The 72089-nt window shown below is 43.3% G+C and overlaps 1 protein-coding gene across 2 annotated transcripts; it reads right to left on the bottom strand.

The window, feature by feature from the left end:
• Positions 1–14331: 14331 nt before the first annotated feature.
• On the bottom strand, positions 14332–71101 carry LOC106584157 (zinc finger protein 644). 2 transcript variants are annotated; one of them, XM_014169089.2, is made up of 10 exons: positions 70973–71100; positions 69977–70116; positions 67328–67377; positions 25726–28800; positions 25248–25455; positions 20940–21150; positions 20040–20205; positions 17707–17832; positions 15753–15858; positions 14332–15471 (listed from the first exon to the last, which is right to left on the bottom strand). In XM_014169089.2, exons 4-10 carry the CDS (start codon positions 28784–28786, stop codon positions 15279–15281), a joined length of 4071 nt encoding a protein of 1356 aa, XP_014024564.2. In that variant the 5' UTR covers positions 28787–28800; positions 67328–67377; positions 69977–70116; positions 70973–71100; the 3' UTR covers positions 14332–15278. The 2 variants fall into 2 exon arrangements, with proteins under 2 accessions (XP_014024564.2, XP_014024563.2); XM_014169088.2 differs by lacking the exon at positions 69977–70116 and having other exon boundaries at positions 70973–71101.
• Positions 71102–72089: the final 988 nt, after the last annotated feature.

The raw sequence follows: 72089 nt of genomic DNA, 5'->3' as shown, positions 1-72089 counted from the left end.
TTGATGTGTTGAAGATACCAAACTGTCTGTTCTAGCAGTTGGCACACAGTTCGGACACTCATCGATAGAACACAAGAGAGGTCTCTTCACAGTCCCCGTGTCCAGAACAGAGGCACACAGTATTTAATAGAGCCAAGACTACATGGAACTGTCTGCCACCCCAGGTAACTAAAGCTAGCAATAAAACCATATTAAAAAAAGAACATCTTAAGGCTCAACGGGGACTGTGAAGAGACACGGATATTTTTATATATTTTGTATTGTAATTTGCATTGTATTATGTAGGTGGGTGGCGGCTTGCATGAACCTTGACTTGTGCGAGCCGGAAGGGCTCATAGGGCAGGAGCCATCTCCTCTTTCTGAAGCGTGAGGCAGAGGCAGGAGATGATGTAGTGTTATGTATATTATGTACAGTGAGGGAGAAAAGTATTTGATCCCCTGCTGATTTTGTACGTTTGCCCATTGACAAAGAAATGATCAGTCTATAATTTTAATGGTAGGTTTATTTGAACAGTGAGTTGTTTTGTATAGTGCTCTGAGTTAAATAATAAATATTTATCATGAGCACTCAACACGCTGCACCTTGGTCTACTCCTTACGGCGATCGTCACAAAGGGAAATAAGTATATGACCCCTCTGCAAAACATGACTTAGTACTTGGTGGCAAAACCCTTGTTGGCAATCAGAGGTCAGATGTTTCTTGTAGTTGGCCACCAGGTTTGCACACATCTCAGGAGGGATTTTGTCCCACTCCTCTTTGCAGATCTTCTCCAAGTCATTAAGGTTATGAGGCTGACGTTTGGCAACTCGAACGTTCAGCTCCCTCCACAGATTTTCTATGGGATTAAGGTTTGGAGACTGGGGACCTTGCGGGCGATGCAGGATTTCAGTCCTTCACGGCGTAGTGTGTTACCAATTGTTTTCTTGGTGACTATGGTCCCAGCTGCCTTGAGATCATTGACAAGATCCTCCCGTGTAGTTCTGGGCTGATTCCTCACCGTTCTCATGATCATTGCAACTCCACGAGGTGAGATCTTGCATGGAGCCCCAGGCTGAGGGAGATTGACTGTTCTTTTGTGTTTCTTCCATTTGCGAATAATCGCACCAACTGTTGTCACCTTCTCACCAAGCTGCTTGGCGATGCTCTTGTAGCCCATTCCTGCCTTGTGTAGGTCTACAATCTTGTCCCTGACATCCTTGGAGAGCTCTTTGGTCTTGGCCATGGTGGAGAGTTTGGAATCTGATTGATTGATTGCTTCTGTGGACAGGTGTCTTTTATACAGGAAACAAACTGAGATTAGGAGCACTCCCTTTAAGAGTGTGCTCCTAATCTCAGCTCGTTACCTGTATAAAAGACACCTGGGAGCCAGAAATCTTTCTGATTGAGAGGGGGTCAAATACTTATTTCCCTCATTAAAATGCAAATCAATTTATAACATTTTTGACATGCGTTTTCTGGATTTTTTTGTTGTTATTCTGTCTCTCACTGTTCAAATTAACCTACCATTAAAATTATAGACTGATCATTTCTTTGTCAGTGGGCAAACGTACAAAATCAGCAGGGGATCAAGTACTTTTTTCCCCCACCGTATGTAATGTATATCCCAATATGTAATGTAGATCCCAATAAATACTAAATACAAAAGATATGTGATTTTATGTGAAGTTAATGTGATAACATGTGACATATGAAAACATGTGAAATCAATGTGATTTGGGGATGCAACATTTCAACATGTGATACCATGAAACTACACGTGACAACATTTGACCAGGTATCAAACGAGGATTTGTATTTCTTAACTGGAAACCATTTGTCATGCCAGTAACCTACAGTGCCTTCACTGACTCTTCTGTTGACAAACATTACTTGCTAATTGGCAGCGTACTGTAGCAGTGGCGGCCTATCAGAATATTGCAGGTGTGACTTATTGTAGGTGTGGCTTTCAGCTAGCTCTTTTTTCTCTTCCATGAGAGGGAATATCATCCCATTTCATATGGTCTTTTGTATTCTGTTTATAAACATTAAGCTTGTACATTGTCCGTTTTCCAGCCTTATTAAAACTTACCAAAAGCACATGTGATAGCAAACAGCCATATAAAATTTTAGTTATAGCTTCTCACCATGTTGTTGTAAAACTCATTAAGTTAACACACCATCAGGTCAGTGAGATACAGTGAGTTACTGTGAAATTTACAATAACTGACTTGCAGCTAGTTGACAGCAAGTTTTTCCAAATAAAAATGAATTTTCTGTGAACCAGCTGCCATTAAGTTATTGGAAAATGCTCACTAACCTCTTAACAGTGCAGCTCTTGATGGTGACAAGTTATTACAAAGACTGCAGAATTGTCAGTGTCAATAAAGGTGCTCAACCTTCATCAACATAACGATAGACCAATTAAACTCGTACATTTGGCACAAATACAACATATTTCACACCATGCCCCCTAAATATGCTAATGGCCCTGAGCCAGCACATTGCCACCACCTACATTTAAAAGTGGAGTAATGATTGTACCTTATATTAATATATATTGTGTAAAATGTTTTACCATTATGCATTATATATACAGTGGGGCAAAAAAGTATTTAGTCAGCCACCAATTGTGCAAGTTCTCCCACTTAAAAAGATGAGAGAGGCCTGTAATTTTCATCATAGGTACACTTCAACTATGACAGACAAAATGAGAAATAAAATCCAGAAAATCACATTGTAGGATTTTTAATGAATTTATTTGCAAATTATGGTGGAAAATAAGTATTTGGTCAATAACAAAAGTTTATCTCAATACTTTGTTATATACCCTTTGTTGGCAATGACACAGGTCAAACGTTTTCTGTAAGTCTTCACAAGGTTTTCACACACTGTTGCTGGTATTTTGGCCCATTCCTCCATGCAGATCTCCTCTAGAGCAGTGATGTTTTGGGGCTGTCGCTGGGCAACACGGACTTTCAACTCCCTCCAAAGATTTTCTATGGGGTTGAGATTTGGAGACTGGCTAGGCCACTCCAGGACCTTGAAATTCTTCTTACGAAGACACTCCTTCGTTGCCCGGGCGGTGTGTTTGGGATCATTGTCATGCTGAAAGACCCAGCCACGTTTCATCTTCAATGCCCTTGCTGATGGAAGGAGGTTTTCACTCAAAATCTCACGATACATGGCCCCATTCATTCTTTCCTTTACACGGATCAGTCGTCCTGGTCCCTTTGCAGAAAAACAGCCCCAAAGCATGATGTTTCCTCCCCCATGCTTCACAGTAGGTATGGTGTTCTTTGGATGCAACTCAGCATTCTTTGTCCTCCAAACACGACGAGTTGAGTTTTTACCAAAAAGTTATATTTTGGTTTCATTCTCCCAATCCTCTTCTGTATCATCCAAATGCTCTCTAGCAAACTTCAGACGGGCCTGGACATGTACTGGCTTAAGCAGGGGGACACGTCTGGCACTGCAGGATTTGAGTCCCTGGCGGCGTAGTGTGTTACTGATGGTAGGCTTTGTTACTTTCGTCCCAGCTCTCTGCAGGTCATTCACTAGGTCCCCCCGTGTGGTTCTGGGATTTTTGCTCACCGTTCTTATGATCATTTTGACCCCACGGGGTGAGATCTTGCGTGGAGCCCCAGATCGAGGGAGATTATCAGTGGTCTTGTATGTCTTCCATTTCCTAATAATTGCTCCCACAGTTGATTTCTTCAAACCAAGCTGCTTACCTATTTCAGATTCAGTCTTCCCAGCCTGGTGCAGGTCTACAATTTTGTTTCTGGTGTCCTTTGACAGCTCTTTGGTCTTGGCCATAGTGGAGTTTGGAGTGTGACTGTTTGAGGTTGTGGACAGGTGTCTTTTATACTGATAACAAGTTCAAACAGGTGCCATTAATACAGGTAACGAGTGGAGGACAGAGGAGCCTCTTAAAGTAGAAGTTACAGGTCTGTGAGAGCCAGAGATCTTGCTTGTTTGTAGGTGACCAAATACTTATTTTCCACCATAATTTGCAAATAAATTCATTCAAAATCCTACAATGTGATTTTCTGGATTTTTTTTCTCATTGTGTCTGTCATAGTTGACGTGTACCTATGATGAAAATTACAGGCCTCTCTCATCTTTTTAAGTGGGAGAACTTGCACAATTGGTGGCTGACTAAATACTTTTTTGCCCCACTGTATATACACACACACTACCGTTCAAAGGTATAGAGAGTACCAGTCAAAAGTATCAGTCAAAAGTTTGGACACACCTACTCATTCAAGGGTTTTTCTTTATTTTTACTATTTTCTACAGTACATTGTAGAATAATAGTGAAGACATCAAAACTATGAAATAACACATATGGAATCATGTAGTCAAATCAAATCAAATCAAATTTTATTGGTCACATACACATGGTTAGCAGATGTTATTGTGAGTGTAGCGAAATGCTTATGCTTCTAGTTCTGACAGTACAGCAATATCTAACAAGTAATATCTAAAAATTCCATAACAGATACCTAATACACACAAATCTTAGGAAAGGAATGGAATAAGAATATATAAATATATGGATGAGCAATGATAGAGCGGCACAGGCTAAGATGCAAATAGTAAAGAATACAGTATATACATGTGAGATGAATAATGCAAGATATGTAAACATTGTTAAAGTGGCATTATTAAAGTGACTAGTATTCCATTTATTAAGGTGGCCAAGGATTTCAATTCTGTTTGTCGGTAGCAGCCTCTATGTTAGTGATGGCTGTTTAACAGTCTGATGGCCTTGAGATATAAGCTGTTTTTCAGTCTTTCGGTCCCAGCTTTGATGCACCTATACTGACCTTGCCTTCGGGATGATAGCGGGGTGAACAGACAGTGGCTCCGGTGGTTGTTGTCCTTGATTATCTTTCTGGCCTTCCTGTGACATCGTGTGCTGTAGGTGTCCTGGAGGGCAAGTAGTTTGCCCCCAGTGATGCGTTGTGCAGACCGCACCACACTGTGGAGAGCACTGTGGTTGTGAGCGGTGCAGTTGTCGTACCAGGCGGTGATACAGCCCGACAGGATGCTCCCAATTGTGCATCTGTAAATGTTTCTGAGGGTTTTGGGTGACAAGGCACATTTCTTCAGCCTCCTGAGGTTGAAGAGGTGCTATTGCGCCTTCTTCACCACACTGTCTGTGTGGGTGGACGATTTCAGTTTTTCCGTGATGTGTACGCCGAGGAACTTAAAAATGTCCACCGGTGCTCCCTCTGCTGCTTCCTGAAGACCATGATCATCTCCTTTGTTTTGTTGACGTTGAGTGAAAGGTCATTTTCCTGACACCACACTCCGAGAGCCCTCACCTCCCTGTAGGCTGTCTTGTTGTTGTTGGTAATCAAGCCTACTACTGTTGTGTTGTCTGCGAACTTGATGATTGAGTTGGAGGAGTGCATGACCTCGCAGTCATGGGTGAACAGGGAGCACAGGAGGGGGCTGAGCACACACCCTTGTGGGGCCCCACTGTTGAGGATCAGCGAAATGGAGATGTTGTTTCCTACCTTCACCACCTGGGGGCGGCCCGTCAGGTTGTCCAGGACCCAATTACACAGGGTGGGGTTGAGAAACAGGGCCTCCAGCTTAACTTTTTATGGATGGGGGCAGTATTTTCACGGCCGGATAAAAAACGTACCCGATTTAATCTGATTATTACTCCTGCCCAGAAACTAGAATATGCATATAATTATTAGCTTTGGATAGAAAACACTCCAAAGTTTCTAAAACTGTTTGAATGGTGTCTGTGAGTATAACAGAACTCTTTTGGCAGGCCAAAACCTGAGAAGATTCCAAACAGGAAGCGCCCTCTCTGACCATTTCTTGGCCTTCTTGATCATCTCTATCCAAAACAGGGGGTCTCTGCTGTAACGTGACATTTTCTAACGCTCCCATAGGCTCTCAGAAGGCACCAGAACGGGGAATGATGACTCTGCAGGCCATGGCTGAAAAACAGTTGCGCATTTGGATAGTGGTCGATCTGAGAACAATGAGACTGGGGGCGCGTGCACGAGCCGACTCCATGTTTTTATTTTCAGTCTTTGAACGAAAACAACGACTCCCGGTCGGAATATTATCGCTTTTTTACGAGAAAAATCGCATAAAAATTGATTTTAAACAGCGTTTGACATGCTTCGAAGTACGGTAATGGAATATTTAGCATTTTTTTGTCACGAAACGTGCCGGGCGCGTCACCCTTCTTTACCCTTCGGATAGTGTCTTGAACGCACGAACAAAACGCCGCTATTTGGATATAACTATGGATTATTTGGAACCAAACCAACATTTGTTATTGAAGTAGAAGTCCTGGGAGTGCATTCTGACGAAGAACAGCAAAGGTAATCCAATTTTTCTTATAGTAAATCTGAGTTTGGTGAGGGCCAAACTTGGTGGGTGTCAAAATAGCTAGCCATGATGGCCGGGCTATCTACTCAGAATATTGCAAAATATGCTTTCACCGAAAAGCTATTTTAAAATCGGACACCTCGATTGCATAAAGGAGTTCTGTATCTATAATTCTTAAAATAATTGTTATGTTTTTTGTGAACGTTTATCGTGAGTAATTTAGTAAATTCACCGGAAGTGTTCGGTGGGTATGCTAGTTCTGAACGTCACATGCTAATGTAAAAAGCTGGTTTTTGATATAAATATGAACTTGATTGAACAAAACATGCATGTATTGTATAACATAATGTCCTAGGAGTGTCATCTGATGAAGATCATCAAAGGTTAGTGCTGCATTTAGCTGTGGTTTTGTTTTTTGTGACATTATATGCTAGCTTGAAAAATGGGTGTCTGATTATTTCTAGCTGGGTACTCTGCTGACATAATCTAATGTTTTGCTTTCGCTGTAAAGCCTTTTTGAAATCGGACAGTGTAGTTAGATGAAGGAGAGTCTTGTCTTTAAAATGGTGTAAAATAGTCATATGTTTGAAAAATTGAAGTTTTCGGATTTTCGAGGACTTTGTATTTCACGCCACGCCCATCATTGGATATTGGAGCAGGTGTTCCGCTAGCGGAACATCTAGATGTAAGAGGTTAATGATGAGCTTGGAGTTACTATGGAGTTCTTACATAGGTATTCCTCTTGTCCAGATGGGATAGGACAGTTTGATGGCAATTGCATCGTCTGTGGACCTATTGGGCCAGTAAGAAAATTGAAGTGGGTCTAGTAACCAAAAAAGTGTTAAACAAATAAAAAAAAATATATATTTGAGATTCTTCAAAGTAGCCACCCTTTGTCCTTTGGTCTGATGAGTCCATATTTGAGATTTTTGGTTCCAGCCGCCGTCTCTTTGTGAGACGCAGAGTAAGTGAATGGATGATTTTTACATGTGTGGTTCCCACTGTAAATCATGGAGGAGGAGGTGTGATGGTGTGGGGGTGCTTTGCTGGTGACACTGTCAGTGATTTATTTAGAACTCAAGGCACACTTAACCAACATGGCTACCACAGCATTCTGCAGCAATACGCCATCCCATCTGGTTTGCGCTTAGTGAGAGTATATCATTTGTATTTGTTTTTCAACAGGACAATGACACAACACACCTCCAGGCTGTGTAAGGGCTATTTGACCACAAAGGAGAGTGACGGAGTGCTGCATCAGATGTCCTGGCCTCCACAATCACCCGACCTCAACCCAATTGAGATGGTTTGGGATGAGTTGGACCGCAGAGGGAAGAAAAGCAGCCAACAAGTGCTCAGCAAATGCGGGAACTCCTTCAAGACTGCATTCCAGGTGAAGCAGGTTGAGAGAATGCCAAGAGTGTGCAAAGCTGTCATCAAGGCAAAGGGTGGCAACTTTGAAGAATCTCAAATATAAAATATATTTCGATTTGTTTAACATTTTTTTGGCTACTACATGATTCCATATGTGTTATTTCATAGTTTTGATGTCTCATTATTACACTACAATGTAGAAAATAGTAAAAATAAAGAAAAATCCTAGAATGAGTAGGTGTGTCAAAACTTTTGATTGGTACTGTGTATATATATATATGTATATATATATACACAGTGAAGGAAAAAAGTATTTGATCCCCTCTCAATCAGAAAGATTTCTGGCTCCCAGGTGTCTTTTATACAGGTAACGAGCTGAGATTAGGAGCACACTCTTAAAGGGAGTGCTCCTAATCTCAGCTTGTTACCTGTATAAAAGACACCTGGGAGCCAGAAGCAATCAATCAATCAGATTCCAAACTCTCCACCTTGGCCAAGACCAAAGAGCTCTCCAAGGATGTCAGGGACAAGATTGTAGACATACACAAGGCTGGAATGGGCTACAAGAGCATCGCCAAGCAGCTTGGTGAGAAGGTGACAACAGTTGGTGCGATTATTCACTAACAAGGATGAGAAATACACTTTTTGTGAATATGGAAAATTTCTGTGATCTTTTATTTCAGCTCATGAAACATTAAACCAACTCTTACATGTTGCGTTTATATTTTTGTTCAGTGTTTATATATATATAACCTACCTGTCAAAAGTTTTAGAACCCCTACTCATTCAAGGGTCTTCTTTATTTTTACTATTCTACATTGTAGAACAATAGTGAAGACATCAAAACTATGAAATAACACATACGGAATCATGTAGTAACAAAAAGGTGGTAGCCACCCTTTGCCCTGATGACAGCTCTGCACAATCTTGGCATTCTCTCAATCAGCTTCACCTGGAATGCTTTTCCAACAGTCTTGAAGGAGTTCCCACATATGCTGCTTTTCTTTCACTCTCCAGTCCAACTCATCCCAAACCATCTCAATTTGGTTGAGGTCAGGGGATTGTGGAGGCCAGGTCATCTGAAGCCATACTCCATCAATCTCCTTCTTCGTAAAATAGCCCTTACACAGGCTGGATGTTTTGAAAAACAAATGATTGTCCCACTAAGCCAAAACCCGATGGGATGGCGTATCGCTGCAGAATGCTGTGGTAGCCATGCTGGTTAAGTGTGCCTAAATCACTGACAGTGTCACCAGCAAAGCACCCCCACACCATAACACCTCCTCCTCCATGCTTCACGGGGTGAAATACACATGCGGAGATCATCCGTTCACCCACACTGCGTCTCACAAAGAGACGACGGTTGGAACCAAAAATCTCAAATTTGGACTCATCAGACCAACGGACAAATTTCCAACGGTCTAATGTCCATTGCCCGTATTTCTTGGCCCAAGCAAGTCTCTTATTATTATTGATGTCCTTTAATAGTGGTTTCTTTGCAGCACTTCAACCATGAAGGCCTGATTCACACAGTCTCCTCTGAACAGTTTATGTTGAGATGTGTCTGTTACTTGAACTCTGTGAAGCATTTATTTGGGCTGCAATTTCTGAGGCTGGTAACTCTAATGAACTTATCCTCTAAAGCAGAGGTAACTCTGGGTCTTCCATTCCTGTGGCGGTAAACATGCGAGACAGTTTCATTATAGCGCTTGATGGTTTTTGCAACTGCACTTGAAGAAACTTTCAAAGTTCTTGAAATGTTCCGTATTGACTGACCTTCAGGTCTTAAAGTAATGATGGACAGTCGTTTCTCTTTGCTTCTTTGAGCTGTTCTTGCCATAATATGGACTTGGTCTTTTACCAAAACGGCTATCTTCTGTATACCAACCCTACCTTGTCTTAACACAACTGATTGGCTCAATCGGTTTAAGAAGGAAAGAAATTCCACAAATTCACTTTTAAGAAGGCACACCTGTTAATTGAAATGCATTCCAGCTGACTGCCTCATGAAGCTGGTTGTGAGAATGACAACAGTGTGCAAAGCTGTCATCAAGGCAAAGGGTTGCTATTTGAAGAATCTCAAATATAAAATATATTTTGATTTGTTTAACACCTTTTTGGTTACTACATGCGTTATTTCATAGTTTTGATGTCTTCACTATTATTCTAAAATAGTCAAAATTACGAAAAACCTTTGAATGAGTAGGTGTTCTAAATCTTTTGACCGGTAGTGTATATATTATTATTATAATTATTATTTGTAATTTCTTTGACCATCAAAAGGTTTGGGGCTGGACCAAAAACATCAGCGGCTGAAGCTCTGGAAGCCCAGGCCTATGGACGCCACTGAGGACACCAGGGTCAATGGAGTTGATGAATTTCCATCAGCCACAATCAGTGCACCTGGGTTTCCTTTCCTTTGGTGTATCCAGACGTAAATTATTAAAGGGAGGATAAAAGCGTGAGTGCTGTGGAAACGAGACAGTCAGACACAGACAAACAGACAGACGACAGTGGCTGAGGCAGACAGGCTGACAGGCTGGGAATCCAACCCCCATCACCCCTCCATCCTCACTCACCTCCCCCTTCACTGCCCCTCCCCCCATCAACTTGCCCCCTTGCCCGTGTGGTGGGCTCTCACTCTCGGCCTCCTCAGACGACCGCTTGAAGTGCAAATCTGTGTTCCCAGAACTTCCAACTTATTCCTCTTGTCAGTGGAGCAAGCAATCGGAAGCCTCCCAAATGTCTCCCTATTCCCTATATAGTGCACTACTTTTGGACCATAGGAATTTGGAATAGGGTGCCATTTGTGACACAGACATGGAGTGGGGGCCCCTCGCCCAGCCGCCTCACCCCTGTACCGCCCCGGTAACGGGATCATTGACAGGCCAGTGACACTGCCCAAACAGATAATGGAAACCTATGGATTTTTCACTCCTTTTTTTGTACAGGAAGCGTCGGACAGCGGTCCCCGGGTTGGCACTTCAGAATAACCAGCCAGAACAGAAAGATAAAGAAGGACGTGATCAATGGATTTGAACTCTGGATCTCCGCTGCTGCCACAGACGATAAGGTGGGTGAAAAAAGCCAGGCTTGACAGATAAGTGCCATCAGTCAATCACCCAGTTTCTCATGGTGCAGTGATAGGCTGCTTCTCAAATGACACCCTATTCCCTACACCCCTAGGGCTCCGGCTCTGGTCAGAGTTAGTGCACTATATAGGTAATAGGGTCCCACTGGGCACATACTGGTTGAATCAACATTGTTTCCATGTCATTTAAATGAAATTACATTGAACCAACGTGGAATAGATGTTGAATTGACATCTGTGCTCAGTGGGGTGCCAGTTGCGACGGAGACATAGTCTACTGGTCCACCTGAAACACCTTAACATACACTATTTTTTATTTTTTATTTAACCTTTATTTAACTAATAGGAACTAACCTTCTTAGAGTGGCTGGAAGCTTCCCTTTAGTCTCCCCTACTGCAGTATCACACAGTATCACAGACACTCCTAATGTGAGTTTTTTTTTACTTACCTCCTAAGGCTCTCCTATTAAAATTAAACAACTTGTCTCGTTGCTTATACTTTCTGGAGAGACTAAAATTAACAAATAAAATACCGTGATGATTCAAGGTAAATGCTGTTGCTATTCTCTCATTTTACCACGCTAACTCATTACTATTCACTGGTTCTGGTTAAATGCAGCTAGCCCCTCTCTCTCTCTCTCTACTCCATGTGGTATAGGGGAATCAGACGTTTATATACAGTTTTAATAGAGAAGTAATCTCCAGAGAGGGGCGTCTTTGATTCTCAGGCCCTAATAATAACCATGCTTTGGTCTACTACTAGCTACCACTGGACCACTACTGCAGATGGCCAGTGTGGCTCCTACCATGTAACACATTTCTTTATGTCTCTCTCTCGCTCTCTCTCCGGGCTGCCGGTGAAATAATAAAAACCCCACTCCTGGTCATGGCTGGCTCAATCTCATTATAATCTCTCTTTGGTTTTTATTCATGGTGCCCTTTGGGACGGTGTCTGCCCCGTGACGTGGCTCCCAACCTCCGCAGAGAACATCTTTTGAAACAGCCAGGAGACCTAATGAAGTCACAGAGTAGCACAATTATTTCCCTGAGAAGGAGCATTAATGTACTTGAGAATCCCCTCCGGAGGAACATGATGACAATTGGTTTGTACAGCTTTGATCATCCTGTTTTAAATACGGACCAGGATAAACTGCAGTGTCGGCCCCCTGTGCCATGGGTTGGGTTTCTAGCAGACGTCGAGTGCGTGTCAAATGGTACCTTATTCCCTATATGGTGCACTACTTTTTCATTGGTGAAATTTAATAGGAACTCTATGGTCCCACCAACCAAGCATACTTACAAAAGCTAAAAACAAAAGGCGAGAATGACAGGTTATATAAAATCAGTGTATATTTATTTTGTACAGCCACAATGTTATAGACCGAGTTACCAGGACTTGTAGGGGGTGAGAAACGAATAACTGTAAAAAAGTTAAAAGGCCAATTTAACTATTTAATTTCAGTATTTTATTTCAGCAAGTTCTTGATATATTTATTACAGAAAGCTGAACGAATACAATGTATATAGAGCCTACCTTTCTTAATCATCCAAAATGAAGTATGATGTTAAACCAACCAGACATTATTACAGTACATTCACATCTCTCAGACATTCACATCTCTCAGACATTCGCTAGTGTTGTCTAGATGAATAAAACATTAAACTTGTGTATTTTACTTAGCATAATACAATATCTAACTGGAAGTTTCAGCACCATGGAAATGTGATTTACGCTGTAACTTGACTTGGATTAAAAAGCTCCTAGTCTTTTTATTAGACTGTGAAATCCATTTCAGAAGGGATAGGTAAGTTATCCATAATAATATTAGAAATGGTGCTTGGCGGTGTTGAATCATCAAAAGAACAGTACAGAACAATGTGCTTCATTAACTAGGACTAATAAACGCCTTAAACCAATAATTCACCACTATCTCAGCCTTTCTTCATCTTTAGTCTTACCTCTAAATGTTATTGAAAAAAACTAGCCTCAATCCACTGCTTCTGCATGTTTATTTGGCAGGGTTAGCAAATTGGCAAAGGTTGATAGTCAAACCAATTAACAAGCAGTGTACTGAAGCACCTGCTTCTCCATAAAACCACTTTTGAGGTAAATGTGTATATTGCATGATATTGATGAGCTACTCAGCTTACACTGTACAAGAATCCAGTGACACAATGTTCAAACTTGTTGAATATTTCAGGAAATACACTATAATATTGGTCTTAGAGATAAATCACAAGAAAACATGTTTTCTTTTGTTGATTAACTTAAAATGAGAACATATCGCAATTCCAATTTCATCAGAACAAGACAAATAGGAAATAATTAACATGACAGTTAGAGAGAAAGCAGATAATGTGTCCATTCATACAGTATGGACAGTTCTAGCAATACATATAATTTGTGATATACAGTACCAGTCAAAGGTTTGGACACAGAAAACTCATTCAAGAGTTTTTCTTTATTTTCACTATCTTCTACATTGTAGAATAATACTGAAGACATCAAAACGATGAAATAACACATATGGAATCATGTAATAACCAAAAAAGTGTTAAACAAATCAAAATATATTTTAGATTCTTCAAAGTCGCCACCCTTTGCCTTGATGACAGCTTTGCACACCCTTGGCATTATCTCAACCAGCTTCACCAGGAATGCTTTTCCAACAGTCTTGAAGGAGTTCCCACATATGCTGAGCACTTGTTGGCTGCTTTTTTCGTCCAACTCATCCTAAACCATCTCAATTAAGGGGAGGATAAGGACATCTGATGCAGCACTCCATCACTCTCCTTCTTGGTCAAATAGCCCTTACCCAGCCATGCAAAGATCATCTGTTCACCTACTCTGCGTCTCACAAAGACATGGCAGTTGGAACCAAAAATCTCAAATTTGGACTCATCAGACCAAAGGACAGATTTCCACTGGTCTAATGTCCATTACTCTTGTTTCTTGGCCCAAGCAAGTCTCTTCTTATTATTTGTGTCCTTTAGTAGTTGTTTCTTTGCAGCAATTTGACCATGAAGGCCTGAGTCTCTGAACAGTTGATTTTGAGAAGTGTCTGTTACTTGAACTCTGTAAAGCATTTATTTGGGCTGCAATTTCTGAGGCTGGTAACTCTAATGAACTTATCCTCTAAAGCAGAGGTAACTCTGGGTCTTCCTTTCCTGTGGTGGTCCTCATGAGAGACAGTTTCATCATAGCGCTTGATGGTTTCTGCGACTGCAGTTTCCAAATTGACTGACCTTCACGTCTTAAAGTATTGATGGACTGTCATTTCTCTTTACTTATTTGAGTTGTTCTTGCCATAATATGGACTTGGTCTTTTACAAAATAGGGCTATCTTCTGTATACCAACCATACCTTATCACAGCACAACTGATTGGCTCAAACGCATTAAGGAAAGAAATTCCACAAAATAACTTTTAACAAGGCACACCTGTTAATTGAAATGCATTCCAGGTGACTACCTCATGAAGCTGGTTTAGAGAATGCCAAGAGTGTGCAAAGCTGTGACCAAGGCAGAGGGTGGCTATTGTGTTATTTCATAGTTTTTATGTCTTTACTACAATGTAGAAAATAGTCAAAAGAAAATAATAACCCTGGAATGAGTAGGTGTCGCCAAACCTTTGACTGGTACTGTTTATTGACCCTGTATTCTGATTATGGCTTCTATAGGCTACAGTTAAAAGTAACGGACAAAGCATATATCACTTACACAATGCTGAGGTGTCAGTTGTCACATTTGGTAATGGATTTAACGTTCTGACTGACTGCTAAACAGTGCAAAGAAGGAAGCAAGAAGACACATTTAACATGTGTACCTGTTGCAAGATGGCAAGATTACCTGTAGGTAAAACTTCCCCTAAACATAGTAGAGTAGAAGCGGTTACAGACTGCAAACGTTCGGTTAGAAAAGTTGAGATACAAGGTTCTGAACTGACTACTGTTCTAGCTTCAGCGATTGTTGGCATTTTTGCATCTCAAGCACAAGTCTTTGTTTCTGTACATATAAGTAACAAGATCCATTATATACAGTATAGAGACAGGTCTTATAAAATAGAGGGAAGGGCTGGTATTGTGCATATTAAGAAAAACATATAGCTTTAGAATTGTTCTATCTATCTATATTTCTATGTATCTATCCATATTTACATGTAGAGGATACAGATATAAAGTGAAAATGTGTAAACAACCCTCTAGTTCAGGACGCCACTGGAAGAAGCTCTGGAAAGGACATGGCCGTGTGCTGCTCCAGGCTTGGGTGCTCATTGGACGAGGGGGGTGCATGGTGCAAGGGATGCTCATCATGGAGCTCAGGGTGCTCGTGGGTTTCGGGGTGCTCATTGGGCAAGGTGGGCCCATGGGGCAAGGGGGGCTCCTGCTGGGGCAAAGGGTGATCATGAGGAGAGGGGTGTTCCAAGCAGGGGTGCTCATGGTGCGTCTGGGGCTCATGAGCCGTGGGGGGCTCATTGGATGTTGGGGGCTCCCGAGAGGGGTGCTGCTGGGGGGGGCAAGGAGGGCGTCTCTTTGTGTAGTCGCAGGACCTCCACCATGCCAGCTCCTGTGCGAGGGACACTGGTGTGCATGAGGTGCCTCTGTAAGTGCCTGAGCCAATCCTCCTGGATAGACAGAGGACCCTGGAAGACGAGGTCACAGAATCTGCATAGGAGAGAGAGAGAGAGTTAAGTTATGTTATGTTAGGCTAGGTTAGGTTAGCATACATACGGATACTGTTTAGCATCTGAAGTGGCAATAATTTTCCTGTTCAGGTGTACAATACATACAATATATTTTTAGAACCGATGCATGACCATTTCACAATATTAAAGGGGCAATCCGTAATTTCTTTGTGCCTTGTGGCTACAGGGTGGAATGCCCAACAAATCAATACGCGAACAAAAACAGGGAGGGGACAGAGAAGCTTGTGTGGTCCTACATACCTGCAGGTGAGTCTATACATCTCCTCAACAGCACATGGGAGAGCTGAGAACAGGGTGTTCTTTGGTCCAGCCCTCAACCTAGGCTTCTTCAGTATACAGGAATAGGCTGAAAGACACAAATCATGTCATTGCAGACCAAGTCAGTACAGACCAACTTACTATAGACAACTCCATGCAACTTAGCACACTGATTGACACCAGGACAGAGAGAGTCACAGGCTGTGTCCCAATGGGGGCCCTGGTCAAAAGTAGTACACTATACAGTACTGTACATTCGGAAAGTATCCAGAACCCTTGGACTTTTTCCACATTTTGTTACGTTATAGCCTTATTTTAAAATGTTCTTTTAAAAAAAAATCATCCTCATCAATCTATACACAATACCCCATACATTTTTGCAAATGTATACAAAAATAAAAAACAGGAATAGCTTATTTACATAAGTATTCAGACCCTTTGCTATGAGACTCGAAATTGAGCTCAGGGGCATCCTGTTTCCATTGATCATCCTTGAGATATTTCCACAGCTTGATTGGAGTCCATTTGTGGTAAATTCAAGTGATTGGAGATCGTTTGGAAAGGCACACACACCTGTCTATATGAGGTCCCACTGTTGACAGTGCATGTCAGAGCAAAAACCAAGCCATGAGGTCAAAGGAATTGTTCGTATAGATCAGAGACAGGATTATGTTGAGGAACAGATCTGGGGGAAGGGTACCAAAATATTTCTGCAGCATTGAAGGTCCCCAAGAACACAGTGGCCTCCATCATTATTCAATGGAAGAAATTTAGAACCACCAAGACTCTTCCTAGAGCTTGCCGCCCGGCCAAACTAAGCAATCGGGGGAGAAGGGCCTTGGTCAGGGAGGTGACCAAGAACCTGATGGTCACTCTGACAGAGGTCCAGAGTTCCTCTGTGGAGATGGGAGAACCTTCCGGAAGGACAACCATCTCTACAGCACTCCACCAATCAGGCCTTTATAGTAGAGTGGCCAGATGGAAGCCACTCCTCAATAAAAGCCACATCACAGCCCGCTTAGAGTTTGCCAAAAGGCACTTAAAGGACTCTCAGACCATGAGAAACAAGATTCTCTGATCTGATGAAACCAAGATTGAACTCTTTGGCCTGAATGCCAAGCGTCACGTCTGGAGGAAACCTGGCACCATCCCTACTATTGAAGCATGGTGGTGGCAGCATCATGCTGTGGGGATGTTTTTCAGCTGCAGGGACTGGGAGAGTAATAAGGATCGAGGGAAAGATGAATGGAGCAAAGTACACAGAGATCCTTGATGAAAACATGCTCCAGAGCACTCAGGGCCTCAGACTGGGGCAAACGTTCACCTTCCAACAGGAGAACGACCCTAAGCACACAGCCAAGACAACGCAGAACTGGCTTTCGGGACAAGTCTCTGAATGTCCTTGAGTGGCCCAGCCAGAGCCCAGACTTGAATCCGATCGAACATCTCTAGAGAGACCTGAAAATAGCTGTGCAGCGACACTCTCCATCCAACCTGGCAGAGCTTGAGAGGATCTGCAGAGAAGAATAGGAGAAACTCCCCAAACACAGGTGTGCCAAGCTTGTAGTGTCATACCCAAGAAGACTTAAGGCTGTAATCGCTGCCAAAGGTGCTACAACAAAGTACTGAGTAAAGGGTCTTAATACTTATGTAAATGTGACATTTGTAAAAACCTGTTTTTGCTTTGTCATCATGGGGTATTGGGTGTAAATTGATGAGGGGAAAAAAATGTCATCCATTTTGGAATAAGGCTGTAACATAACAAAATGTGGTAAAATGAAGGGATCTGAATATTTTCCAAATGCACTATATAGGGAATAGAGCACCATTTGGGACGCAATGTTCTGTACATGTTCAATAAGGTACACTCAACACTGTCATTTCAGAAAGGTGCCTTTATGTTCTTGACTTTTGTGACCAGGCTTAGTGAACTTACTTGTTCCTTCTAACATGGCAACCCTCTTCCTGCGTGCGTAAGCGCGAAGATGATTGGACAGGCTAACAGCACTGGGAAATGTTGTGTTACAGTGAATGCAAATCTTCTTATTAGATGCATTTCTCTCTGGAAAGTGAGAGAGACATTGAAAGAGAGAAAAATCAAAAGAAAGCAAAGCACACAGAAGTTGAGTTCAAAACTTTAAACATGTTCCAGAAGCTCATTGACAACACTTTTCTTGCAAGGAGAACGTCTTTGAACAAGTGTCAAGAGTGTAGCATCTAATCAAAATGCCTCCGGAAAACCATGCTCTGTTTGTTTTTAACTTCATTAACAGTTACCTTCCATTAGAGACACTTTGTTTGGATGCTGCCCACTTTTTAAAATAGTTCAATAAGCATTACATCTATATTAATTGCTGCTTGGGTTTCATGGTCTTTGATAAGCGTCTTTGAGAAATAAAATCTGGAGGTGAGTTGAGGTGACTAAGGGAAGAATCTGAAGAAATATAAGAAATATGACTACAGAGCACATAGATGAACATGAAGTAAAACTGCTACTCCCTGAGTGCCATCACCTCTCCCTCCATCTGTTTTCATATTTTAAAGATGTTTTGCACTTAGCAGTTGGAGACGTGTTGTTGAGAGTAATGTTTATCACAATCTAAGGACTCCAGGATGCCTATTTTCACCTGTAGCAGAAGATTCACGCAGGGTTTGGAACAATTTTGGGTTTTACATTTTTATTTTGGCTATGGCAAGAAATTCGTACTGTGCTGATTGTGTCAATATTGCACATTAATTACAATGGTTTGGCATGGCACTGCAGGCTACATCTAGAGCATGATAAAATCGTAAAGGCGTTAGATTATGAAAGGTCTCTTCGAACACCTGTTAAAACAGATTTGATTGGGTAACAAGCCCACACCGAGTTTCTATGCAGGCTGTCCTGAAGCTACTGGCAGTTGTGTGAAAACAATAGCGACAGCTTCCCATTCATTTCACACCTAATAGGTGAAAAAACATCTGCTACTGAGGTGTTTTTTAACCATGACAAGGTACTAAAGGTTATTTAAATTACCAGCAAATTGTTTGCAACAATTTGTTTGCAAAAATGTGTGTTAAATCTCCATTTAACATAACACTGATTACAGCAATATGGTGTAGAAGCCATTGTTAGATGGTTAAAAGCAAATGCGTGAGTCAGTCTATTCTACCTTTAAGGTTTCAGCTTTCAGCTAAAATGTAAAAAGTAACTATGACATTCAACACTGTCAGCCACAAAATGGGCAATCACTGGAATTCTGACAGACCCAAAAAAATTGCTATCTGATTTAAAATCTTTATTAATCATTCTGCAAAACGGACAGGAACTCTTATTTGGACAGACATTAAACAAAGGTGTTTAAACACAGCTGATGTGCTTCCAGAGCCACATCAAAAGAACGTGACAGTTTTTTTATTTCAATTTCAAAGCCCCTTTGATGACATTCATTTTGTATGTGTGCGTTACAATACTTAAATTGACTGTGAACTTTTCTTTTTTTAATGTTTCTTCTTTTTAATCCAAGTCCATTTGATTGACATTTTGTGATTTAACATGGGCTCCTGTAAGTAATGAAAAGCTGTAGAGTTAGTAAAACATGCAAAACGGCTGTGGAACAAGACAAGTTTGTGTTTCATTAAAGCAAGCTGATACTGAAACTGGTGTGCACAAGTCACATATTATGTTAATCTGTATCATCGCACTCTATAAAACTATTACGAAGAACACCTAAAAGAATCATACTTATCCGCAAAGGACTAAACTGATCAATCTTATGAAGATAGAACACTGTGAAAAGAACAGACCGCCGACACAGTTTAGCTAATAAAGCTGTGTCTGTCACTTCTATCCATCATCTATCTGCCTTAACTGGATTTTTTTTGTCTTATTTGATTCTAGTTGAAACAGACTGTTTGTCATATATGATTTGCCATCACAAAGGGGGCCTTGTTGCACTACAATAATAATTACCATCAAATAAATTATACTTGGCAGACAAAGTAACTGCAGTTTGTAACTCTATAGTTTTTGACACTGTTACTCGGCAGAAAACAGAAAAATTGCACATTTTGGTTAACTGGGTTGTTTTAAACACTGTTCAGTCTCATCACAATAAAAAAAAAAATTGGGGGGGGTTGGTGAAAAAGACATGTAAATAGTCCTTTTCAACTGTACCATGATGTCACCAATTTTGAAATTGTACAATCTCAATGTCTTTTTCAGTTCTGAAAGTGCTCTAAAATGCTGATATTCTGATATGTATAGAAATTATTTGTGAGGCTTCTTACCATGGGCCCAGTGTGTTTCCAGGTTGCTGGCCTGTTGGTTCGGTCTCCCCTCAACCCTCTCTTTGGTCACAGTAAAATGGTTCATATCTGCATCATCCTTGTCCAACTTCCTCTTCCTCAAAAGCTCGCCTAAAGTGCTCCGGGATGGTTCAATGACACCTCGTATCTGTAATAATAATAATAATAATACATTTTACTTGCACCTTTCAAGATACCCAAAGACACAGAGTAAAATAAAATAAAGACATTGAACATAAGCAAATCAAATCGTATTTGTCACATGCGCCGAATACAACTGGTGTAGACTTTACCGTGAAATGCTTGCTTATGAGCCCTTCCCAACGATAAAGAGTAATATATATATATATATATATATATATATTAGTTGAAGTTGGAAGTTTACATACACTTAGGTTGGAGTCATTAAAACTCATTTTTCAACCACTGATTATTAGAAAACCCTTTTGCAATTATGTTACATAATTGCAAAAGGGTTTTCTAATGATCAATTAGCCTTTTAAAATTATAAACTTGGATTAGCTAACACAACGTGCCATTGGAACACAGGAGTGATGATTGCTGATAATTGGCCTCTGTACGCCTACGTAGATATTCCATTAAAAATCTGCCATTTCCAGCTTCAATAATCATTTAGAACATTAACAATGTCTACACTGTATTTCTGATCAATTTGATGTTATTTTAAATGGACAAAAAATGTGCTTTTCTTTAAAAAACAAGGACATTTCTAAGTGACCCCAAACCTTTGAATGGTAGCATATATATATATATATATATATATATATATATATATATATATATATATAAATAAAAACATAACCAAAAGTAAAAGTTAATCACACAAAATAGCATGGTAACAATACAGCACAACAACAGTACCTCTATACTCTTCCTCTCAGGAAAGAAACCCTCTCTCTCAACTCCCTCCTGCCTGGGTGTATTTGCACTGGGATCCCAAGGAGTGGGAGTGCCATTCTGGCCCAGCTGGCAGCCATGTTGGATCTTCACTGGGATCCCCATCGGTGTTAGGAAGAGCCCGTCGCTGCCAATGAACTTCTGGGAGATGATTGGTCGAGAGATGAACTGCTTCCTGTTCAGGTTTAAAATAAAACACAGCAATGATATAGCCAGAGAGATACATGAAAAAGTACAATAAATAAAAGTAGCCAAAATGAAAAATAAATAAAAATTAAGACAAGTTCAAAAAAAAGAAATCATATCTACAGTACCAGTCAAACGTTTGGACACACCTACTCATTCAAGGGTGTTTCTTTATTGTTACAATTTTCTACATTGTAGAATAATAGTGAAGACATCAACACTTTGAAATAATACATGGAATGGAATCATGTAGTAAAGAAATCAAAATAGATTTGAGATTCTTCAATGTAGCCACCCTTTGCCTTGATGACAGCTTTGTACACTCTTGGCATTTGTACACTCAAGCATACTTCCAAAGTTGTGGCAAAATGGCTTAAGGACAACAAAGTCAAGGTATTGGAGTGGCCATCACAAAGCCCTGACCTCAATCCTATAGAAAATGTGTGGGCAGAACTGAAAAAGTGTGCGATCAAGGAGGCCTTCAAACCTGACTCAGTTACATCAGCTCTGTCAGGAGGAATGGGCCAAAATTCACCCAACTAATGGTGGGAAGCTTGAGGAAGGCTACCTGAAACATTTGACCGAAGTTAAACAATTTAAAGGCAATGCTACCAGATACAAATTGACTGTATGTAAACTTCTGACCCACTGGGAATGTGATGAAAGAAATAAAAGCTGAAATAAATCACTCTACTATTATTCTGACATTTCACATTCTTAAAGAATCTTGTTTCTCATGGTCTAAGAGTCCTTTAAGTGCCTTTTGGCAAACTCCAAGCGGCCTGCCATGCGCCTTTTACTGAGGAGTGGCTTCCATTTGGCCACTCTACAATAAAGGCCTGATTAGTGGAGTGCTGCAGAGATGGTTGACCATTTGGAAGGTTCTCCCATCTCCACAGAGGAACTCTGAAGCTCTGTCAGAATGACCATCAGGTTCTTGGTCACCTTCCTGACCAAGGCCCTTCTCCCCCGATTGCTCAGTTTGGTTGGGCGGCGAGCTCGAGGAAGAGTCTTGGTGGTTCCAAACTTCTTCCATTTAAGAATGTTGGAGACCACTGTGTTCTTGGGGACCTTCAATGCTGCAGAAATGTTTTGGTCCCCTTCCCCAAAACTGTGCCTAGACACAATCCTGTCTCGAAGCTCTACGGACAATTCCTTCAACCTCATGGCTTGGTTTTTGCTCTGACATGCACTGTCAACTGTGGGACCTTATATAGACAGGTGTATGCCTTTCCAAATCATGTCCAATCAATTGAATTTACTACAGGTGGACTCCAATCAAGTTGTAGAAACATCTCAAGGATGATCCATGGAAACAGGATGCACCTGAGGTCAATATCGAGTCTCATAGCAAAGGGCCTGAATACTTACGTAAATAAGGTATTTGTTTTTTATAAATTAGTAAAAATATCTAAATACCTGTTTTCACTTCGTCATTATGGGGTATTGGGTGTAGATTTCTGAGGATTTTCTTTTTATTTAATATATTTTAGAATAAGGCTGTAACGTAACAAAATGTGGAAAAAGTCAAGAGGTCCGAATACTTTCCGAAGGCACTGTGTATATATATAATATACAAACTACATGACCAAAAGTATGTGGACACCTACTCATCGAACATCTCATTCCAAAATCTTGGGCATTAATAAATGCGGAAGACACACCTTTTGCTGCTACAATAGCCTCCACTATTCTGGGAAGGCTTTCCACTAGATGTTGGAACATTGCTGTGGGGACTTGCTTCCATTCAGCCACAAGAGTATTAGTGAGGTCGGGCTCTGATGTTGTGCGTTTATGCCTGGTTCGCAGTCAGCGTTCCAATTCATCCCAATGGTGTTCGATGGGGTTGAGGTCAGGAACCTGAGCAGACCAGTCAAGTTCTTACACACCGATCTCGACAAACTATTTCTGTGTGGACCTCGCTTTGTGGACGGGGGCATTGTCATGTTGAAACAGGAAAGGGCCTTCCCCAAATTATTGCCACAACGTTGGAAGCACAGAATTGTCTGGAATGTCAGTGTATGCTGTAGCATTAAGATTTCCCTTCACGGGAACTAATGGGCCTAGGCCAAACCATGAAAAACAGCCTCAGACCATTATTACTCCTCCACCAAACTTTACAGTTGGCACTATGCATTGGGGCAGGCACTATGCATTGGGGCAGGTGGCGTTCTGCTGGCAATCGCCAAATCCAGATTAGTCTGTTGGACTGCCAGATGGTGAAGCATGATTCATCACTCTAGATAACGCGTTTCTACTGCTCCTGAGTCCAATGGCAGCGAGCTTTACACCACTCTAGCCAATGCTCGGCATTGTGCATGGTGATCTTAGGCTTGTGTGCGGCTGCTCGGCCATGGAAACCCATTTCATGAAACTCCCGACGAGCAGTTCTTGTGCTGAAGTTGCTTCAAGAGGCAGTTTGGAACTCGGTAGGGAGTGTTGCAACCGAGGACAGGTTCCATTCTGTGAGCTTGTGTAGCCTACCACTCTGCGGCTGAGTCGTTGTTGCTCCTAGACATTTCCAATTCACAATAACCACACTTACAGTTGACCAAGGCAGCTCTAGCAGGGCAGAAATTTGATGAACTGACTTGTTGGAAAGGTGGCAACCTATGACAGTGCCACGTTGAAAGTCACTGAGCTCTTCAGTACTGGCCATTCTACTGTCAGTGTTTGTCTATGGAGATTGCATGGTTGTGTGCTTGGCCATGTAGTAAATATACAAATTATACTAATTTTGTGTCACTGATTTACACACAATACCCCATAATGTCAAAGTGGAATTTAGCTTGAAGAACATTTTAGAAATCCATCCAAAATTAAAAGCTGAAATGTCTTGAGTTAATAAGCATTCAACCCCTTGATTATCTGTAAGGTCCCCCAATCGAGCAGTCAATTTCAAACACAGATTCAACCACAAAGTCCAGGGAGGTTTCCAATGTCCCGCAAAGAAGGGCACCTATTGGTCGATGGCAAATTGAATATCCCTTTGAGCATTGTGATGTTATTAATTACAATTTGGATGGTGTATCAATACACCCAGTCACTACAAAGATAAAGGCGTCCTTCCTAACTCAGTTGCCGGAGAGGAATGAAACCGCTCAGGGATTTCACCATGAGGCTAATGGTGACTTTAAAACAGTTACAAAACAGAGTTTAATAGCTGCGATAGGAGAAACGTGAGGATGGATCAACAACATTGTAATTACTCCACAATAGTAACCTAATTCACAGAGTGAAAAGAAGGAAGCCTGTACAGACATCCTGTTTGCAATAAGGCAATAAAGAAACTACAATTTGGCAAAGAAATTAACTTTATGTCCTGAACACAAAGCGTTATGTTTGGGGCAAATCCAACACAACACATCAGATTTTTTTCAAGCACAGTGGTGGCTGCATCATGTTATGGGTATGCTTGTAATCGTTATGGACTGGGGAGTTTTTCCAGGATAAAAAGTACTGGAATGGAGCTAAGCACAGGCAAAATCGTAGAGAAAAACCTGGGTAGGTCTGCTTTCCACCAGACACTGGGAGATTAATGTACCTTTCAGGGCAAATCTACACTTGAGTTGCTTATCAAGAAAACAGTGAATGTTCCCGAGTGGCTGAGTTACAGTTTTGACTTAAATCTGCTTGAAAATCTATGGCAAGACCTGAAAATGGCTGTCTAGCAATGATCAACAACCAATTTGAGCTTGAAGGATTTTGAAAAGAATAATGCACAATCCAGGTGTGGAGACTTACCATAAAGACTCACAGCTGTAATCACTGCCAAACATGATTCTACAAAGTACTGACTCAGGGGTGTGAATACTTATGTAAATTAGATATGTCTGTAGTTCATTTTCAATAAATTAGCAAACATTTCTAAAAACACATTCACTTTGCCATTATGGGTTATTGTGTGTAGATGGTTAGAAAAAAACATATTTAATACATTTTGGATTCAGGCACAACAAAATGTGGAATAAGTCAAGGGGTATGAATACTTTCTGAAGGCACTGTATACATGATATAGGATAGAACATTGTATTACATCCCTTAAAGGTGTGAACAGTAACTTTTCAGAGGAAATGTATACAGTACCTGTTGAGAATCTGGAGGATGTTCTGGTGTTCCTGCTCGTCCTTTAGCAGCTCATTGAGGATACACACTGGACTCTTACTGGTGCTGGTGCTGGTCTTCCCTATTCGCTTCAGGTGGCCCCTCACGTGGTTGGAGAGGCCTGTCTTGGTGTCGAACCAGCCCCAGCACAGGGGACAGGTGTGCTCCGCCTGAGACTCCGGCTTCTCAGCTGCAACATGGAGATTATAAAAAAGGTTACGTTTTAACTATCTACATTTACATGTATCGCTCTTATCCAGAGCGATCTAGGTAAATTACTAGCTAACTTTGGGGTAACTTTGAATATTATACACTATCTATAGAAAAATAACATGACACACTTGACTGGGAAAAAAACTGTAATAAGTATAGTTACTTTGTAATAACAGATTACTTCAACCCTATTACAATGCAATAGTGCAGAAAACAATAAGTTATTGAATATAAATACGTTGCTCACCTTTTTTGATCCTCCGCACCACAGAGGGGACCTTCCTGCGTATGCGTGGCTGTCGGTCCTGTGAGGCTACCCGCTCAGGTGACACCACATGGCGAGCGTCATAACTCAGCCCCAACCTGTACAGGTGCCCTCGCACGTGATTGGATAAGCCCACCCCAGACTCAAACACAGCAGGACAGTAGGGGCAGGACTTCCTTTCTGTTCCAAAAGAAGGGGAGAAGTCATAGTCATAGGAGAGACTCTGGTTGTGTGTGCCGGTGGTGGTGGGTGACTCTGGAGAATCGTCACACACTGAGCTTTCTATACACTCCTCTTTGATGATAAGCTTCTGTATGTCATCACTGTCATACTCCCCGTCCTTGTCGTCAGTCTTATTAAAATGGTGGTCAACCTGAACGGCGTTCTTTTCAAAACGGCCGACGTCAGCAGCAGGTGCAGGATTCTCTTTGATAGAAGAACCCCTCTGTCTGCGTATGAAGTAGCTACGGGCGTAGGGGTTCCTCTCGTTCTCACTACTATCCAGGAAGTTGGCTGTAGCCTCACTGGTGTAAGCACTAAAGTCATACGTGTCCTCATAATCATCGTCTCCCTCTGTGTCCTCAGGAGTTGTAGTCTCTTTTAACTTTGGGTTCAGTTTTGGCAAAACATTATCAACCACCTTGTCCACACTGTTGTGGAAGGGAGTGGACATTTTTCTTTTGGATGGAGTCTTTTGGGTAACAGCTTGTGCCTCTGACTTCCTGCCGGTCAAGTCGTTGCTATCTCCCTGACTCTTGTCAGAGTTGTAGCTATGATACAGCATCTGGCCTGGTTTAACCATCTTGGATGTAAGCAACGCATCAACATTTGAGGGATATTTTGTCCTTTCGGAGATTCCTGAAACCACATTGTCGTATAGTTGATTGTCTTCCTCAACATAAGGGAGACCTGTTGTCACGTCTATTTTCTCTGTTGGTTTAGGAGATAATTTGCTTGGCTTGTCACTGCTCCACAGGGATGGTGACAGCTTGTTTGCTGAGCTGACAATGCTGCACTTGAACTGAGAGGAGGTAAGACCTTTGTAAGACTTCTGTGTGTCTGCTGTGTCTCTCATGTAAAAGTCAGCTACACTACCGGACCAAAAGCGAAAATCCGCTCTTTTCCAGAAAGCAGGCTTTTTAATACAGAACTTTGGCTTTAGCTGCAGTAGTTTTAAATCTGCTGTTTTTTTGGACGGGTCAGCTAGGCTATATTGATCTGGATGGTTAAGTGCTTTTTCAAATGGCAGATTTTCACATTCATCATCAGAATCAGACTGTTGGTGTATCAGCTCACAATGCCTTTTAAGGCCATCTTCGTTCTGGGTGCTGAAAGGGCACACTTTACATTGAAACAGAACATTACTGGATTCATCATTGTTATCTGTAAGAAACTCTGACTCCTCATCTTTGATCATGTTCTTGTACTTGGACTTCAGTGTGTCACAGTGCATCGCGTACAGGTGTGCTTCAAGCTCCCGTTCCGTCAATGCCACGTGGTTGCACTCCGCGCAGAGGTAATAACGTTTATCCTTGGTATGTGTCTTGGCGTGCTGGGCGAACGTCTTGGGGCAATTGGTCCCGAACACACAATGCGGGCACTGGAGCTTGGCGTTCCTGCCTTCGTCTCGGAGTTTGTTGAGTCCCTGTATCTCCTCCATGAGTTTCTCCCGTCTCTCCTGGTGGATAATCATGTGCTTGAGGAGGGAGCTGCGATCGCGGAACGAACGCCCACACTCCCTGCATATAAAAGGCCGGGGAACTTTCTCGTGGTGGTGTACCTGGTGATTTTGCCTATCTAAATGATACATCATATGTCTATGCAAATGCCTTTTCTCCTTGAAATTAACATTGCACATTGTGCATGGGAAGAATGATGGTTCTTGTTCGGATTGCTCTGTCTTAAGCTGTTTGGGCTTTCTACTAAAGAGGGAGACGGAGTGATTGTCCTCGTGGCAATCTGCTCTTACAATCAGCTTCTTGATGATTACAGGGCTGTCACTGGGATGCTCTTGACATGAATTCACAGAAGATTGTACATCAGCCTTTTTACAGGAGGAATCATCTTCATTTATGTTGGAGATGTCAAAATCCTCATCATCCTCCTCCTCTTCAATATGCCACTTTTTGTAGGTGTGATTTGTGCTGCAGTTGTAAACTTTTTCAGGAGAGCCTGCCGTACCCACCAGGTGTATTTTACGCTTCCTCTGTCTTTGGTTGGTAAGCTGAGACATCACTCCCACTCCTGCAGCGTTTGTCTCTAAGCTGCTGTCAACTGTGCGATTCTTCCACAACGCCCGTATGAGCTCTTTCTGTGAATCCCAGCGTAGTGCATCAGTCCCGTCAAAACCGTCCGACGAGCTCTCAGAGGACTCTGTGGTGTTTAAGTCCCATATAGATCTAGCTCTAGCCTTGACTCCCTTGGCCGTCCATATTTGGTTAATTGGCGTTTGGTGTGGCTGTGGACTGTGGCGTGACAAGGTGGTGTCGGGGGCCTGGTAGGGCAGTTCAGCCTCACTAGCCTCAGAGTCTGATGGTGACGTGTTGTTGGCCCCTGGCTGCGTGGTGGCTAGTGTTTTCAGAACGAGCCCTGCTGGGTTCTTCAGGGCGTCTGATTGAAGCTCACTGGGTGGTGGTAACACCTGAGGGCTTGTGTCCCTCCCAGATTGTCGTAGTTGGGCGTCCTGGGCTTCCACCAGGACATTGTTGGACATTGTGCTGTTTTTGTTCAGGCCACAGCTCTCCTCTGAGGCAGGGTGTGAACCAGGTCCATTAACAAGTGCTCCTGAAGGCAGTGAATGGGCTGCTTGGGCTGTGTGGGGAACAGCAGGGACACTGTTGGGTACAAATGAACTGGGCTGTGCTCCATTTAAAGGGGTTGGGAGTCCGTCAGAAGACAGCTGCTCTGACAGACCTGCAGCATTGTTCTTCAGGGAAGACGTGTGACGCTGTAATGGCTCCAGAGTGGCACCGGAGCTGTCACACACTGGTTCCACCACATCTCCTTCTTTGTTCTCTTGTGCATTTGGCTTTATATCAGCCATCTCACCAGTATGTTCTGAGAAGAGAGAAACAGAGAAAAATAACCAAATCAGCTTTAAACATGCTCAATAATTTATGTCATGTTTTGAGAGCTAAAGGCGGTGAAAAATGCATTATTAAAATGTGGCAAATTGAAATATGTACAGCCCAACCCACAACAATTATCATATCACTACATTGTATATTGTTTTAAAATCAAATGCAGGCTAATACTATGTTGAATAACAAATCCAAACAATTACTATTTTATTCACAGTGTTAAGTTTCAGCTCTGCCTACTTTCTCCCCAACTGTTCCACACAATGAGAGTTTTATCTGCATTACTTCAACGCTCCTCTCTGGTACTGCATTATGATTTTCCTCACACCCTCGTCCGCCACTTCTCTTCACAACAAACCCTGCTGTTAGCCCCAGATACCCCGGTGAGGGCTCTTAATTACCAGAGCACACCTCTGGGATACAACCTTCCTGTTCCTCCCCCGAAAGCTCCCAGACGCCTGCTAAAATTGACCAATTTCCATGGGAACAAAGTAGACTTCCAATGAGATCATACTCAGTCTTAGCACTCTGTGATGGTGCCAACACGGGTCCCAGCACGACGCTGTTGTTGCTCCAATCCTGACAAATTGGCATGCGTCGGGCTACACAATCAGTCTGTCTCACACAAACACACGCATGAACACACACACAAATACGTGCATGCACGCACACACACACACACACACAGATATAAAAACACACACAGCTATAAAAACACAAACATATAAACAGAAACCAATAGTCGTCAGGACAGATTGCTGAATGTAATAGAGACTCAACTGTTTAAACAAGTCACTTAAAAGAGTGAAAATACATGAATAAAATCTTCTAACATTTAACACTCTTCCTAGCCTTGTAATAGTCAAGCTGTGAGACTAAGAGACGAGGTGATGTATTTTACAGCTTGGTACAATGTGAAGTGTCCAGGCAGGGTTGTTGTAGCCCTAGCTGATAGACATAGGCTTCATCCCAAATGGCACCCTATTCCCTATTTAGTGCACTACTTTTGACCAGGACCCATAGGGGCTCTGGTCAAAAGTAGTGCACTATAAGGAATAGGGTGCCATTTGGAATAAACCGTAGTGTAGTCCACAATGTATGCTCAGTGGATTTGACATGATCCAGTGTTGGCTGCTCTCTACAGGAAGCTACGTCGCTAACGAAGTGGTAAATTCAGTGTTAATGAGTGGCTTCACTGTTACCACCTCTGAGGTAAAACCTTCCGAGCACCATATTCCCTCCATCTGCTGTAGTGTTACTGTAGGGGCTTGGGTTAGCAGGGAGGGTGAGGCAGAAAAGATGCTCTGCATTTAAAGCTAACGTCACTGCTACCCCCCTTGAACAGCAGGGTGGCAAAGCCATCAGAATATGATTACAGCTTTACATTTAGAGGCTCATTAGGAGTAGTACTAGCCAGGGGTGAAAGTAAGGCGGTACGGTCCGGTAAAGGGGTCCCAGCAAAAAAAATTGTGAGGGTATGCCGTACCGGTATATCATGAGCCTATCACAATAATGAAAACAAAATATCAAGAAAACGGTTGGCTATTACACCATTATTAATCATTAGGCTATCACATGTCAGAGGCATGAAAAATTAGCGAATGGACTTGAAAACGGGTGGTATAGCCTGCACACCAAAATGCGATGTGGTTCAACGAGAACACCGACATTTTGCCAAGGTACAGATGAATGGCCGACACTGAGCTGTGCGTGGACAGCAGTGGAAGCATACATTCTGGGCTAACGACTATCGCCTAAATGTCATTGGACTTTGTGGTGTTTTGTGTAACGGAGGCCTCTTTCCATTCATCGCTTTAGGTTGTGAGTGGATGACGTGCGCGGGTAGCCTAGTAAAGGAGCCCTTTGAATTGATTGTTGACAATCCGATGAAAACATCATGACTGGTTGTGTTTACGCCACTATCAATCAATCAAATGTATTTATAAAGCCCTTCTTACATCAGCTGATGTCACAAAGTGCTGTACAGAAACCCAACCTAAAACCCCAAACAGCAAGCAATGCAGGTGTAGAAGCACAGTGGCTAGGAAAAACTCCCTAGAAAGGCCAGAACCTAGGAAGAAACCTAGAGAGGATAAAATAGGTCATACATTTTAAAAGTTAAATGACACATCTTTACAACTAGGCCCACAGAGATCCTATTGAATTATTATGGATTCTATAAGTAATTATTGGATTAAGCGCGTGCATACATAAGAGGTCACCAACCGGGAAGAAATGACATCTACTTTGACCCCTGGTACTAGCATACAGTATGACTCTCCCTCTTTCTGTTCCAAATATAACAACCACAAGCAAGCTGCTAGGGTTCAACAGCAATGCAATTTTCAAACATTTATTTGCTTTTATTTACTTCATTTAGTTCATGTGAAAAAGGGCTGACTTTGTATTGCCAGAAGCTATTTACAATGATTATAGGCTTAAGTACATTTAAGCCGTATGCATAGATCGATCTCTATCTTTTCTATGAGATGTATTTCTATTAATCCAGCTCTACATCTTACCCCAGGACATCTTACTGTATATGGGAGAATGTTCAGTCATCATTATGTTCTAGAACATTCTTAAATAAAACCTTTGTGTTCAGCCAAATTCTACTGAATGCGTAAAAAAAAAAAAAAATCCCGGATATGTATAATATGTCACTGGGATTTTTCTTTCTTTGAATCCTTTTGGTTCTGGGTGTATCAGCACTGGCAGTAACACTCGTATAGCACCTCATCTTCAGGTTACTGCAGGAAAAACAGTGAGGCGATAATTGCATATTATCATAATTTTTCTGTATTCCCTGAAGATACACAAACCTTTCTGACATATTTTATAATCAGCTTGTCTCAGCGACCCAATGTCTTTAAAAGCATCGTAGAAAAGCAGTTCAAACTTTAGAACTTGAAGCATCTTACTCTTGACCTTACACCAAAACCTGCGACAAAAGTGTACAAAAGAGTGAACAAAACATTAAGAACACCTTCCTAAATTCCCCCCCTTTTGCCCTTGGAACAGCCTCAATTCGTTGGGGCATGTACTCTGCAAGGTGTCAAAAGCGTTCCACAGGGATGCTGGCCCATGTTGACTCCAATGCCTCCCATAGCATCCCATTGACTGGATGTCCTTTGGGTGGTGGACCATTCTTGATAACACACAGGAAACTCTTTAAACTGTTGAGCGTAAAAAAAAACACCAGCGTTTCAGTTCTTGACACAAACCAGTGTGCCTGGCACCTACTACCATACGCCGTTCAAAGGAACTTAAAAATGTTGTCTTGCCCATTCCCCCTCTGAATGGCACACATACACAATCCATGTCTCAATTCTCTCAAGGCTTAAAAATCCTTCTTTAACCAGTCTCCTCCCCTTCATTGACACTGATTGAAGTGGATTGACATTAATACGGGATCGTAGACTGACCAGGTGAAAGCTATGTCATGGAAAGAGCAGGTGTTCTTAATGTTTTGTATATTCAGTGTATATTACATTTATTACAGTGATGAAACATTTTTATTTCAATTTTGTGTCAAAATGAAAGAAAACATATTTCTGTCGTTCCATTCATAGACATATGAATCACAATGTGTCCCTGAAATGGCTAAAATCTCACGTGAACAGCCTGAAAACATAATTAAACAAAGAAAGAGCCAGGCTTAACATCAGCAGAGAATCAGTGTTAAAGGCTTTGAGTTTAGGGTGTCTAAGGGAATTCCCTCTTCCCAACTGGGACCAGTCACCCAAACCAGTTCAACCGCTGGAGCTGTCTGGATGGATCAACAGACAGCCACCCATCCCCATGCAGTATGTCTATGCCTCCGCCTTCACCAGGAGAGAAAACACACAACTAAACCAGGCGGGGCCGCTGCCCCGCAAGTGCTGCAGCAGCTCGACAACTTCCTCAGCTAATGGGAACTATTGATTTACTTGACACAATGGGAATTTATGAAGCCGCCTCTGAAGTGTGAGAAGAGTATCAAAGCCCACGGCTCAAAACAAACAGGCAGAGATTCAGCCTGACACAGTCCCAAGGAGAGGAGAGCATAGTGTTGTTCAGCCACAATTCCACAGCGAGGAGGAAAGGCTTGGTTCAGTTCATATTCTGGAGAGCAGTCTAAAGTCTACTGTACCACACAGACCACGATACACCAGAACACCTTATATTTTGGCAAAGGATGGGGTAGGCTTTTGAGGCATTTAGAAGTTATATACTTCAAAAATCAATAGTTAATACCACAGGTTGCACCTTTACCCACACATACCCATACAGAGACACCAGAGAAAGGCCCAAAACGTTTAGTGTAGCCTATAACCTTCATAGTCTATGGTAATAATTCACTAGTTTCAAGTTTTATTACTCCTACGTACAGGATACACATGGTATACATTACACAGTCCAGAGAAATGCTTACTTGCAGGATCCTTCTCATCAATGCAACAACAATAGTAAATAAGAAAAGATAAGAATACAAAAATAAAGTAAATGGCTCAGTAAAATAGAAGAAACTTTTCAGCATAAGTATAATACAGGAAGGCACAATTTATAGTCCAGTATTTACACGGATTTTGGGGAAGTGGGGATTAAGGGGCAGTGTTTCGCAATAATAATAATAGTCTGCTAGCAGCAGTTGTGGTGTGTGTGTGTGTGTGTGTGTGTGTGTGTGTGTGTGTGTGTGTGTGTGTGTGTGTGTGTGTGTGTGTGTGTGTGCTAAGGTTCGGACAACTACAGCTATTCTAAAGAGCTATTCAGTAACTACTGTAAATTTAGAGCTCACAATGTTAGTTGACAATACATTCAATGGTGCTTGCATTCACAAAGAGAATAAAGTGGGCAGTTTCATCCATGATATTTGGCTTGATTAAGTGAATATTTATTTTCCAGATAGCTTGTCACCAAAAGGTCATTTCCATCATAATGGCATCCACTCTCTCTTTTGGGGTGTGATTATGTACGCCTGTATCCTGATTCCGTGTGTGATTATGTATGCCTGTATCCTAAACAGACACACTCGGTTCTGTCAGCCTGAATCGTGATAATGTGTTTACAGATAACCAAACAATGTCATCCACTGCTAGAGGAACAAGACATATATATGTATTTGACTCAAATGGTTCTAATTAGAAGATATGCATGAGTCACTGGCTACTTCCCAAATGGCACCCTATTCCCTATATTGTGCAGTAGTTTTGATCAGAGCTCTATACTATTTAGGAAAAAGCAAGTCATTTGGGACGCAACCACCGTTATAGATAAAAAAATGATCTATTAATAACTGAAAGGCCTATGATCTAAAATGAGTTCTGGTGTTAATTATTTGGAAGCAGTAATCAAAGATTCAGAAGAATGTATGAATTAAGTGATACTGCACTTTAAGCGTGTGTTTTGAGGATATATTGTCACGGGTGTTGTTAGGCCCGAGACGAAGTCCATTCGGAAAGTATTCAGAGCCCTTGACTTTTTCCCCAAAAATGTACGTTACAGCCTTATTCTAAAATGGATTAAATTGTTTATTTTTTCCCCTCATCAACCTACACACAATACCCCATAACGAAAAGCAAAAAACAGGTTTTTATACATTTTTGCAAAAAAACTGAAATAAGTATTCAGACACTTTACTCAGTACTTTGTTGAAGCACCTTTGGCAGCGATTACAACCTTGAGTCTTCTTGGGTAAGGCGATACAAGCTTGGCACACCTGTATTTGGGGAGTTTCTCCAATTATTCTCTGCAGATCCTCTCAAGCTCTGTCAGGTTGGATGGGGAGCATCGCAGCACAGCTATTTTCAGGTCTTTCTAGAGATGTTCGATTGGGTTCAAGTCCGGGCTCTGGCTGGGTCACACAAGGATATTAAGAGACTTCTCCCAAAGCCACTGCTGCATTGTCTTGGCTGTGTGCTTAGGATCGTTGTCCTGTTGGAAAGTCCTGAGCGCTCTGGACCAGGTTTTCATCAAGGATCTCTCTGTACTTTGTTCCGTACATCTTTCCCTTGAACAAGCCTAGTCTCCCAGTCACTGCCGCTGAAAAACATCCCCACAGCATTATGCTGCGACCACCATGCTTCACCGTAAGGATGGTGCCACGTTTCTTTCAGTCTTGACATTTGGCATTCAGGCCAAAGGGTTCAATCTTGGTTTCATCAGACCAGAGAATCTTGTTTCTCATGGTCTGAGAGTGCTTTAGTTACCTTTTGGCATACTCCAAGTGGGTTGTCATGTGCCTTTTACTGAGTAGTGGTTTCCATCTGGCCACTCTACCATAAAGGCCTGATTGGTGGAGTGCTGCAGAGATGGGTGTCCTTCTGGAAGGCTGTCCCATCTCCACAGAGGAACTCTGGAGCTCTGTCAGAGTGCTCATCGGGTTCTTGGTCACCTCCCTGACCAAGGCTCTTCTCCCCCGATTGCTCAGTTTGGTTGGGCGGCCAGCTCCAGTAAAAGTCTTGATGGTTCCAAACTTCTTCCATTTAAGAATGATGGAGGCCACTGTGTTCTTGGGGACCTTCAATGCTGCAGAAATGTTTTGGTCCCCGTCCCCAGATCTGTGCCTAGACACAATCCTGCCTCGGAGCTCTACGGACAATTCCTTCGACCTCATGGCTTGGTTTTTGCTCTGACATGCACTGTCAACTGTGGGACCTTATATAGACAGGTGTGTGCCTTTCCAAATCATGTCCAATCAATTGAATTTACTACAGGTGGACTCCAATGAAGTTGTAGAAAAATCTGAAGGATGATCAATGGAAACAGGATGCACCCGAGCTCAATTTCGAGTCTCATAGCAAAGGGTCTGAAAACGTATGTAAATTGCTTTGTCATTATGGCGTATTGTGTATAGATTGAATGGGGGGGGGATTTATTTTTATGCAGTTTAGAATAAGGCTGTAACGTAACATAATGTGGAAAAAGTCAACGGGTCTGAATACTTTCCGAATGCACTGTATACCCTACAAACACCGGCTTCAAGGGCATTATCACTTTTATACAACGGGTTACCAACATATTCAAATAGCAATTGACCTATTATCATTATAAATGTTATTTTGATGAAATTATTCATACTATTTGAATCTTCCACAGGATATAGTCCCGACACAAATCCAGGGTTGCTACGCAAGCCAGCTGGTCGTTCGTTCTATCGGTTCAGTTGCTTGAGACGCGACCCAGTCATTCGTTCTGAATGTTCCATTGCCATACTGGTTGGCAACGTTCTTATCCCTTGCTTGCTAGCAAGCCAACTAGCAAGCAAGGCAGGGGGTACAGAGGGTAGTGCGTACAGTCCAGCTTCCTGCCATCCAGGACGTTCAGTACCAGTCAAAAGTTTGGACACTCCTACTCATTCAAGGGTTCTTTATTTGTACTATTTTCTACATTGTAGAATAATGCTGAAGACATCAAAACAATGAAATAACACATATGGAATCATGTAGTAACCAAAAAAGTGTTAAACAAATCAAAATATAGTTTAGATTCTTCAAAGTAGCCACCCTTTGCCTTGATGACAGCTTTGCTCACTCTTGGCATTCTCTGAACCAGCTTCACCTGGAATGCTTTTCCAACAGGATGCAGATTTTTAGACTGCCGATTTTCTGCAGTCTAAGTCATCCCAAACCATCTCAATTGGGTTGAGGTCGGGTGATTATGGAGGCCAGGTCATCTGATGCAGCACTTCATCACTCTCCTTCATGGTCAAATAGCCCTTACACAGCCTTGAGGTGTGTTGGGTCATTGTCCTGTTAAAAAACAAATGATAGTCCCACTAAGCGCAAACCAGAAGGGATGGTGTATTGCTACAGAATGCTGTGGTAGCCATGCTGGTTAATTAAGTGTGCCTTGAATTCTAAATAAATCACAGACAGTGTCACCAGCAAAGCGCCCCCACACCATCACACCTCCTCCTCCATGATTCACAGTGGGAACCACTCCTAATCGCGACTTTTAATCCATGCTTCTTAGTGGGAACCGCTCATGGTCAAATAGCCCTTACACAGCCTTGAGGTGTGTTGGGTCATTGTCCTGTTAAAAAACAAATGATAGTCCCACTAAGCGCAAACCAGAAGGGATGGTGTATTGCTACAGAATGCTGTGGTAGCCATGCTGGTTAATTAAGTGTGCCTTGAATTCTAAATAAATCACAGACAGTGTCACCAGCAAAGCGCCCCCACACCATCACACCTCCTCCTCCATGATTCACAGTGGGAACCACTCCTAATCGCGACTCTTAATCCATGCTTCTTAGTGGGAACCGCTCATCCGTTCACTTCCTCTGCGTCTCACAAAGATACAGCAGTTGGAACAAAAAATGGCAAATTTGGACTAATCAGACCAAAGGACTGATTTCCACCGGTCTAATGTCCATTGCTCATGTTTCTTTGCCCAAGCAAGTCTCTTCTTATTATTGGTGTCCTTTAGTAGTGGTTTCTTTGCAGCAATTTCGACCATGAAGGCCTGATTCATGCAGTCTCCTCTGAACAGTTGATTTTGAGATGTGTCTGTTACTTGAACTCTGTAAAGCATTTCTTTGGGCTGCAATTTCTGAGGCTGGTAACTCTAATGAACTTATCCTCCAAAGCAGAAGTAACTCTGGGTCTTCCTTTCCTGTGGCGATCCTCATGAGAGCCAGGTTCATCATAGTGCTGGATGGTTTTTGCAACTGCACTTGAAGAAACTTTCAAAGTTCTAGACATTTTCCGGATTGCCTGACGTTCATGTCTTAAAGTAATGATGGACTGTCGTTTCTCTTTAGTTATTTGAGCTGTTCTTGCCATAATATGGACTTGGTCTTTTACCAAATAGGGCTATCTTCTGTATACCACCCCTACCTTGTCACAACACAACTGATTGTCTCAAATACATTAAGAAGGCGTCACGCCCAGACCTTAGGACCTTTTAATTCTCTATTTTTGGTTAGGTCAGGGTGTGACTAGGGTGGGTAATCTAGATGTTATATTTCTATGTTGGCCTGATATGGTTCCCAATCAGAGGCAGCTGTCTATCGTTGTCTCTGATTGGGGATCATATTTAGGCAGTTTTTTTCCACCTGTTGTTTGTGGGATCTTATTTTGAGTTAGTGCATGTTGCACCTCTGTCGTCACGGTTTGTTGTTTTGTTTATTGTATGTCTTGCATAGTTTCACATATTAATAAAGATGTGGAATGATATTCACGCTGCGCCTTGGTCCTTCTCTACAAACATTCGTGACAGAAGGAAAGAAATTCCACAAATTAACTTTTAGCAAGGATCACCTGTTAATTGAATTGCATTCAAGATGACTACCTCATGAAGCTGGTTGAGAGAATGCCAAGAGTGTGCAAAGCTGTCATCAAGGTAAAGGGTGGCAACTTTGAAGAATCTCAAATATATTTTGATTTGTCTAATACTGTTTTGGTTACTACATGATTCCATGTATTATTTCATAGTTTTGATGTCTTCACTATTATTCTACAATGTAGAAAATAGTAAAAATAAAGAAAAACCTTTGAATGAGTAGGTGTGTCCAAACTTTTGACTGGTACTGTACATACTAGGCGGTGTCAGAGGAAGGCCTAAAAAATGATCAAAGACTCGAGTCACCCAAGTCATAGACGGTTCTCTCTGCTACCGCACGGCAAGCGGTACCGGAGCGCTAAGTCTAGGTCCAAAAGGCTCCTTAACAGCTTCTACCCTTATGCCAAATGACTACTGAACAATTAATCAAATGGCCACCTGGACGATATACTGCATTGTTGGTTAAGGGCTTTTAATTAAGCATTTCACGGTAAGGTCTACACCTGCTGTATTCGGCGCATATGACAAATCAAATTTGATTTGAAAATGTGATTTGAACTACAGCCAGAATAAAGTAGCAGCATTTGCATTTGTTTTGGCTGTTTTCTAGTGCCATTTATTTGGATACATCCATAACAATGCGCTAATGAGGCGCGATTTTGCCTGTCATAGGACACTGTTGTTCAGAGATGAGCTAGCCAACAACACAGCTAACACAATCACTTCAAACTGAAGCTGGAAAGACCACAAACTTGCTGCATTTAATTTCATTTTACCTTTTTTCAATTGACATTTTTTAGTATATACAGTCGTATGAAAAAGTTTGGGCACCCCTCTGAGGCTGCATAATAATTTACTCTGTCGACACAGAAAATGATCACAATGGCATGCCATTCATTTTCTAATAAAAGATGAGTACTGGGGTATTGTCCAGACAAAGATTTTTAGTGTAGCAATATTAAGTTGTATGAAATTAAACCAGATGTGAAAAATAGGCTATGCAAAAATTTGGGCACCCTTGTCATTCTGTTGATTTGAATACCTGTAACTACTTAGCACTGATTAATTGGAACACACAATTGGTTTGGTGAGCTCATTAAGCCTTGAACTTCATAGACAAGTGCATCCAATCATGAGAAAAGGTATTTAAGGTGGCCAATTGCAAATTGTTGTTCTCTTTGACTCCCCTCTGAAGAGTGGCAACATGGGGGCCTCAAAACAACTCTCAAATTACCTGAAAACAAAGATTGTTCAACATTATGTTTTAGAGGAAGGCTACAAAAAGCTATCGCAGAGATGTAAGCTGTCAGTGTCCACTGTGAGGAACATAGTGAGGAAATGGAAGACCAAAGGCACAGTTCTTGTTAAGGCCAGAAGTGGTAGGCCAAGTAAAATATCAGAGGCAAAGGCGAAGGATGGTGAGAACGGTCAAAAACAGCCCACAGACTACCTCCAAAGACCTACAACATCATCTTGCTGCAGATGGTGTCACTGTGCATCGTTCAACAATTCAGCGCACTTTGCACAAGGAGAAGCTATATGGGAGAGTGATGCGGAAGAAGCCTTTTCTGCACACACGCCACAAACAGAGTCGCTTGAGGAATGCAAACGCACATTTGGACAAGCCAGCTTCATTTTGGAATAAGGTGCTGTGGACTGATGAAACAAATATTGAGATATTTGGTCATAACAAGGGACGTTATGCATGGCGGCAAAAGAACACAGCATTCCAAGAAAAACACTTGCCACCCACAGTAAAATTTAGAGGGGGTTCCATCATGCTGTGGGGCTGTGTGGCCAGTGCCGGTACTGGGAATCTTGTTAAAGTTGAGGATCGCATGGATTCCACTCAATATCAGCAGATTCGTGGGAATAATGTTGAAGAATCAGTCACAAAGTTGAAGTTACACCGGGGCTGGATATTTCAACAAGACAACGACCCAAAACACTGCTCAAAATCTACCCGGGCATTTACGCAGAGGAATAAGTACAATGTTCTGGAATGGCCATCCCAGTCCCCAGACCTGAATATCATTGAGAATCTCTGGGATGATTTGAAGCGGGCTGTCCAACCATCAAACCTAACTGAACTGGAGATGTTTTGGAAGGAGGAATGGTCCAAAATACCTTCATCCAGAATCCAGACACTCATTAGAGGCTATAGGAAGCGTCTAGAGGCTGTTATTTTAGCAAAAGAAGGCTCTACTAAATATTGATGTGATTTTTCTATTGGGGTGTCCAAATTTATGCACCTGTCTAATTTTGTTTTGATGCATATTGCACATTTTCTGTTAATCCAATAAACCTCATTTCACTACAGAAATATTACCGTGTCCATCAGTTATTTGATAGATTAAAATGAAATTGCTGATCCAAACACCCAATTATTTACAAATGGAAATCATGGAAATTGTCAGGGGTGCCCAAACTTTTTCATATGACTGTATATCCATAAAAATGATACCAGCTGATTCATGATTTCAACTGGCTGAGAAATGCTGCCTGCCTCTCTCTCTCTCGTCCCGACTCCCGACACGTTCATTACTATGGGACAGCTGGAGATTGAATTTGAATATTGAAACAATGTTGCAAATATCTGAGAGACAGACAGCAAGGTTTATACAGATCTCCGCTGTTGAAAATGAAATATTCATCTAAAAGAAATGTGAGATAATGTCTAGATGCTTTTTATAGTGGAGATCAAGTTTATAAAGTGCCTGGCTGGGTTGATGAGACAGTGGATTGAGCAGTCAGATGGAACAGAGTAAATAGACATTTTAACATCATAGATTTAGCCGGTGGTAACTTGTGGAATAGACACCGGCTGGAATGCGGTTTTAACCAATCAGCATTTAGGATTAGACCCACCCGTTGTATAAAAAAATAACAAAAACAGCTAGAAAGAAACACTGATTACACACACAACGACGGCAATAGTGACGTAAAGTCGTAGCAATGTACTCAAATTCGACTAGGCAGATACATGCTCTGAGAGCAAGCTCCTAATTTCACTTACCAAAATAATAAAAGTCCTATCAGTCCAAACCGAGTGGACAAGTATCCTCTCAACGAGTTAAGACTAAGAAGCATGACTAAAAAAAACACACAACCCTCTCACCCCTCACCCCAAACCTTCCCATGCCCACTATCCAAAAAACAGACGAGAATAAATGAAACGGCTGTGATGAGTAGATTTACTGATGAAAAAAAAGGTGTAGAGAGAACATTGGGAGTGATAAAAGAGGAGAGGGAGCGAGTGACAGTTGGGTTAAGACAGAAGTCATGTTCAATAGCAGGTAGCAACATCAAACGCTTGAGTTCACAGGGAACCTATGCAACCTTGTCTAGCAGGAGGATTTTCTGTTGTGTGGAGGAGATTATATCTGTTCAAACCGCTGACACGGCCTCATTTGCTGCCCGTAGTGTTAGAGGGGGGATTAAACGATATAAACTTTGAAGCTTTAAACAATACCTTTCAAAATTAAATGGATTAAGGGAGGGATGTCTGATGGGGATTTCCCTGGGCTTTGTTAGTTTTAAACTTCTCTCCTTTTTAAGGAGAAAGGAGAAGGGGAAAAAAAGAGGTCTGAGGTTTCTCATGTGACGGTTTTAATGAGTTCTCTCTCTCACGTTGAGGAGGCGGCCAGGGCCAGTGGCCACAGAGGAGTTGTTTCTGTGTATGTCCCAAATGGCACCCTATTCCCTACATAGTGCACTGCTTTTGACCAGAGTGCAGGTCAAAAGTAGTGCGCTATATAGGGAATAGGGTGCCATTCGGGATGCAACCACGGCGAACACTACAGCGAACACTACAGCGAACACTACAGCAGACAGATGGCCTCATAAACATCATATCTGCTCTGTTTAGATACATGCACACCAATCCACCCAATACTGAGAGAAAAGGACTCACTAACCAAAGCATTGCCGCCAGACTCATCACCTTGGCTGGTTCTGGCAAGTTGTGCAGTGCTGTTCATGCCTGTTGAAAATTGCACATTTCCATTTACTACTTGGTTTGTTGCCCCCTTCATGACAATATGTATGAGCTGTTCATTCACCTGTTTTGAATATGTGATGTACACCTAGATGTAGAGATTGCATTGGTAGCTATGCTATTTTTGTATTTTTTATTAGTAGTATGGATGTTGGCTTTTATTAAATGTGATGATTACCATAGCCTCTAGAGCTTACTATATATAAATACTTTGGGGGTATATGCATGATACAAGCAGTTGCTATGATCATGATTGGACATGCTCAGATTGCACCCCGTCACTTTTGGATGAGATGGAATCCCCCCAAAATATAGGCCAATCAAACTTTGTCGCTGCCGCTTTGCTTTAGTCAGACACGTGACCAATCACATGAAAGAGAAGTCAGTGTCAAACTTCTCTCCAAACGGAGGACAGGCTCCCCTCTCTCTGCCGAGTGAGCAGACATCAGTACGCTTAAATCTGGAGAAATGTCAAGCGTCGCACACATCAGGATGAAACACCTCTCATTACCTTTCTTTAAAAACATAATATGGATATCTGGCTCCGTAAGTCGTACAGAGTACATGGCAAGCATGGATCAGGCAGAACAGGGTATACCAAGGACCTCTCACTAGCTAGCTACAGTACAAAGCAACCCAAACTCAATTGATTTATCATTATCAATTAAACAGAACATTGTCCTGACTTAAAGTACTTTCGACTTTTAAATATGTGTGTTTTCCGATATATATTCTGCCGTTTTAAAATACTTCGAGCAATGTGTGTGTTCTCCAGCTAAATAATGTGTAATCTAGCAGGGCATTAGAGTGTTGCTACATTGCTACTGTGTTGCAGCTGAGCTAAACTATATGGCTGATCAGAAGTGAGGATGTGGTTCTTAGTCCTAGCTAGGCCCATAACCAATACGCAAATTCTCTGCAACGTCTAACAACATTAATAACAACTGGGCCTGAACTGTACCACTGGCTAGAAGGAAGGGATATAGCTTTCCCATTCCAAAGCAAGCAATAACATAATAAAATACACCTAGAGATAGCCAGGGATACAAGTAAGCAAACAGAAACCTGTCTAATCAAACCAAATGGGTGGTCAGAGACACTGAGCAACTTGAACGCACTGACCCTGACAGCACTGGGATTCCCTCTTGTCATTTCTCAAGGTCCACCTATCTAAGCTGTGCATACACACATATTGAAACACACAGACACACACCTACACCTCCCCCCTCACACACACATGCACATACCACCCCCCCACATCACACACACACACACACACGCACACACACACACACACACACACACACACACACAGAGAGAGACAAACTCACAAACGTAACATGAATATTCAGTCATGGTTGTCAATTGCACCTTTGCTGCGTGGATCAAGGAGTGGCCTTGCACCAGGGGTCCTACACCAGGACCAGTCATTAACATGGGACTGCCACTCCATCAGCCCAGCCTCCAAATAAATCAAAGGGTCGGCCGGGGAAGAAAAGAGGCTAATATTTCCTCAATAACCCCAGAGAGGCTCCATGGAGAGATGCAAATTGCCTCCCAGGAGACCCCAGGGGGATGTGGAGGAGAAGGGAAGCTGGCTGGGAGGCACCGCACTGGGGAAGCTAATGAGTATAATGGTAAATGTATACAAGGAGAGGTGGAGGAGAGTAGAAGAAAGCCCTCTCTATTCATACCAATTAATATAATCTTATCAATGGAGGTACACCGTGGAGAGGTGGGGTGGGCTGGCGTCTATGGTCTAACCCTTAGCCACTGATCACAGGCGAGGGTTCGACACAGACACACTCCCCACATCCACCTCCTGAGCATGTGTATTATTCAACACAGCCTGTCAGGCCTGGGGGATGGGGGGGGGGGTTTAAGGAGATTTTTCTTTTTAACTCCCCTCTCCTCTCCAGATCAAAACAAATCAGATCAAATCAAAGAGGTTCACAAATGTTCCTTTTTTTAAGAGTGAATGATCCCCCATTGTTCTGAGATCTTATCTTTTATAGTACGGGATGTGGCAACGTTACAACTGTACTAAATACCACTGTACGTGGTCTTCTTACACCAGTAATCTGTGCTTTTGAATGTAGATGAATGAATTATATACAGGGGCTTATGGCATCTATTGCTAATACATGATATGACGATATAACTTCATGTATTATTATGCTGCTGTAAGAGTGATCGCATCAGTGTGTACACATGCAGAAAAAAACTATCCACAGAATAAGGATTTTGTGAAGAATGATTTGATCTTCCATTCCTTTTATTTATTTCATACGTTTGTTTGTTATTTTCTTCTCACTAACTTTCTCTTTTATTAACCGATGCCGCGGGATTCATTTCAAGTTGACTTTTCAAAGACTCCCACTCTGCTGTTCCCCAGGCAGTGTTTTCATCAACAACATTAGGTTGACACACAATGCACACCTGATCTTGAAGCCCTCAAAATATTTTCATCTCTGACGATTCAGCTTATTAGTTTATTACTATTAAATCACTATCAAAGTCAAACATGAGTGAGTCTTCGAAACTGTAACTTATAGCTTGTTCAAAATATTTTCCTCTCTAATGATTCAGTTTATTACTATCAATCATTAATATCAACCAGTCGAAAATGTAAGACACACTCCCTTCATCAGTTTCTGTTTACATACTGTATGTCTTTTTATATCTATGCATCTTTACTTCAATAGAGCAAGCTATAAGTAATAAAGCAGAGATTTACGAAATTGTCAATTACCTCAAGTTATCAGATAACTGAGTACTGGTATTAACTAACATTAATCAATGATTGTTATACTCACATGGGCGTACTAGTCAGATTTGTATCATGAGAGGTATATTACTGTAACCTGATCACATGTATGTGGACCTCTTCCAATACCAACAGAGACCAACAGATGGCCCTGATGCAGCCTTCCTGTCCTGTACACACCGGTGGACTGGACACAACACTTCACCGGCAGAGACTCCACACACTATGAAACACTAGAAGACTGAACTGTGAGTCAGCAAGGTACTGTGTACATCATTCTATATAAGCAATAAAGAATAACTGTACCAATGGAGAAAAAAAACATATATTTTTACTCCTACCTTCATACTATCACACATGTAGTCCAAAGATCTGAGTAGGATGCTGTCATTTACCAGATAACAGTCCTTCAATGCAATTTTATTAGAATGTATAATAGAACCTCCCTGCATTCAGAATAATGAGGTTTCCAGCAGTTTAGTACAGCAGCATTAGTATGGACAGCTGACTGTGTGGACGTCTTAAGAAGTGAATACTCAAATCAGAATAGGACTTAGTTTAAGGGAGCATTTGCACTGCCCTAAAAAGGGCAAAAAATCCTTCAAAAACATAATATGAAATAAAGTCCCTGATCAATCCTTTTGAAGGTCATTTATAAATATAGATGAAAAGAACGTGTCCAGAAGGAGCTGATTGGACGAGGATTTGTCTCCCTGAGATGGTTGAGAGGAGAGAAAGGAAGGTTAATCACGATGAAACTACCCATAGGTATAACGGTAGGCTTAGAATGGCATCCTTCATTCAGTGTACCCATATAAACCTTAGCATCAGCATAATTGTAGCTAACCTGTGTACCCCTACACTCAAATCTCTAAAATATCACATCAAACTAAAGAATAAATGGTCAATTTAATGAGGAGGACCACAACCTTGAAAGATATCACAGAACGGTCCAGCTGCCTTGTTACTAATGTAGTGGCAAACTTCTGCCTTCATCCTTTCAATCAATACAGACAGAGGATTTACATTTTTGGTTAATTGGCGCTCAATGAGTGAATAGCTTCTACATCAATAGAATATTCTTGCGGCCTTGGTCGTATCGATCCTGGAATCTTCCCAAGCATTTACAAACATGTATTTTCCAACTGGGCCTTCTTGTCTGTGGTCTAGCATGTGGTTACGTTTGGATTACATTTTGTGGTCACATCATTTTGTGGATTATATTATTGCTACAGAATGGAAATACAAATCATTGAAAAATCACTAAATGTACCTGTAAATATTATGTGCATTCAACATACTGTAGATGTATCTATTTCAGTCATAAGTAAAACATTGTATACAGTTAACATCTTAGAAAGAGTTTAATTTAGTATGGAACACAAGGAAGTTTCAATCAGTTTTCTCTGAAATATTGAGAAGAAACAAAATGGATCGTCTTGTAAGGACTGCCTTCACTGTTGTCAGACAAATACCTGTCTTAAAATGATAGACTGCAATGACAAATCAAAAATAGTAATGAATCACTTATTATAAGGTGCTTTCTATAATGGTTGCTTATTGCTATGGGCCATTGTTCATCTAGGCTTGTAATTCAACTCCTCTGAATAAGGGGTTCAAGCATTAGTGATCATAGTGTGCCCCTTAGTGGTGGGAACGCTCTGTAACCTGACAGAGCTGTTGGAGGAGAACAGACAGAGAGGCTGGATATGTAGAAACACTTCAACATGCCTGTGTTACTGGAGTGGCCAGTGAGGTTAGGGGTCAAAACCCCAGCAGACCTTCAAGGGGCCAGGCTCCCTCTCTCTACATATGATGCACTATATAGTCCCGGTAAGGGACCAACAGGGAACATAGTGAATGTCATGAGGACATCACGTTACCTGGGATATAGATCAAACATACCATAAAATAAAATATAATATTAATTTCAGTATTACTAGATCACACACAGAGCCTTCAGAAAGTATTCATACCCCTTGACTTATTCCACATTTTGTTGCGATACAGCCTGAATTTAAAATGGATTAACCTTTTACTGCAGCGTGCTAAATCAGGGTATCACAGAGTGTTGCTTGGTAGTCTTTAACAAATCTATTTTGAAACAAAAGTATACACCTCACACACATATGGTTATGGGCTTAAAAAAAGAAGACACCTGTACCATGTCAGATATAGAGATGAAATGTATTCAATTTTGAGTTTGCATCCAAATATTACACTTTATATACATTACAGAAGACTGAAATATAACAAAACCATTTGACATAGAAACACCGGAATTTCGGCAGGTTTTTTATAAATAATGTTTACTAATTTTGAAACAATGAAAAATATTTTGAACATCCCACCACTAGAGAGCGATTTGGTAATATGACTCCAGGAAATGGATATATACTGCTCAAAAAAATAAAGGGAACACTTAAACAACACAATGTAACTCCAAGTCAATCACACTTCTGTGAAATCAAACTGTCCACTTAGGAAGCAACACTGATTTACAATAAATTTCACATGCTGTTGTGCAAATGGAATAGACAACAGGTGGAAATTATAGGCAATTAGCAAGACACCCCCAATAAAGGAGTGGTTCTGCAGGTGGTAACCACACACCACTTCTCAGTTCCTATGCTTCCTGGCTGATGTTTTGGTCACTTTTGAATGCTGGCGGTGCTTTCACTCTAGTGGTAGCATGAGACAGAGTCTACAACCCACACAAGTGGCTCAGGTAGTGCAGCTCATCCAGGATGGCACGTCAATGCGAGCTGTGGCAAGAAGGTTTGCTGTGTCTGTCAGCGTAGTGTCCAGAGCATGGAGGCGCTACCAGGAGACAGGCCAGTACATCAGGAGATGTGGAGGAGGCCGTAGGAGGGCAACAACCCAGCAGCAGGACCGCTACCTCCGCCTTTGTGCAAGGAGGAGCAGGAAGAGCACTGCCAGAGCCCTGCAAAATGACCTCCAGCAGGCCACAAATGTGCATGTGTCTGCTTAAACGGTCAGAAACAGACTCCATGAGGGTGGTATGAGGGCCCGACGTCCACAGGTGGGGGTTGTGCTTACAGCCCAACACCGTGCAGGACGTTTGGCATTTGCCTGAGAACACCAAGATTGGCAAATTCGCCACTGGCACCCTGTGCTCTTCACAAATGAAAGCAGGTTCACACTGAGCACGTGTGACAGACGTGACAGTCTGGAGACGCCGTGGAGAACGTTCTGCTGCCTGCAACATCCTCCAGCATGAACGGTTTGGCGGTGGGTCAGTCATGGTGTGGGGTGGCATTTCTTTGGGGGGCCGCACAGCCCTCCATGTGCTCGCCAGAGGTAGCCTGACTGCCATTAGGTACCGAGATGAGATCCTCAGACCCCTTGTGAGACCATATGCTGGTGCGGTTGGCCCTGGGTTCCTCCTAATGCAAGACAATGCTAGACCTCATGTGGCTGGAGTGTGTCAGCAGTTCCTGCAAGAGGAAGGCATTGATGCTATGGACTGGCCCGCCCGTTCCCCAGACCTGAATCCAATTGAGCACATCTTGGACATCATGTCTCGCTCCATCCACCAACGCCACGTTGCACCACAGACTGTCCAGGAGTTGGCGGATGCTTTAGTCCAGGTCTGGGAGGAGATCCCTCAGGAGACCATCCGCCACCTCATCAGGAGCATACCCAGGCATTGTAGGGAGGTCATACAGGCACGTGGAGGCCACACACACTACTGAGCCTCATTTTGACTTGTTTTAAGGACATTACATCAAAGTTGGATCAGCCTGTAGTGTGGTTTTCCACTTTAATTTTGAGTGTGGCTCCAAATCCAGACCTCCATGGGTTGATAAATTGGATTTCCATTGATTATTTTTGTGTGATTTTGTTGTCAGCACATTCAACTATGTAAAGAAAAATGTATTTCATAAGATTATTTCATTCATTCAGATCTAGGATGTGTTATTTTAGTGTTCCCTTTATTTTTTTGAGCAGTGTTTATAGATGTTTTTTCTCTCACCCATTTATAAACAATACCAAAATGACAAAGTGAGAAAACATGTTTTTTTTAAATCTTTGCAAATTGATTGAAACTGAAATACCTAATTTACATAAGTATTCACGCCCTGAGTCAATACATGTTAGAATCACTTTTGGCAGTGATTAAAGCTGTGAGTCTCTGGGGTAAGAGCTTTGCACACCTGGATTGTACAATATTTTCCCATTATTCTTTTCGAAATTCTGAAGTTCCAAGACAACCATTTTCTGGTTTTGCCATAGATTTTCAAGCCGATTTAAGTCAAAACTGTAACTAGGTCACTCAGGAACATTCAATGTCATCTTGGTAAGCAACTCCAGTGTATATTTGGCCTTGTGTTCTAGGTTATTGTTCTACTGAAAGGTGAATTTGTCTCCAAGTGTCTATTGGAAAGCAGACTGAACCAGGTTTTCCTTTAGGATTTTGCCTGTGCTTAGCTCTATTCCATTTATTTTTATCCTAAAAACTCCCTTGTCACGACTTCTTCCGAAGTCGATGCCCCTCCTTGCTCGGGTGGTGTTCGGCGGTCGACGTCATCGGCCTTCTAGCCATCATTGATCAGTTTTCATTTTCCATTGGTCTTGTCTTGTTTTCCTACACACCTGTTTCCAATCCCATTAATTACATGTTGTGTATTTAACCCTCTGTTTCCCCTCATGTCTTCAAAGGAGGGGAAACTCTTGACCCAAATTGCTACAGACCTATATCTATCCTACCCTGCCTTTCTAAGGTCTTCGAAAGCCAAGTCAACAAACAGATTACCGACCATTTCGAATCCCACCGCACCTTCTCCGCTATGCAATCTGGTTTCAGAGCTGGTCATGGGTGCACCTCAGCCACGCTCAAGGTCCTAAACGATATCGTAACCGCCATCGATAAGAAACAATACTGTGCTGCCATATTCATTGACCTGGCCAAAGCTTTCGACTCTGTCAATCACCACATCCTCATCGGCAGACTCAATAGCCTTGGTTTCTCAAATGATTGCATCGCCTGGTTCACCAACTACTTCTCTGATAGAGTTCAGTGTCAAATCGGAGGGCCTGTTGTCCAGACATCTGGCAGTCTCTATGGGGGTGCCACAGGGTTCAATTCTTGGGACAACTCTTTTCTCTGTATATATCAATGATGTCGCTCTTGCTGCTGGTGAGTCTCTGATCCACCTCTACGCAGACGACACCATTCTGTATACTTCTGGCCCTTCTTTGGACACTGTGTTAACAACCCTCCAGACGAGCTTCAATGCCATACAACTCTCCTTCCGTGGCCTCCAACTGCTCCTAAATACAAGTAAAACTAAATGCATGCTCTTCAACCGATCGCTGCCTGCACCTGCCCGCCTGTCCAGCATCACTACTCTGGACGCTTCTGACTTAGATTATGTGGACAACTACAAATACCTAGGTGTCTGGTTAGCTGTAAACTCTCCTTCCAGACTCACATCAAACATCTCCAATCCAAAGTTAAATCTAGAATTGGCTTCCTATTCCGCAACAAAGCATCCTTCACTCATGCTGCCAAACATACCCTCGTAAAATTGACCATCCTACCGATCCTCGACTTCGGCGATGTCATTTACAAAATAACCTCCAATACCCTACTCAACAAACTGGATGCAGCCTATCACAGTGCCATCCGTTTTGTCACCAAAGCCCCATATAGTACCCATCATTGCGACCTGTACTCTCTCGTTGGCTGGCCTTCGCTTCATAATCGTCGCCAAACCCACTGGCTCCAGGTCATCTACAAGACCCTGCTAGGTAAAGTCCCCCCTTATCTCCGCTCACTGGTCACCATAGCAGCACCCACCTGTGGCACGCGCTCCAGCAGGTATATCTCTCTGGTCACCCCCAAAGCCAATTCCTCCTTTGGCCGTCTCTCGTTCCAGTTCTCTGCTGCCAATGACTGGAACGAACTACAAAAATCTCTGAAACTAGAAACACTTATCTCCCTCACTAGCTTTAAGCACCAACTGTCAGAGCAGCTCACAGATCACTGCACCTGTACATAGCCCATCTATAATTTAGCCCAAACAACTACCTCTTCCCCTACTGTATTTATTTATTTTATTTATTTTGCTCCTTTGCACCCCATTATTTCTATTTCTACTATGCACTTTCTTCTACTACAAATCTACCATTCCAGTGTTTTTACTTGCTATATGGTATTTACTTTGCCACCATGGCCTTTTTTTGCCTTTACCTCCCTTATCTCACCTCATTTGCTCACATTGTATATAGACTTATTTTTCTACTGTATTATTGACTGTACGTTTGTTTTACTCCATGTGTAACTCTGTGTTGTTGTATGTTGTTGAACTGCTTTGCTTTATCTTGGCCAGGTCGCAATTGTAAATGAAAACTTGTTCTCAACTTGCCTACCTGGTTAAATAAAGGTGAAATAAAATTAAATACATTTTAAAAATGTCCTTGTCGGTGATTGTTTTTGTTATGTTATGTGTGTTTTGTATCGGTGTGCGACGGGTATTATGTTACCCATGTTATTTTGTATTTTGGTTGTGGAGTTTGTTTTGTAAATTAAATACTCCAGAATAACCTATTTGGTTTCTCATGCGCCTGACTTCCCTGCCACCAACATACACGATTATGACAGAATCACCGACCCGTATATTGAAGTCAGCAGGAGAAGATACCCCAGTCAGAGAGGTGGAGGAGCGCATCCAGAACAATACGGAGAAGCTACACCATCTATGCGCTGCCATGGAACGCGTTGTCCAGAATCTGGACCGCTGGGAGAGACAGGGAATTCATCCAGCGCCTCCACCAGCCCAACCGGGGTCTATCCGAAGTGCCCCGTGCCAAACGGAACCCTGTGGCATCAGTCTAGCCTTGCCTCAGGGTTATGACGGGAGTGCTGCCAACTGCCGCGGTTTCTTACTCCAAGTAGAACTTTTTCTGGCCACGGTTCACCCAGTTCCCACTGACCGTGAGAAGAGTTTTGCCCTCGTCTCGTGCCTCACCGGGAGAGCCCTGGAATGGGCCAGCGCTGTGTGTGGAGAAGGAGATGCGGCGTTGGACCATTATGAGGATTTCACCCGTCGTTTTCGGGCAGTTTGACCACCCACCCGGGGGCAGAGCGGTGGGTGAGCGCCTCTACCGTCTGAGGCAGGCGACGAGGAGCGTCCAGGATTTCGCCCTGGAGTTCAGAACCCTGGCAGCTGGTACGGGATGGAATCACAGGGCCCTGATTGACCATTACAGCTGCAGTCTGCGTGAGGATGTCCGTCGGGAGCTGGCCTGCAGAGACACCACCCTCACCTTCGACCAGCTGGTGGATCTGTCCATCCGGCTGGACAACCTGCTGGCTGCTCGCGGACGTCCAGATCAGGGTCTGGTGGTTCCATCCTCCCGCACCCCCTCTCCTATTCCCATGGAGCTGGGAGGGACGGTGCACAGGGAGACTGGAGGGGGTTCCCTCTCGTGCACCATTGGTGGCCGCAGAGGTCACACTGCTGGTCGGTGCCGGGTGGGTTCCTCTGGGAATCGAGGTAACAGGCAGGGCGCTCTGGGGCCATCCCAGGTGAGTAGGCACCATTCTCATCAAGAGTCCTCTATTGCACATATATTTGTGTCTGTTACTTTTCCAGATTTTTCCCCGCGTTCCCAGCATAAGGCGCTAGTAGATTCACGCGCGGCTGGGAATTTCATTGATCAAGCTCTTGCTCGTAGTTTAGGGATCCCCATTGTACCCGTGGATGTTCCATTCCCCGTTCACACCTTAGATAGTCGACCATTAGGGTCAGGGTTGATCAAGGAGGCCACAGCTCCTTTGAGTATGGTGACGCAGGGGGGTCACAAGGAAAAATTTGTCTTTTCCTTATTGACATTCCTGTGTATCCCGTGGTGCTGGGTCTACCTTGGTTAACTAGTCATAACCCCACTTTTTCTTGGCCACAGAGGGCTCTCACGGGGTGGTCGCGAGAGTGCTCAGGTAGGTGTGTAGGGGTTTCCATTGGTGCTACTACGGTTGAAAGTCCAGACCAGGTCTCCACCATGCGCATTCCCCCTGAATATGCCAATTTGGCACTCACCTTCTGTAAAAGGAAGGCGACTCAATTACCACCCCATCGACAGGCGGATTGAGCGATAAATCTCATGGTAGACGCTGCACTTCCCAAGAGTCATGTGTATCCCCTGTCACAAGCGGAGAAGGTGGCTATGGAAACATATCTCCGAATCCCTGCGTCAGGGGTACATTAGGTCCTCCATTTCACCCGTCTCCTCGAGTTTCTTTTTGTGAAGAAGAAGGATGAAGGTCTGCGCCCGTGCATTGATTATCGAGGTCTAAATAAAATCACGGTGGGATACAGTTACCCACTACCTCTGATCACCACAGCGATTGAGTTAATGCACGGGGCCAGCTTCTTCACTAAACTGGATCTCAGGAGTGCGTACAATCTGGTGCGTATCCGAGAGGGGGATGAGTGGAAGACAGCATTTAGTACCACCTCAGGGCACTATGAGTACCTCGTCATGCCGTACGGGTTGAAGAATGCTCCATCAGTTTTCCAATCTTTTGTAGACGAGATTTTCAGGGACCTGCACGGGCAGGGTGTAGTGGTGCATATCGATGAAATTCTGATATATTCCGCTACACGCGCTGAGCATGTGTCCCTGGTGCGCAGAGTGCTTGGTCGCCTGTTGGAGCATGACCTGTATGTCAAGGCTGAAAAATGTCTGTTCTTTCAACAGTCTGTCTCCTTCTTAGGGTATCGCATATCTAGGTCAGGAGTGGAGATGGAGAGTGACCGCATTGCAGCCGTGCGTAATTGGCCGACTCCAACCACGGTAAAGGAGGTGCAGCGATTTTTTTTTGTATTTTTCTTTTTTCAAATGTTTTTATATATATTTTTGGGGGTTTGCCAATTACTACCGGAGGTTTATCCGGGGTTTTGGTCAGGTAGCGGCTCCCATTACCGCACTATTGAAGGGGGGTCCGGTGTGTTTGCAGTGGTCGGCTGAGGCGGACAGGGCTTTTAGGAAACTGAAGGCTCTGTTTACCTCGGTTCCTGTGTTGGCTCATCCGGATCCGTCTTTGCAATTCATAGTGGAGGTGGAGGCTTCTGAGGCTGGGATAGGAGCTGTGCTCTCTCAGCGCTCGGGTACGCCATCTAAGCTCCGCCCCTGTGCCTTCTTTTCTAAAAAGCTCAGCCCGGCGGAGCGAAACTATGATGTGGGGGACCGGGAGTTGTTGGCTGTCGTCAAGGCTTTGAAGGTGTGGAGACATTGGCTTGAGGGGGCTAAACACCCTTTTCTCATCTGGACTGACCACCGCAATCTGGAGTACATCCGGGAGGCGAGGAGACTGAATCCTCGCCAGGCAAGGTGGGCCATGTTTTTCACCCGTTTTGTGTTTACCCTCTCTTACAGACCAGGTTCCCAGAATGTTAAGGCAGACGCACTGTCCCGGCTGTATGACACAGAGGAGCGGTCCATGGATCCCACTCCCATAATCCCAGCCTCGTGTTTGGTGGCACCGGTAGTATGGGAGCTGGATGCGGACATTGAGCGGGCGTCACGTACAGAGCCCGCTCCCCCTCAGTGTCCATCTGGGCGTCTGTACGTTCCGTCTGCTGTCCGCGATCGATTGATCTACTGGGCTCACACGTCACCCTCCTCTGGTCATCCTGGGATTGGGCGGACGATGCGCTGTCTTAGTGGGAGGTACTGGTGGCCCACCTTAGCTAAGGACGTGTGGGTTTATGTTTCCTCCTGCTCAGTGTGCGCCCTGTGCAAGGCTCCTAGACACCTGCCCAGAGGTAAGTTACAACCCTTACCCGTTCCACAACGGCCGTGGTCGCACTTGTCGGTGGATTTCATAACCGATCTTCCACCTTCACAAGGTAACACCACGATCCTGGTCGTTGTGGATCGTTTTTCTAAGTCCTGTCGTCTCCTCCCTTTGCCCGGTCTCCCTACGGCCCTACAAACGGTGGAGGCTCTGTTTACACACGTCTTTCGGCACTACGGGGTGCCTGAGGATATGGTGTCTGATCAGGGTCCCCAGTTCACTTCTAGGGTCTGGAAGGCATTCATGGAACGTCTGGAGGTCTCCGTCAGCCTTACCTTGGGTTTTCACCCTGAGAGTAACGGGCAGGTGGAGACAGTTAACCAGGATGTGGGTAGGTTTCTGAGGTCTTATTGCCAGGACCGGCCGGGTAAGTGGGCGGAGTTTGTGCCCTGGGCAGAGATGGCTCAGAACTCGCTCTGCCACTCCTCCACTAACCTCTCTCCCTTTCAGTGTGTGTTGGGGTATCAGCCGGTTCTGGCCCCTTGGCATCAGAGTCAGACCGAGGCTCCTGCGGTGGACGACTGGTTCCGGCGCGCGGAGAAAACCTGGGACGCCGCTCATCTACGCCTTCAGCGCGCCATGCGGCGCCAGAAAATTGCCGCAGACCGTCGCCGCAGTGAGGCCCCGGTGTTTGCACCAGGGGACAGGGTCTGGCTCTCGACCAGAAACCTGCCCCTCCGCCTGCCCTGCCGGAAGCTGAGTCCGTGGTTTGTGGGGCCGTTTAAAGTCCTGAGGAGAGTGAACGAGGTATGTTATAGGTTAAAGCTCCCCTCCTATTACCGCATGAACCCCTCGTTCCATGTGTCTCTCCTCAGGCCGGTGGTGGCTGGCCCACTCCAGGAGGCTGAGGTGCGGAAGGTTCGGAGGGGGCCCCGGCGTACTCGTTTCGATCCATCCTGGATTCGAGACGTCGGGCGAGGGATCTTCAGTACCTTGTGGACTGGGAGGGGTACGGTCCGGAGGAGAGATGCTGGGTTCCGGTGGAGGATGTGTTAGATCCTTCCCTGCTTCGAGAGTTCCATCGTCTCCATCCGGATCGCCCTGCACCTTGTGTGTTTTGTATCGATGTGCGACGGGTATTATGTTACCCATGTTATTTTGTATTTTGGTTGTGGAGTTTGTTTTGTAAATTAAATACTCCAGAATAACCCATTTGGTTTCTCATGCGCCTGACTTCCCTGCCACCAACATACACGATTATGACAGAATCACCGACCCGTATATTGAAGTCAGCAGGAGAAGATACCCCAGTCAGAGAGGTGGAGGAGCGCATCCAGAACAATACGGAGAAGCTACACCATCTATGCGCTGCCATGGAACGCGTTGTCCAGAATCTGGACCGCTGGGAGAGACAGGGAATTCATCCAGCGCCTCCACCAGCCCAACCGGGGTCTATCCGAAGTGCCCCGTGCCAAACGGAACCCTGTGGCATCAGTCTAGCCTTGCCTCAGGGTTATGACGGGAGTGCTGCCAACTGCCGCGGTTTCTTACTCCAAGTAGAACTTTTTCTGGCCACGGTTCACCCAGTTCCCACTGACCGTGAGAAGAGTTTTGCCCTCGTCTCGTGCCTCACCGGGAGAGCCCTGGAATGGGCCAGCGCTGTGTGTGGAGAAGGAGATGCGGCGTTGGACCATTATGAGGATTTCACCCGTCGTTTTCGGGCAGTTTGACCACCCACCCGGGGGCAGAGCGGTGGGTGAGCGCCTCTACCGTCTGAGGCAGGCGACGAGGAGCGTCCAGGATTTCGCCCTGGAGTTCAGAACCCTGGCAGCTGGTACGGGATGGAATCACAGGGCCCTGATTGACCATTACAGCTGCAGTCTGCGTGAGGATGTCCGTCGGAGCTGGCCTGCAGAGACACCACCCTCACCTTCGACCAGCTGGTGGATCTGTCCATCCGGCTGGACAACCTGCTGGCTGCTCGCGGACGTCCAGATCAGGGTCTGGTGGTTCCATCCTCCCGCACCCCCTCTCCTATTCCCATGGAACTGGGAGGGACGGTGCACAGGGAGACTGGAGGGGGTTCCCTCTCGTGCACCATTGGTGGCCGCAGAGGTCACACTGCTGGTCGGTGCCGGGTGGGTTCCTCTGGGAATCGAGGTAACAGGCAGGGCGCTCTGGGGCCATCCCAGGTGAGTAGGCACCATTCTCATCAAGAGTCCTCTGTTGCACATATATTTGTGTCTGTTACTTTTCCAGATTTTTCCCCGCATTCCCAGCATAAGGCGCTAGTAGATTCACGCGCGGCTGGGAATTTCATTGATCAAGCTCTTGCTCGTAGTTTAGGGATCCCCATTGTACCCGTGGATGTTCCATTCCCCGTTCACACCTTAGATAGTCGACCATTAGGGTCAGGGTTGATCAAGGAGGCCACAGCTCCTTTGAGTATGGTGACGCAGGGGGGTCACAAGGAAAAATGTGTCTTTTCCTTATTGACATTCCTGTGTATCCCGTGGTGCTGGGTCTACCTTGGTTAACTAGTCATAACCCCACTTTTTCTTGGCCACAGAGGGCTCTCACGGGGTGGTCGCGAGAGTGCTCAGGTAGGTGTGTAGGGGTTTCCATTGGTGCTACTACGGTTGAAAGTCCAGACCAGGTCTCCACCATGCGCATTCCCCCTGAATATGCCAATTTGGCACTCACCTTCTGTAAAAGGAAGGCGACTCAATTACCACCCCATCGACAGGCGGATTGAGCGATAAATCTCATGGTAGACGCTGCACTTCCCAAGAGTCATGTGTATCCCCTGTCACAAGCGGAGAAGGTGGCTATGGAAACATATCTCCGAATCCCTGCGTCAGGGGTACATTAGGTCCTCCATTTCACCCGTCTCCTCGAGTTTCTTTTTTGTGAAGAAGAAGGATGAAGGTCTGCGCCCGTGCATTGATTATCGAGGTCTAAATAAAATCACGGTGGGATACAGTTACCCACTACCTCTGATCACCACGGCGATTGAGTTAATGCACGGGGCCAGCTTCTTCACTAAACTGGATCTCAGGAGTGCGTACAATCTGGTGCGTATCCGAGAGGGGGATGAGTGGAAGACAGCATTTAGTACCACCTCAGGGCACTATGAGTACCTCGTCATGCCGTACGGGTTGAAGAATGCTCCATCAGTTTTCCAATCTTTTGTAGACGAGATTTTCAGGGACCTGCACGGGCAGGGTGTAGTGGTGCATATCGATGAAATTCTGATATATTCCGCTACACGCGCTGAGCATGTGTCCCTGGTGCGCAGAGTGCTTGGTCGCCTGTTGGAGCATGACCTGCATGTCAAGGCTGAAAAATGTCTGTTCTTTCAACAGTCTGTCTCCTTCTTAGGGTATCGCATATCTAGGTCAGGAGTGGAGATGGAGAGTGACCGCATTGCAGCCGTGCGTAATTGGCCGACTCCAACCACGGTAAAGGAGGTGCAGCGATTTTTTGTTGTATTTTTCTTTTTTCAAATGTTTTTATATATATTTTGGGGGGTTTGCCAATTACTACCGGAGGTTTATCCGGGGTTTTGGTCAGGTAGCGGCTCCCATTACCGCACTATTGAAGGGGGGTCCGGTGTGTTTGCAGTGGTCGGCTGAGGCGGACAGGGCTTTTAGGAAACTGAAGGCTCTGTTTACCTCGGTTCCTGTGTTGGCTCATCCGGATCCGTCTTTGCAATTCATAGTGGAGGTGGAGGCTTCTGAGGCTGGGATAGGAGCTGTGCTCTCTCAGCGCTCGGGTACGCCATCCAAGCTCCGCCCCTGTGCCTTCTTTTCTAAAAAGCTCAGCCCGGCGGAGCGAAACTATGATGTGGGGGACCGGGAGTTGTTGGCTGTCGTCAAGGCTTTGAAGGTGTGGAGACATTGGCTTGAGGGGGCTAAACACCCTTTTCTCATCTGGACTGACCACCGCAATCTGGAGTACATCCGGGAGGCGAGGAGACTGAATCCTCGCCAGGCAAGGTGGGCCATGTTTTTCACCCGTTTTGTGTTTACCCTCTCTTACAGACCAGGTTCCCAGAATGTTAAGGCAGACGCACTGTCCCGGCTGTATGACACAGAGGAGCGGTCCATGGATCCCACTCCCATAATCCCAGCCTCGTGTTTGGTGGCACCGGTAGTATGGGAGCTGGATGCGGACATTGAGCGGGCGTCACGTACAGAGCCCGCTCCCCCTCAGTGTCCATCTGGGCGTCTGTACGTTCCGTCTGCTGTCCGCGATCGATTGATCTACTGGGCTCACACGTCACCCTCCTCTGGTCATCCTGGGATTGGGCGGACGATGCGCTGTCTTAGTGGGAGGTACTGGTGGCCCACCTTAGCTAAGGACGTGTGGGTTTATGTTTCCTCCTGCTCAGTGTGCGCCCCTGTGCAAGGCTCCTAGACACCTGCCCAGAGGTAAGTTACAACCCTTACCCGTTCCACAACGGCCGTGGTCGCACTTGTCGGTGGATTTCATAACCGATCTTCCACCTTCACAAGGTAACACCACGATCCTGGTCGTTGTGGATCGTTTTTCTAAGTCCTGTCGTCTCCTCCCTTTGCCCGGTCTCCCTACGGCCCTACAAACGGTGGAGGCTCTGTTTACACACGTCTTTCGGCACTACGGGTGCCTGAGGATATGGTGTCTGATCAGGGTCCCCAGTTCACTTCTAGGGTCTGGAAGGCATTCATGGAACGTCTGGAGGTCTCCGTCAGCCTTACCTTGGGTTTTCACCCTGAGAGTAACGGGCAGGTGGAGACAGTTAACCAGGATGTGGGTAGGTTTCTGAGGTCTTATTGCCAGGACCGGCCGGGTAAGTGGGCGGAGTTTGTGCCCTGGGCAGAGATGGCTCAGAACTCGCTCTGCCACTCCTCCACTAACCTCTCTCCCCTTTCAGTGTGTGTTGGGGTATCAGCCGGTTCTGGCCCCTTGGCATCAGAGTCAGACCGAGGCTCCTGCGGTGGACGACTGGTTCCGGCGCGCGGAGAAAACCTGGGACGCCGCTCATCTACGCCTTCAGCGCGCCATGCGGCGCCAGAAAATTGCCGCAGACCGTCGCCGCAGTGAGGCCCCGGTGTTTGCACCAGGGGACAGGGTCTGGCTCTCGACCAGAAACCTGCCCCTCCGCCTGCCCTGCCGGAAGCTGAGTCCGTGGTTTGTGGGGCCGTTTAAAGTCCTGAGGAGAGTGAACGAGGTATGTTATAGGTTAAAGCTCCCCTCCTATTACCGCATGAACCCCTCGTTCCATGTGTCTCTCCTCAGGCCGGTGGTGGCTGGCCCACTCCAGGAGGCTGAGGTGCGGAAGGTTCGGAGGGGGCCCCGGCGTACTCGTTTCGATCCATCCTGGATTCGAGACGTCGGGCGAGGGATCTTCAGTACCTTGTGGACTGGGAGGGGTACGGTCCGGAGGAGAGATGCTGGGTTCCGGTGGAGGATGTGTTAGATCCTTCCCTGCTTCGAGAGTTCCATCGTCTCCATCCGGATCGCCCTGCACCTTGTGTGTTTTGTATCGATGTGCGACGGGTATTATGTTACCCATGTTATTTTGTATTTTGGTTGTGGAATTTGTTTTTTAAATTAAATACTCCAGAATAACCCATTTGGTTTCTCCTTGCCAATGACAAGCATACCCATAACATGATGCAGCCACCACCATACTTGTTGTGTTGGATTTGCCACAAACATAACACTTTGTATTCAGGACATAAAATTAATTTCTTTACCAAATGTTTTGCAGTTTCACTTTAGTGCCTTATTGCAGACATGACACATGTTTTGGAATATTTTTATTCTGTACACGCTTCCTTCTTTTCACTCTCTCATTTAGGTTAGTATTGTGGAGTAACTACAACGTTGTTGATCCATCCTCAGTTTACTCCTATTACAGCCGTTAAACTTTGTAACTGTTTTAAATCCCTGAGTGGTTCCCTTCCTCTCTGGCAACTGAATTAGGAAGGACACCTGTATCTTTGTAGTGACTGGGTGTATTGATACACCATCCAAAGTGTAATTAATAACATCACCATGCTCAAAGGGATATTCAATGTCTGCTTTTTGTTTTTGCCATTGAAAACCTCCCTGGTCTTTGTGGTTGAATCCGTGTTCAATATTCACTGCCTGATTGAGGACCTTAAAGATAATTGTATTTGTGGGGTACAGAGATGAGGTAGTCAGTCATTCAATAATCATGTTGAACACTATTATTGCACACAGATCCAGATGTGTGCAATAATAGTGTTCAACATGATTATTGAATGACTGACTACCTCATCTCTGTACCCCACAAATACAATTATCTTTAAGGTCCCTCAATCAGGCAGTGAATATTGAACACGGATTCAACCACAAAGACCAGGGAGGTTTTCCAATGGCAAAAAACAAAAAGCAGACATTGAATATCCCTTTGAGCATGGTGATGTTATTAATTACACTTTGGATGGTGTATCAATACACCCAGTCACTACAAAGATACAGGTGTCCTTCCTAATTCAGTTGCCAGAGAGGAAGGGAACCACTCAGGGATTTAAAACAGTTACAAAGTTTAACGGCTGTAATAGGAGTAAACTGAGGATGGATCAACAACATTGTAGTTACTCCACAATACTAACCTAAATGAGAGAGTGAAAAGAAGGAAGCGTGTACAGAATAAAAATATTCCAAAACATGTGTCATGTCTGCAATAAGGCACTAAAGTGTGTGCAATAATAGTGTTCAACATGATTATTGTGCAACTTATTGTGCAATAATAGTGATTATCCAATCCATGATTATCCATGCAACTTATTGTGTGACTTTTTAAGCAGGTTTTTACTCCTGAATGTATTAAGGCTTGCCATAGACTCGAGACATTGAGACATTTCATCTTCTCATTTTTAATTAGTTTGTAAACATTTCTAAAAACATAATTCCACTTTGACATTATGGGGTATTACTGTGTGTAGGCCATTTTTTTTCCTTCAATTTAACAAATGTTAAATTCAGGCTGTAATAAATCTAATGACACCCAGCTATATTATAAGAACTGTTCATACATCTGAGCTACAGCTTCAGGTATTATTGCAGTATGTTTGGAGACATACAACTGAGATTCTTCAAAGTAGCCACCCTTTGCCTTGATGACAGATTTGCACACTTGGCATTCTATCAACCAGCTTCACCTGGAATGCTTTTCCAACAGTCTTGAAGGAGTTCCTACATATGCTGAGCACATGTTGGCTGCTTTTCCTTCACTCTGCGGTCCAACTCATCCGAACCCATCTCAATTGGGTTGAGGTCGGGTGATTGTGGAGGCCAGATCATCTGATGTAGCACTCCATCGCTCTCCTTCTTAGTCAAATAGCCCTTACACAGCCTGGGGGTGTGTTGGCTCATTGTCCTGTTGAAAAACAAACGATAGTCCCACTATGCGCAAACCAGATAGGATGGTGTATTGCTGCAGAATGCTGTGGTAGCCATGCTGGTTAAGTGTGCCTTGAATTCTAAATAAATCACAGACAGTGTCACCAGCAAAGCACCCCCACACCATCACACCTCCTCCTCCATGCTTCACGGTGGGAACCAAACATGCGGAGATCATCCGTTCACCTACTCTGCGTTTCACAAAGACATGGCGGTTGGAACCAAAAATCTCAAATTTGGACTCATCAGACCAAAGGGCAGATTTCCACCTGTCTAATGTCTATTGCTCGTGTTTCTTGGACCAAGCAAATCTCTTCTTATTATCGGTGTCCTTTAATAATGGTTTCTTTGCAACAATTCGACCATAAAAGCCTAATTCACGCAATCCCCTCTGAACAGTTGATTTTGAGATGTGTCTGTTACTTGAACTCTGTGAAGCATTTATTGGGGCTGCAATTTTTGAGGCTGGTAACTCTAATGAACTTATCCTCTGCAGCAGGCAGTCCTCACGAGAGCCAGTTTCATCACAGCACTTGATGGTTTCTGCGACTGCACTTGAAGAAACTTTCACAGTTCTAGACATTTTCCGGATTGCCTGACCTTCATGTCTTAAAGTAATGATGGACTGTCATTTATCTTCGCTTATTTGAGCTGTTCTTGCCATAATATGGACTTGGTCTTTTACCAAAACGGCTATCTTCTGTATACCAACCCTACCTTGTCACAACACAACTGACTGGCTGAAACGCATTAAGAAGGAAATAAATTCCACAATTAACTTTTAACAAGGCACAACTGTTAATATAAATGCATTCCAGGTGACTACCTCATGAAGCTGGTTGAGAGAATGCCAAGAGTGTGCAAAGCTGTCATCAAGGCAAAGGGTAGTAATTGAGAAATCTTGGTTTAACACTTTTTGGGTTACTACATGATTCTATATGTGTTATTTCATAGTTTTGATGTCTTCACTATTATTCTATAATGTAGAAAAGAGTAAAAATAAAGAAAAACCCTGGAATAAGTAGGTGTGTCCAAACATTTGCCTGGTACTGTACATTTTACTAATGGGCAATTCCATGCCAGTAGGAGCGGAAAATATTTATGGTATCTCTGATTGTTCAGGCAATTCTCACATTGAAACTTCATTGGGAGGAAGTATGATTGACATGCTTTTTACATTAGTATCACAATCTATTTTATAGAAAATTATGATGACAATCATGGACGGTAGATAGCTGAGCGGTTAAAGAGGCCAGACGGAAATTGGAAGGTTCCAAGTTCAAATCCCGGATCTGGCGGGAAGTGAGCTGGCAACCTGAGGGTTGCTGGTATCAAATCCTAGATGCCAGTGCCTGGCGTTGTGCCCTTGAGCAAGGACCTTAACCCCCCACAACAACAACTCCCCGGGCACCCAGTGTGGCAGCACCACTCCAAAAACCTGTATATGTATGTGTCATTCAGAGAGGTTGAGTTAAGAGTGGAAGTCAAATTGTGATTGGACCTTGTGTGCAATTGATTAATAAAATTTATTTTGATGTTCATCATGATGAAAGTGGCCATTTTAGGCCCTTTTTAGACCTATACATGCCTCCTGTGGTACCTTATGATTCGTGAACCGTAGATGATACAAACAACATCTTGTTGTCATTATAGTGTGCTCTCAGTGGTGTCATGCACCCATTCATTTAGAGGGGGTATGAAGTACATTAGGATGGAAGGGGGTGGTGTGCCCCCTTCTGGAAGTTGGAGAATTTTGCATTGTTCAAACACCTGAAACGGCTTATTCCTGCAATCTAAACCCATAATCATTATCCCTAATTCTATGAACAAAATATGTATATTTTTCTACATAGGTAATCTTAGCTAAGATAGATAAACAAGCTACTCTAACTTGATTGATAGTCTGAAATGGCTTGGTAGCTAGTGATGAGGTTGGAAGATTGGGAACCTATCTAGCTGGCTAGCAGAAGTCAACTTCATAAAATTGATTGGTGGCTAGTATTACAGAGAAACAATCCACACATGTTTTATTTATTCATCAAGAAGGAATCAATAGGCTACACAGCTTGATCAAAATAATTTACAAACTTACCTCCGGCAGCTAAAATACATTACTGGCAGCTAAAATCAAATCAAATGCTGCGTACATCACTATACGCTGTGTGTGTTCTCTTTCGCCACCGACGATACTGCACACACTAGAGTAGCCTTGTCCGGTCAGTGTGCCAGGGGGCATGTGCCTGTGTCCCCCTGTGGGCATGACGCCACTGTCTGCTCTAACATGTGGAGTATGTCTAGATTCTGAAATACACATTTTCACATGAATTTATTCAACGTTAAAAATATTAATATGAATATCTCAAACCAGCCCTTTTAGATTGTGTTCATTTTAAGACATATTGCTTGGAACAATAAAAAAAAAGTAAAATAAAATAGTAAATAAAATAGTAAAAATAAATAAAAAAGTTCTGGGACACTGTAAAGTCCATGGAGAATAAGAGCACCTCCTCCCAGCTGCCCACTAAGGCTAGGAAACACTGTCACCACCGATAAATCCACTATAATTGAACATTTCAATAAGCATTTTTCTACGGCTGGCCATGCTTTCCACCTGACTACCCCTACCCCGATAAACAGCCCTCCACCCCCCACAGTAACTCGCCCAAGCCTCCCCTATTTCTCCTTCACCCAAATCCAGATAGCTGATGTTCTGAAAGAGCTGCAAAATCTGGACCCATACAAATCAACCGGGCTAGACAATCTGGACCCTCTCTTTCTAAAATGATTTGCCGAAATTGTTGCAACCCCTATTACTAGCCTGTTCAACCTCTCTTTCGTATCGTCTGAGATTCCCATAGATTGGAAAGCTGCCGCGGTCATCCCCCTCTTCAAAGGGGGTGACACTCTAGAAGCAAGCTGCTACAGACCTATATCTATCCTACCCTGCCTTTCTAAGGTCTTCGAAAGCAAAGTTAACCAACCGATTACCGACCATTTCGAATCCCATTGTACCTTCTCCGCTATGCAATCTGGTTTCAGAGCTGGTCATGTGTGCACCTCAGCCACGCTCAAGGTCCTAAACGATATCATAACCGCCATCGATAAGAGACATTACTGTGCAGCCGTATTCATCGACCTGGCTAAGGCTTTCGACTCTGTCAATCACAACATTCTTATTGGCAGACTCAACAGCCTTGGTTTCTCAAATGATTGCATCGCCTGGTTCACCAACTACTTCTCTGATAGAGTTCAGTGTGTCAAATCGGAGGGCCTGTTGTCCGGACCTCTGGCAGTCTCTATGGGGGTGCCACAGGGTTCAATTCTCGGGCCGACTCTCTTCTCTGTATACATCAATGATGTCGCTCTTGCTGCTGGTGATTCTTTGATCCACCTCTATGCAGACGACACCATTCTGTATACCTCTGGCCCTTCTTTGGAGACTGTGTTAACTAACCTCCAGACGAGCTTCAATGCCATACAACTCTCCTTCCGTGGCCTCACAACTGCTCTTAAATGCAAGTAAAACTAAATGCATGCTCTTCAACCGATCGCTGCCCCCACCTGCCCGCCCGTCCAGCATCACTACTCTGCACGGTTCTGACTTAGAATATGTGGACAACTACAAATACCTAGGTGTCTGGCCCTCGCTTCATACTCGTCGCCAAACCCACTGGCTCCAGATCATCTACAAGTCTCTGCTAGGTAAAGCCCCGCCTTATCTCAGCTCACTGGTCACCATAGCAGCACCCACCCGTAGCACGCGCTCCAGCAGGTATATCTCACTGGTCACCCCCAAAGCCAATTCTTCCTTTGGCCGCCTCTCCTTCCAGTTCTCTGCTGCCAATGACTGGAACGAACTGCTAAAAAGCACTAAAACTGGAGACTCTTATCTCCCTTACAAGCACCAGCTGTCAGAGCAGCTCACAGATCACTGAACCTGTACATAGCCCATCTTGAAATAGCCCATCCAACTACCTCATCCCTATACTGTATTTATTTATTTATCTTGCTCCTTTGCACCCCAGTATCTCTACTTGCACATTCATCTTCTGCACATTCTACCATTCCAGTGTTTAATTGCTATATTGTAATTACTTCGCCACCATGGCCTATTTGTTTCCTTACCTTCCTTATCCTACCTTATTTGCACATGCTGTATATAGACTTTCTTTACTGTATTATTGACTGTATGTTTGTTTATTCCATGTGTAACTCTGTGTTGTTGTATGTGTCGAACTGCTTTGCTTTATCTTGACCAGGTCGCAGATGCAAATGAGAACTTGTTCTCAACTAGCCTACTTGGTTAAATAAAGGTGAAATATATATATATTTTTTTAAATAGTCTACAAGTACATACAATTTCCAGAGTGGGCTCTCTTCTAATTCTGAAGTTCTGACGATACATTTTATGAGCACTACCAACACAGTGAATGGTAAATGGTTTCAAAGGGAACTTGCTCTACTGGTGATTTTCTGAATGTGCAATCCTAAAGGACGGCTGTGATTGGTTAAATGACCTATAATGTACATTTCTATGTATAAAATGGGTCATTTAGTTATAAGTACCAGAGAGCCCACTCTGGAAATGTTATGTGTTTAAATAGTATATTGTTCCAAACAATATGTGTAAAAATAAGCTAAATCAAAAAAAGGTTGTTTTGATATATTCATATTAATATTTGTAATGTTTAATAAATTTATGCGAAAATTTGTATTTCAGAATCCAGACATACTCCACATTATAGCACACTATAAGGAGTATATTGACTGTCACACCCTTAGCTGTTTCACCTGTCCTTGTGATCGTGTGTTCCCCCCCAAGTCAACCAGCGTGTTTTCCCGTACTCCTGCTTGTATTCTTCTTTTGCTAGTCCTCCCGGTTTTGACCCTTGCCTGTTTTCTGGACTCCGTACCCGCCTGCCTGACCATTCTGCCTGCCCTGACCTAGAGCCTGCCTGTCTCTCTGAACCTCTTGGACTCTAAACGGGTTTTTACCTTTTACCTGTCCACGACCATTCTCTTGCCTACCCCTTTTGGATTGATTAATAAATATCAAAGACTCAGACCATGTCCCTCCCGTGTCTGCATCTGGGTCTCGCCTTGTGTCCTTATAATTGACACCAAGATGTTGTCTGTATCATATACGGTTCACGGATCATAAGATCTTACAGGAGGCATGTATAGGTCTAAAATGGCCCCTTTCATCTAGATTTTCTCAAAAATGGTTTGTGATACAAATGTAAAAAGCATTGTGGAATACCTTAATAGATGAATCCAAAGCAGTCATTACTTACCAGTCTATTACAAACCATTGGTTCCACCCTACGGTCTTCTGAAAACCCACCTGTAATTAAGAAATAAACATGTTCTATTTGTAATCATACACTAATATAACACAGTATCATAACTTGCCTGATAAAAGTGATACAGAAATATTCCCGTAATGGCAATGGTCAATGGCAGTGTTGGCTACTTAAGTAGCTTCAATAGGATATTTCCTATAGATTCAATGTTTTGTACTAAGAAAATATTGTCAATGTGTGCCACATCATTCAATTCCTTCTGCCCTTATTTCCTTTTGTCACATTTTTTTTTCTATATGTAATGTCCTTAGTACTATATCCTTCCTAAAGATTACTCAAATCGTATCTCTCTCTGCAGCTGCTAAATCAGGGCAGTGTACTCCCATTAAAGTAGTCCCTGCCCTCTTCATTTATAGCAGTATGTGCGCCTACTGACTCAGCTTCTGTTCCAAATGGCACCCTATTCCATATATAGTGCACTACTTTTGACCATAACCCTATGGGCCCTGGCTAAGAGTAGTGCACTATATAGGGAATAGCATGCCATTTGTGTTGCTGCCTCTGTAAACATGACTGTTTTGCTATGCCATGCATTCTGGGAATTCTGGCGGCTTGGTTAAAATATTTGACCTTGTCAAGTAACATATAATCAATTTGCAGTTAACTTGCCTAGTCAATCTAATTTATCGAGTCAAACTGTGAAATCAGTTTACAAGGAATTTGCTGTGTATTTTAAGCCAGAATGTAGATCAAGTTTCATATAAAGTAAATATAATTTGATTTATGTCATAATCATAGCTTATTCTAATATGTTATAAATGCTTTGGCATTTGCATGTATTTCAGGTATAGTGTAACTGGGGTAAGTTACTCCCATACCTACCTAACTGAAAGGTGTTATTAATGTGGGCCTAATTCATTATATCCTAGCAGATGCTGTGGCAGATGCCCTTCAAAGTGCAAAGATGTCAGTGTCTTTAAAGTAGGCTACTGCAGGAATCTGTTTCTAGAAAATCTGTGTCAATAAACAATGGTTTAGTTAACAGCAGGGCATTCAGAGACATGCTCCTCACATGATGCATATCAGATATTGGAATGTAATGGACACAGTGGAGTAAAGTGACATGTATAGGACTACATGCAAATAGGACTTGATTTCTATGATATTCTATAATTAGTATTCAAGGAATGGTAGCGGAACAAAATAATGTTTTAGAATAGAACTTTAAAGTGGAACTGACAGCGTTTTCACTACTCTGCAGGTATGAAACAAACAGACAATCATAATATTAGTCCAAGATATCAAATCCCCAGTTTATGCTACAACATCAACTTCATAAGAGGTTTTAAAAATAGGTTCTATTTGACAAAAGATTCCATGATGTACAGTAAGGCATTGTTGGCTGAATAAATGGATGCAGTTCAATGCATGATTAATATAAGTAGTCCAACAAAAATTGCTATCAGGTTGTAAATCACAGTTGGCCTGGTACATTGTTTGCTGCCTCCACCCATTCGGGACGCAATGTAACTAAGGCTGGGAATGTCAATACAATCAAACTAGTAAGGGCAATGATCAGTCATAATGTGGCTAATAGCCTAGTGTATCTGTTTATTTAACAAGCTAAAAACACGGAGCCTAACGTTAGCTAACTAGCTAGCTAGCTGCTGGGAGGATGTCATGTCATTGGAGGAGTGGATGAGTGAGAGACTTATTCCCTCATTTAGTTTCACTGGCTACAGCTAGAGATACAGGTATCATTTGGTTAGCTGGCAAGACATTTGAATCGCTATGTTAGCTAGCTAGCTAGATATGCTGAACTTGAACGACTGTTATCCAGTTAGTATATCTCTTGCGTTGTAAATTCACTCCGGCTATCTACTCTGATTTCAGAGCACTCTCGTCTTGAGTGTGCCAGAGCGCAGAATAACTGCTGAATTTATGAACGCTCAACACCCGCTGAATATGACTGGTGTCAGTAAACGTCAGCAAAAAAAGTAATTAAATTCTTCCCTGCAGCACAGTTAGTCACTAACGCTCTAGATAACATGTAAACGGTCTAACCAGCTCTGCTAGGGCGAGTAAAATGGTCAGAGTGAGGCGTTCTCTCATTTGTGCCTGGAAGTCGCCAGCAAGCTAACCACCTTTAGCCGGTTAGCTTGGGTGATTGACTGCCGTTGTGAGGAACACTCCGATCAACCCTACTCCTCCGGCCTAAGCATCCAGTGTCAATAGTGCAGTGTGCGCTCGGAAAGCGAAACGCTCTCAATTTACCAAGACAATCTGACAACGCTCTGAATTTACGAACACAGAGCCCACTCTAACACACTGGAGGCAATTTACGAGCGCACCCATAGTTGTCAATCAAATGTATTTGGTATCGATCAAATGGGCAGGCAGGCAAATTCCCATTCAGTTGTCAAAACGTGGGTTGGGATAAGCATGCATTGGCATGCAAGCTGCAGAAAGACACTATTCCCGATTGTTTATAAGTGCATTTTTGACGGCCAACTAGCTGAAAAAGTTTCAGAGGGTTTATCTAATGTTCCCTCGTTAGAGTTTAGCTCATCTCACTCTTGTTAGTATTAGTTGTTGATCTTGTTGTTGTTGATGTGCATTACTGAGGGAGAGAGAGCCTACCTTTTCATGGTTGTTTGATCAATATGTTTCCAAATGTGAGAAGACTCCAGTGCTACATATTTGCAGAAATCCATTCTGGTTCATTTTGTGGCTTTTGGCGAATGCATTCTGAAGATCTAAAGTTACGCTGTTGCAACTGTCTGTAAACAAACACACAGTCCAGTTCAAAGTGAATTATGGCAGGCCAGTATGGCAAATTGATTATTTGCATAAAGGCCTACTGTAGCTCTGATTGGCTATGGCTCACTGGTCTGGGTAGACTCTGGTACTGGACAAGACAGGTGTTTTTATTAGGTTTTATTTACTGCAGTGTCTATTAATTGTCCAAATGCACTCTACTCTATTTCCCACTCTATATTGCTATAGAATTTTCACAAATGCCTTTAATTCATTCCCAAACATTTTATGAATTTATGGAAATGTGAAAATGGCTACATACCCATTGAGTAGGCTACAGAAACAAGAACGAATGTATTGAGTAAAAAAAAAACTAAAAACTTTTGGAATGGTGCTCAACTACTGTAGCGGGCGGCAGGTAGCCTAGTGGTTAGAGCGTTGGGCCAGTAACGGAAGAATTGATGGATTAAATCCCCGAGTTGACATGGTAAAAATCTGTCGTTCTGCCCGTGAACAAGGCAGTTAACCCACTGTTCCCCGGTAGGCCGTCATTGTAAATAACAATTTACGAATTTCTTGTTAATAAAGGTTAAATTAAAAAAACTTTGAAAAAAACTACAATACAGTCAGGACTTAAACAATGGAGTGCATACATGTGTGAATGGCAGTCAAACCCATCAGATACTGTCCATTATGAATGTCGAGCTCAGTGTCTTGCGTTAAATCATCTCTATGCCAGTATGGTGCCAGTGTGTCCCCGCTATGTTCCCTGCCCAATAAAACCAAGAGCTACCACGAACCTATCAACATGACAACACCCGATACGTCAATATACTAATCCATTTCCTATAGACGTGTGTATAGAAGCATGAGACCTACCTTCCCAATGCAGAAAACAATAACAATTGGAACGTTTGTCATTACACTTGACATTACGTTTTTCGTCCTCCATCCACTACACTGTCGCCATTTTGCTTAAAATTCTGCAGGTTAAACTATAATCTGAGAGGTATTTTCGCAGCGGAGAGAATTGTTTTAAATGTCAGTTGAATAGCACAGCGCATGGGACTTCTCTCTCATTTATACTGCAAAATGCCATGAACATAATGTCATAGAATCTGTATTTTATTCCACTCCTGCTCAATTTAATTATGGCAATGATCTCAACAAAACGAACCTTCCCCTATTCAAAATATGGATCATCCCAGACCTAGATCACTGTAGAAAAGTCGTTGGGTTAAATTGTGCTTGGAAGATGGTCAAACTGTGGGATGTAGTAGAGTGATACAGTTAACCAACACACACCGTCAAATATTACCATAACACAGTAGAACATTACATTGTAGCCTAACACCATCAAAGGTTACATATTACTGTACATAGATTTCACTCAACATTGTATTGGACAGGTAGCCTCTTACAAACCATCCTGATCTCGCGAGTTTACATTCTATTTGGACAGAATGTAAGCTTACGTTCTATTGTGGGCAAGAACTATCTTGATCTCGCGATGGTTCGTACGAGGCTATTGGACAGGTGGGAGTGGGGGGATAGGACATAATAGCGAAGGTACGTAAAGACATGATGTAATCGTTTGAGCACTACCCACAATAGGTTTCTTTTTTTTTATTGCAGCTGTCTTGTGGCTAGAATTGGGATCATTCACACTGATGGAGATTTCCAGTCTTTTCGGTGAACCACATCATTTGGCTCCGTTCACGTAAAAGAACCGCATCGTTTGCAGCAGTGTAAAGTACTGTAATCACTTTACAGTAATACCTTAGTATTTTGGGGGGATATATGTACTTTACTATTTATATTTTTGACAACTTTTACTTTTACTTCACTACATTCCTAAAGAAAATAATATACTTTTTACTCCATACATTTTCCCTGACACCCAAAAGTACTAGTTACATTTTGAATGCTTAGCAGGACAGGAAGATTGTAAAATTCGCACACATCAAGAGAACATCACAGGTCATCCCTACTGCCT

The sequence above is a fragment of the Salmo salar genome, chromosome ssa23 (assembly GCF_905237065.1).
Source record: "Salmo salar chromosome ssa23, Ssal_v3.1, whole genome shotgun sequence".
Lineage (NCBI taxonomy): Eukaryota > Metazoa > Chordata > Actinopteri > Salmoniformes > Salmonidae > Salmo > Salmo salar.
The sequence above is the reverse complement of the archived record's forward strand: the minus strand, read 5'-3'. Positions and strand labels throughout refer to the sequence as shown.

Coding starts and splice junctions, on each gene's coding strand:
- LOC106584157 (XM_014169088.2), bottom strand. CDS start 28,786: ATGGCTGATATAAAGCCAAATGCACAAGAGAACAAAGAAGGAGATGTG. Junction 25,456..25,725: donor GGTGCGGAGGATCAAAAAAG/GTGAGCAACGTA, acceptor TCCATGTTGCAG/CTGAGAAGCCGGAGTCTCAG. Junction 17,833..20,039: donor GGAAACACACTGGGCCCATG/GTAAGAAGCCTC, acceptor CTCACTTTCCAG/AGAGAAATGCATCTAATAAG.